This window comes from Vicia villosa, linkage group LG3 (genome assembly GCF_029867415.1).
Source record: "Vicia villosa cultivar HV-30 ecotype Madison, WI linkage group LG3, Vvil1.0, whole genome shotgun sequence".
In the NCBI taxonomy this organism is placed as follows: domain Eukaryota; kingdom Viridiplantae; phylum Streptophyta; class Magnoliopsida; order Fabales; family Fabaceae; genus Vicia; species Vicia villosa.
The window spans coordinates 4322420-4394508 of record NC_081182.1 but is presented as its reverse complement, the minus strand read 5'-3'; the positions used below and the strand labels follow the sequence as shown (position 1 = coordinate 4394508).

The window sequence follows — 72089 nt, the reverse complement described above, 5'->3', positions numbered from 1 at the left end:
AGTTTTAAATCCACATTCTCTAATATATCTGTTCTATTATTTTTTGCAGACACAAATTTTTTAGATTTTTTATTTATTTTTTAACTAAAATGTACAGTGTCTTATGTGGATTTGCCTAACTTTTTCTTAGGGTGGAATAAAGTTTTATGCACTCTACCCTATTTTCATGTAAACTTTTATAAGATATACTTAAATTCTAAGCCTCATGCTCATATCTAATCGTGGCAATATTTGCAGTGTTGAAAAAATAACAACTATAGTTAAGAAGCTCATTATCGCTTATATGATAATCTAGATATATATTAGTACAAACAAGTAGGGAGAAAAGCAATACTGACTCACATATTACTCACACTATTATAAACTAATAGTATACGGATATCGAGGTAATTTAAATGACCACTTTTTGTGATATTATATTAGGAGTGATTTTATCTTTAGCTCTATATTATTCACATTTAATTGTCAGCTTACATATAAAAAACACACTAGTCTATGTAAAAGACGCACTTTGTTTATTTTATTATTTCCCAATGGCCTACAATCATGATTATAATTTATAGATATGTGTTAAGAATTCTGTTGCTTTTATATTTAGTCGGTGCAACTTAATCATGTACTTCTAATTAAGTACCTTTTTTTCTAATTAAGTACCTTTTTTATAATTAAATATCTGATTACTATTCAAGTAATAAACAACAAATCTTTTACTTTGTACTTATCGAAAATAGTCATACATTAGATTTTGTTATCATGTGTTTTATCTAACACTTTACAATAAATAATGCCAATGTTTCAATATCAATAGATGAACCAAGACATTTTAGATTTCTTCGTTCTTCCTTCCTTCTCCTTCATCCAAAATTAATGTAAGATGAAAAAGAAATTGAAAAAACAATCATAGATTAATGAGAGATGAAATATAGAAAAAAATACTGAGAAATTAGTGAAAGCGAGAGTTGGATAAAAAAGATAGAAGGAGATGAAAAGCTCAACTAATAGAGATCAACTTTTGTGCTCGTACAATTGGATCAGAACCTTGTAATTGTGAGAGAAATTTTCAAATCTATAATATGAAAAAATTCATTGTTCTAGATTTCTCTATATTAGCCTTTTTTTTATCTTGCTGTCACATCATTAATTTGGAGACAAATTAAGTCTAATTTAGCTTTTTCCCAACCAAACCACACATTTGATTTTACTCCAGTGAAAGCTTTCTTAAAAGTAACTTAACTTTAAATGAATTACTTAAATTTTTGGGAATCATCTATTTTCGTTTTGAAAACAAATTGGTTTGTGACAAATTAAGTTACATTAATAAGTGCACAATCCTCTATTGCGACAACGCCTCTACCCGACACATTGCCAGCAATTTATCCTTCCACGAATGTATCAAACATATAGACTTAGATTGTCATTTAGTTCGAGAAACGCTTCGGCTTGGGCTGTTCCATCTTCTCCCCATTTCACCCTCGCAACAGTAAGCCAACATCATCACCAAACCATTGGACCTGCAACCGTTTCTCTCTAAAGTCTCTAAGCTTGGACTTCACACTGTTTACCCCCAAGCTTATGGGGGGGGGGTATTGAAAGCTTAACTACTTTCCTCTTTTGCCTCCTTTGTTGTTACATCTTTTCCCTTGCTGGAAATTTATTGTAATTGGGCCTGTATGGCTTTATGTAACTGAGGCCCATTCTTCTCCTATAAAAGAAGGACCTCGCATTAGAGAATCTCTTTATACACCCATGCACCTTCTTAAGGACCTCTGACGAAAAATCCAAAATATCCCTAAATTTCGGATATGTATATCTGAAGCCCCTAAAATACCCTTTTTCCAAAAAAAAGATGACTTCGCATGTGCATATGCAAAGTCACCTATTTTTTATTATTATTATTTTTTTAAAAAGAGTGACTTCGGATATGCATATCTGAAGTCACTAAACATAATCTGTGTGCGCGAGCAGACTTTTCCCATTATTGTCATTCTCTTCAAGCACACAACACAACCCAAATCAAAAAAACCCATTCTCTCCAAATACTACATTGACATTAAAAAGCTCCATTGAAGATTCTCAAGCTACAAAAGTTCTATAGAAACATTCCCCTTCATTCCAAGTTATTGTCAAAGCTCACAAAATTGTGTAAAATTTCAATACCCATTACCTCACCCTCAAACTTGTTATTAGGTTTGTTAGAATCTAGGACAATGTGTAGGTTGATGTTATTGTAGTTCAATGTTAGTGTTTGGATGTTAAAAATTGGTATTTGGACGAGTTAGGGAAAGAAATGCAACTACATGGACTTGGCATACCTCCAGTATTTTATTGATTTGAGTACAGTTCATGAGTAGAACTGGACGTGACATACCTCTGCCATTTCGGTATACATATATCATAAGCTGAATGAAGCATGCAACTGCAGGACCAGGTAGTTGACTTACTCTTGCACACTCCACTTGGTACATTTCATTTCAATTATATGACATTTAATTTATTATTTATTAACTTGTACTTACATATTTTAGTATTTGTGTATCAGAGCTAGATTATCTCTTACTTCCACCAGATTCATAGCTACGATCCTGATCCGTTATATACTGACGACATGCCTAGGACTGCAAGATACGTCCTCCAAAGGGGGGATTATAAAGTGGCTCCATACCGGGTGTACCTCGATCGTACTAATCACGATGACATAAACTAGATGCCATTCTGTGATTACGAGCATGTTGTCCCCTTCAACCGCATCCCATTATATTTTGGATGGTTAGCATGTGGGACAAACACCATGGTCAGGTGTCTTCCAGAACGGTGCATGAGACAGTTTGGACTTGTGCAGATGATATCGAGATCTCCATCTGAGGTTGTTCCTAACACCATTACCCTCCGATCTCTCACTAACATCTTTCAGGATTGGGAGTATCATTTGGTGCCAGAGGCGTATCGGGGGATGCGGGCATCCAAGAGATGGAACTGTGTAGAGGAATACATGACATAGTTTTTTAAAGTGTCACATCTTATCATGACACCAGATGCTCCTGGGAGTCCACCTAGGCCAGCTCATGAGGAGCTTTTGGAAAATCAACATGCCGATGATGATCATGCCACTAATGTCCTGCCGATATGTCAGCGGATACAATTGATTGGGCAAAAGACATTGGATAGAGGGATCATTTTGGAAGGCGGTGCAGAGGCGGTTGTCATAGTTGAGAGAATGGTAAGGGAGATGTCTAGTACGGCGGGCTATAGGAGGCAGATGAGGTGTCGTGGAATAGGATTATGCATACTGTTGAAAGTATTTGTGGGTAAATATTTTCGGTAATATATCGTATCCACAGGGATTGGTTAATATCACTGCCGTTCTATAGTTAATTATTTTGAGTTAGAAAAAGTAATTGGATTTGTTTTATGATTATGATACTATCAAATTTAAACAATAATTTAAATGCAAATAATGAACGTTTGTTAACGATTAAGGAGATATGTTGAGCTTTAGGGTTCATCAACCTATTCCTATACAACTTATCAATTAATTCACAATTGAACAATCATTTGAATTACTATCTTCACTTATCCTCAAATATGATTCCATGTCTGCAAATCAAATTAGATAAACTTTTACCGGTATGAGATTCGATCTCTCCAAATATCAATATCGATAATAGTAATAAGGAACGATAATTATGAAAACTCAATCACAATTCCATCTCTGCAAATTGAGATTGAATCAATATAGTAACCTAGGGCAAAAGTTAAAATCATTTCTTTCGATCAAAGATTCAACAATGGTGTAAAGTAAAAACAAGGTTTCTTATTGATAATAAACTCAAACAATTGTTCATAGGAAATAATTAATGGCATTGTATATTCATAGGTTAACTACTACCTTAAACTCAACAAGAGGAATTTAGCTCTCCATAGACATGAAGAACACACAAGAATTAATGGAGGGATTCATCTTCATCAATGGAATGTCTTCGATTGGTAAAGAATTGGCCTTCAATTGTTGTTCTTGACTGCAAACTCAGAATGCTCTCCTAATTTCGCTCACAAAAGATCTGTCTTTCACTTGGAAGCTAGGGCTTCTATTTATAAATTTTGGGCTTTTAACGCCGAGGCCGCGGCGCGGCAACGGATGAGCGCGGCGCGACCAGAAACAGAGACTTTGGCGCGGCGCTGGCTAGAACTCCCGCGGCGCGCCCTTGTCAAACTTCATCTTTTTGCTTTGCCTTTGAGACCTCCAGCTTCCTTTACTCTTCATGTTTTCCTAAAGCTCCAGTTCAGCTCTAAACCTGCATCAACAGTACCCACAAGTGATTCGATTTGCTTTACACATGAACTAAACCTTTTCAATTCAATTCTCACTAAAAACCTATGGATCTATCACAATTTGCATTAGTTTAGAGAAGAAATCACTTATATTAACACATGAATTTACCATTAATTTACTCCTAACAAACTCTCCCCAACTTAGAGCTTTGTTTGTCCCTAAACAAAATTACTTACCTCCAACAAAACATACCAACAGTCATGCAACAAGTTTTTCAAAAAGGTTTCTCAAGTGGTTCAATTTAGCAACCAAGTCAAAATACTCCTCCTCTTCCTGCAAACTCAGAACATACACATGAAACAAATTTTGAAAGCAAATTACCTCCAGAAGTTCAAAACACTACACAATTGTAATTGAGTCAGCACTAATTACTCTCATCAAAAAGTATGATGAATAAAAGAGGGGTTAAACACTCATCCAATCAATTAAATCAACAAGGATCCATATCATACGTTCACCAAATTGTTAGCATCAAGTCATGTGGAATCTGAGAATCAGAAGGTCTTTCTAGGGTTGTAATGCGGTTTAGATTCAAAGAAAAGAAGATAATCAAGGGTTGTTCCTAAAATAGGGAAGCATCCGAATCATAACTCATTCCTCCTTCTCTATAACTTTCGCTTTCTCACCTGGTCATCTTTTCTCATTCGTAGCTCGGTTTTTTTCTTTTTCTCTTTTTTCAACAACTGTTAGATTCAAACGCTGTTCTTCTTTTTTTCATAAATATATTTTTTTTCGAGCTACGAATTTCTTTTGTCCTTCACCGATTACCACTTTTACTTACTTTTCTTTGGATTGTGATTCTCCCCAACTTGGAGATCAACCTGTATTTAGATTATGTGAATGCTCCCCTACTTTCTAAGAAAGGTCAAAGAGAAGACACATCACCAAATTTTTTTTGGTTGATGGTTCGAAACAAAACTTTTTATTGAGATCAAAACTCACCAGGTATTTTCCTTGGTGCATATTATGATGCTTATCTTGACCTCAGTCTCAAAGAATGGTTAGCAAAGGATCACACTCTCACAGAAGAAAATAAGTTTTCCGTTGGAATTGGCTTAAAGAAACTCTCAGATTCAAACAAGTGCCTAAATCACTTTCACAGATTTCCACAAACGATGCAACAACCGGTTTAGCATGATACAAACAAGTCAAAACAATTGATGGTCTCCTGCATATAGTAAACAATGGAAGGCTTTCCTCACAATGGTTAAGGCTAAACCGATCCAATAAAATAGTGCACCATAAAGAACTTCTGTTAAGAATTTACTAACAACCTAAATTTCATGCACACATTAGGAGTTTGAGTTCAAAAATTCATACCTGCTTTGTCACTTTATTGAAAAAGAAAGTGAACTTAAATTTTTTTTTTTATTTTTTATTTTCAAAAAAATTCACTCACTACCACTTTCACGCATGTTGCTCCATTGTTGGTACTTTACTTGAGATTTTCATTATGCTGTAGAAACTACTCATTCTAAACTGGGGATAAAAGAAACAATAAACAAAAAATTGAAAAATTGAAAAATGCAAAAGAGTAAATCCACCCCCAAACTTGAACTAAACATTGACCTCAATGTTTCAGAACAAGCCCGGGAGGGTTGACTCACAAAGGGTATTGCCATATCAATTGCTTCTTCCTAGCTTTCACCGGAAAGGTCCCCTTATTATTTCCTGAAATAAAAATAAGCAAAACAAAATAAAACATTAGCAGTGTGGGTTACCTCCCACGAAGTGCCTCGTTTAACGTCACATGGCTTGACGGATCATGGTTCAATCATCAACCATTGTCTCTTTTTCTTGGTACTTTTCTTACCAATGTGAAGCCCCAAAAGTATTTAAAGTTTGCTTGTTTGGTTTCTTCATCCTTAATTCTTACCACTTCAATTCGCGATCTCTCTTCCTTCATTTGTTTTTTCCTCTCCTCAAGAGAGATAACCTCCTTATCCGTTAATTTCTTCGTCAGTGAGAACTTATCCTTGATGAATTTGACAAATTTTGGCTTTAACTTTAAACCTTCTAAAGATGGGATGGTGATTTGCAAACGGCTAAACATTTCCATTGGCCAAAAGCAGTGACTCTCATTCCCTTCTTTATTAGGAACTTGTAGAGGGAGTAATTCCAATGAGCGTTTATGCTCCTTAGCATTACTACTCCTCTTCAACTCTAAGTCTATCATATTCTCTTTTGAAAAAGTTTCAGCTTTTGAAGTTTCTAACTCATTCATGACTTCTTTGATTATATCCTCCTTTTTTGTTCCTTCGACTAACACATCATCTACTTTTTTAGGAGGTCTTGGATAAGGTAGCTTCATTGAGGGCTCATACTCACTTTCTATATTTTTCTTGATGTTTATATGCTCTATATTATCCTTTTCAGCAACATCTTCCTTGTCATCATCGTTGTTTTCAACTTCCTCAGCAATCACTTTTACACTCCTTATAGAAGTAGCATTGCAGGTTTCTACACAAGTCATAGGGTTTTGAAAAGTTGAGACTTGACTTACGTTTTGCTCGGTGAAGAATTTGGTAAGTTGAACATCTTGCGTTTCCCGGTTTTGTTGAATGGCTAAAGAGAATTGCATGAATTGATTCATGGTTTCCTCTAACTCAGTGAGTCCTCTTTGATAACCTTGATTATAGTGTGAAAACCCTTGTGGTTGGTATTCATGGTTAACCATATGATACTCCATCGCATCTTCCGGTGTGCACCATCCGATATCATGAAACTCATTAACTTGAGGTGTGAACTGTGACACACTTTGAAGGAGGTACTCCATTTGTTGAGTTAGGATCTCGTTTTGAGCATGAATCACAACATTTATATTTGGGTCCCACATTCCGACAAACAAACATCTAAAAACACTAGCAAACAGGTGAAATAACAAGATAAAAAATAATAATAAAAAAATCAAAATTAAAAGACTATTGCAATAACAAAATCTAAAATAAAGTAACTAACTAAAAATCTAAAATAAAGGAAAAAAATCTAAAATAAAGGAACTAAACTAAAAATCTAAAATAAAGGAACTAAACAAAAAATCTAAAATTAAGGAACTAAACAAAAAATCTAAAATTAAGTAAATAAACAAAAAAATCTAAAAATAAGTAAATAACTAAAAATAATATAACTAAAAATAAGGAAATAACTCAAAATAAAAAACTATTGCAATGCGTGCAATATTGACACCAATCCCCGGCAACGGCGCCAATTTGTTGAAAGTATTTGTGGGTAAATATTTTCGGTAATATATCGTATCCACAGGGATTGGTTAATATCACTGCCGTTCTATAGTTAATTATTTTGAGTTAGAAAAAGTAATTGGATTTGTTTTATGATTATGATACTATCAAATTTAAACAATAATTTAAATGCAAATAATGAACGTTTGTTAACGATTAAGGGGATATGTTGAGATTTAGGGTTCATCAACCTATTCCTATACAACTTATCAATTAATTCACAATTGAACAATCATTTGAATTACTATCTTCACTTATCCTCAAATATGATTCCATGTCTGCAAATCAAATTAGATAAACTTTTACCGGTATGAGATTCGATCTCTCCAAATATCAATATCGATAATAGTAATAAGGAACGATAATTATGAAAACTCAATCACAATTCCATCTCTGCAAATTGAGATTGAATCAATATAGTAACCTAGGGCAAAAGTTAAAATCCTTTCTTTCGATCAAAGATTCAACAATGGTGTAAAGTAAAAACAAGGTTTCTTATTGATAATAAACTCAAACAATTGTTCATAGGAAATAATTAATGGCATTGTATATTCATAGGTTAACTACTACCTTAAACTCAACAAGAGGAATTTAGCTCTCCATAGACATGAAGAACACACAAGAATTAATGGAGGGATTCATCTTCATCAATGGAATGTCTTCGATTGGTAAAGAATTGGCCTTCAATTGTTGTTCTTGACTGCAAACTCAGAATGCTCTCCTAATTTCGCTCACAAAAGATCTGTCTTTCACTTGGAAGCTAGGGCTTCTATTTATAAATTTTGGGCTTTTAACGCCGAGGCCGCGGCGCGGCAACGGATGAGCGCGGCGCGACCAGAAACAGAGACTTTGGCGCGGCGCTGGCTAGAACTCCCGCGGCGCGCCCTTGTCAAACTTCATCTTTTTGCTTTGCCTTTGAGACCTCCAGCTTCCTTTCCTCTTCATGTTTTCCTAAAGCTCCAGTTCAGCTCTAAACCTGCATCAACAGTACCCACAAGTGATTCGATTTGCTTTACACATGAACTAAACCTTTTCAATTCAATTCTCACTAAAAACCTATGGATCTATCACAATTTGCATTAGTTTAGAGAAGAAATCACTTATATTAACACATGAATTTACCATTAATTTACTCCTAACAAACTCTCCCCAACTTAGAGCTTTGTTTGTCCCTAAACAAAATTACTTACCTCCAACAAAACATACCAACAGTCATGCAACAAGTTTTTCAAAAAGGTTTCTCAAGTGGTTCAATTTAGCAACCAAGTCAAAATACTCCTCCTCTTCCTGCAAACTCAGAACATACACATGAAACAAATTTTGAAAGCAAATTACCTCCAGAAGTTCAAAACACTACACAATTGTAATTGAATCAGCACTAATTACTCTCATCAAAAAGTATGATGAATAAAAGAGGGGTTAAACACTCATCCAATCAATTAAATCAACAAGGATCCATATCATACGTTCACCAAATTGTTAGCATCAAGTCATGTGGAATCTGAGAATCAGAAGGTCTTTTTAGGGTTGTAATGCGGTTTAGATTCAAAGAAAAGAAGATAATCAAGGGTTGTTCCTAAAATAGGGAAGCATCCGAATCATAACTCATTCCTCCTTCTCTATAACTTTCGCTTTCTCACCTGGTCATCTTTTCTCATTCGTAGCTCGGTTTTTTTCTTTTTCTCTTTTTTCAACAACTGTTAGATTCAAACGCTGTTCTTCTTTTTTTCATAAATATATTTTTTTTCGAGCTACGAATTTCTTTTGTCCTTCACCGATTACCACTTTTACTTACTTTTCTTTGGATTGTGATTCTCCCCAACTTGGAGATCAACCTGTATTTAGATTATGTGAATGCTCCCCTACTTTCTAAGAAAGGTCAAAGAGAAGACACATCACCAAATTTTTTTTGGTTGATGGTTCGAAACAAAACTTTTTATTGAGATCAAAACTCACCAGGTATTTTCCTTGGTGCATATTATGATGCTTATCTTGACCTCAGTCTCAAAGAATGGTTAGCAAAGGATCACACTCTCACAGAAGAAAATAAGTTTTCCGTTGGAATTGGCTTAAAGAAACTCTCAGATTCAAACAAGTGCCTAAATCACTTTCACAGATTTCCACAAACGATGCAACAACCGGTTTAGCATGATACAAACAAGTCAAAACAATTGATGGTCTCCTGCATATAGTAAACAATGGAAGGCTTTCCTCACAATGGTTAAGGCTAAACCGATCCAATAAAATAGTGCACCATAAAGAACTTCTGTTAAGAATTTACTAACAACCTAAATTTCATGCACACATTAGGAGTTTGAGTTCGAAAATTCATACCTGCTTTGTCACTTTATTGAAAAAGAAAGTGAACTCAGTAGACGCCCTGGCAGTGGTGTTTGTATCCGTCGGAGACACCTCATCCACAACCTCAGTAAAAACAACCTCCTCAAGATGAGCCTCCACCAACTGCTCAACTACAACCTCCTCAACAACAACTTCCTCAACATCACGCTCCTCAAAAGCAGGCTCCTCAACAATAGGCTCCTCAACATGAGGCTCCCCAATAACAAGCTCCTGAGTAGCTGCATGTCTCTGATGACATGGTGGGCGAAACTACGCCGCCTGCTCTGCCAACTATTTCCGATGAGAACCAGTCGGAGGACGGCGTCCAGCTCTAAGCTCTAAAGCTTGTGCCTCCACATCTCTAGCACGAGTTGTTGTTGCTCTATCAGCGGTACTGCCTGCTACAGTTCCATCTCTGCCTCTGGTCCTCACTGAAACAAATGAAAAAAAGGAAAAATTAGAAAAACTATAAATTACCGGAAGTTTTGAAATTTCCGGTATTACTTAAAAAAAATTATAACTACCGTAAATTTCATAATTCCCGGTATATGTTTATTGCAAAATATTGAAAATTTTGAAATTTCCGGTATTTTCAAAACTACCGTAAATTTCAAAAATCTTGATATATGTTTTTCTAAAACTACCGGAGATTTTCAAATTCTCAGCGGCGATTAACTGGAAATTTGAAATTCCCGGTTAAAATATACCTTAAATTTCGCAAAAATAAAGTAAATTCTTACTGTTTTAATGAAATTCCCGATAAAGTCTCCAAATTTCCGGTATCGCTTATAAATTTGAAAAATACAGAGATGTCACTTAAATTTGGGAATGATTTGTGAATTTTACATTTTAGTATGGTTTTTTGGATAGTGTTTGGGGGTGCCATGTTTAATTGGGAATGACATGTTAAATTGTCATATAGTTGATAGCATTAAATCAAATTTTTCTTGTTTTTTTAAATTTATTTTAAAGACAAGTGGGAGTTCTCACGCAGTTTTGTATAACCACTTCTGTCTAACGAGTATAATGTCCTTTTCTACCCCTGGATGTTGAATATTTTCCGCTGGTATACGCTCTGTTTACGGGTGAATTACGGGAGAAGGTAAAACCTCTTATGTGTAAATCTCCTGATTGTCATCCTGATCAAGTGCCACAATCATAGTTACCGCCGAGTTTTTCAGATGAATCTACCCAAAAAGTAAAGTTCCGTATTTCACCTTTGAAATCTCTGATTTTGATGCCAGGATTTCCACCGCTCTAACCAGAGATATAGGCAACGACATTTGTTCTGAAACCCTCTGCGATTTCTTCTCCACCGAATTTGCAACCCGCAAGTCCCTATCCATAGTCGACATGACTTTTTTTGATACACAACACATCTTCCTTGATAGCAGGTGTGAACAATTTAATTGTTGTACCTCCTAAAATGTTTGTAGATCTTATGCAAAAGAATGTGTAATGGACGGAGGAGTTTGAGTTCCCATCCTTTTCAAAAAGAAAACCCCTCGTGCTTTTCTCTAATAAACAATGTAGAAAATTTATGGTTTCGTTGTCTCTAGAATTACACCAATACATAAAAATGTACTGTATTTATTTAGCTTGAACTTTAATATAGAATTACACCAATATATAAAAATATATTTATTTAGCTTGAAATTTAATATTGGTGAGGTCCGAGACTAATAATAAAAATATATCCTTACTAAAAAAATTAAGCAATTAATTTTAAAATTTGATCATATAATAATTTAAATCTAATAATTTAATTCACAATCCCTTTAATTTTAAAGTTAATTAAAAATAATATTAATTTTGTTAAAATGTTAATATTGTATTAGGAATAAAATTAAACAATATATATTACTATGTAAAAATACTAAGAGAAAAAAATGATATGCATTGACAGTGTAAAATATTTTTACACTATCAATCAATGACAACCATGTATCTAATTAAAACACAATTTTCATTTAAAAAAATTAATATGACATGAGAAGTGTAAGAATTTTGATTGGTTGTATGTGTAAAATTAGTTTACACTGTCAGTGCACTACCTTTAAACTCAAATACTAATAGATCAGCCCATTTATAAAAGCGTAATATAGATCAACCCATTTATACTAATATATTTTATCGTAAACAGCTAGAACTACGCTGCAGTGTTGCAATTTTTCCAACAAATAACATATATACAAAAATTACTCCCTCCGTCTCACAATAAGGGTTCGTTTGAAAGAGTATTCGTTTTTAATTTTTAAAATTAGTTTAAGAAGCTGTTTTAAAATTTTTTTTAAGAAAATAAAAAAAAAAACATGTTTGGTGATTGTGTTTTTGAAAACTATTTTAGAGATGAAAAAATTAAAAAACTTGTTTAATAAGTATGTTTTTAAAATATGTTTTATAATTAAGCCTTGATTTTTTAATTTGATTATGATTACATATATTTTTAATAAATTATTCATTATGTTAAAGAAAAAAGATAAACATAATTTAGCAAATATTTTTCACTACATAATACAATTTGATTTTTAATATATTATTGCATTAATTTTTTTTGAATAATAATACTATATTACTTTTTTTATGAACGGATATTATTCTTCTTAAAAAAAAAAGAATATTATTGCATTATTATTTGAAAATCTAAAGTCTTTTTATTTTATAAAAAAACTATGAAGACTTGTCATTGGGAATAAAGCATGCACCAAATTTCTTTTAAAACTGCAGTAATAATATGTATCTTACTCTTTTCAAATGGAGGAATATTACGATTATGTAGTTAATGAAAAGTGTTTTTCCGTGTCTTTTACAAAACTACAACAGTTTTTAAAAACAGATTTACAAAACTTTATAATCAAACAAAAAACTTTTACCTCTGAAGCTATTAACATCCTTAACAACAAGTGCTTTAGTGGCAATGTTGCTTTAAAAATTGATATTGCAAATGCTTTTGATACTCTTAGTTTGGAAGTTTATCATAAAAACTCTTAATTGTTATGGCTTCAATGAAAAATTCTGTCAATGGATCTCTGCCATTCTTAGCTCTGCTACTATTGTAGCAACCGGCTTAAAATTTTTAGAGTCGCCACCATTATTTTTATCTTAAGAGAAGGGAATTAAATGGATAACCCTATATTTTCAGAGATTCTAAGTTCGCGAGTTAATTAAATAAAGGGAAGGTGTTAGGCACCCTTTATTTCCCTTGTACTCAAGGGTACCCTCTCTAGATCTAGGTTTTTTTCTAAGGTTTCGGAAGCATCATTTTCATATTTATAAAAGAAACATGATTTATTTATTTATTAGGGGACTCACTTCAATTTTCGATTGAATGCCTACGTATCTCCTTATGGAGAATCAGAGTCCCAATTCGTAGTTCGGGTTTGGTTTGTGTTTTTTATAGGATTGTATAATTACTTTCAGATTCTCCTTTGAATTTCGTCCGGTTTAGAAAATAAAGTAATTGTGGGCGTAGTTCGAAGTTTAGTAAAAAACAATTGTACAATCCTTTTTTATGAACTTAGTATTGATTTGGTATTAGTAAAAAGTTTTAGATGTTTTGAGATTTTTAATTGGATGTATCTATAATAATTGAATTAAAATTTAGTAAAATATGTATTAAGAATGTATTCCAATAGAAAGTTTAAGTTAAAAATAGATATATTTTAAATATTATCTCCTATGAATCATAGTAAATAAATTAGATATTAGTAATTTGTAAAAGTTAAATAAAAATAAAAATTATATATTAATGAAATAGTATATTAATTAAATAGAGGAGATAATAATATTGAAATAAATATTTGGTTAAAAAAAATAATTAGGTCCAAATGTCAATTTGAAACTAATAAGTTAGGGGGTGCATTTTATCCTATGATAGTAAAAATCAGAGTGCAAATTGTATAAGGAAGCCCTGATGTAAATCTGGACCCAATAAGCATAGGGGGTACGAATTACATAACTTTTGTAAATAAATAGTAAAACAGGGGTACGAATAGCATTGGGCAAGGCCCATTTCTAATTAGTGTACATCCCATGGATCCAGTGTAGGCTGGACCAGGGAGATTATGGTGGGGACGATTGATCTAGAGCGTTGATTTGATCAAAGAGCTCCCGAGATTTAATCCTAGGGCGTTAGATCGAGGTATACAAAACGGAAGGCTATGATTATATATTGACTGAGGGAGTACGACAAAGTGCACACATAGGAACGCAGAGGAGTGTTTTATTTGTTTTCCATTTTATTAACGATCTTTTCTCTTTCTATTTCCCATTCTCTCTCTCGTTTTTTTTTCCATCAACGCACACACAACAACAAGCTTCAACCCAACCCAGATTTTCAAACATATTCAAACCCTTTAAACCCTAAATCCCCCAGAAACCCCTAATGGAACATCATCAATAATCAGTCCTCATAAAAACGCATCCATAAAGCTAAGTTTTAGGAGGTTACCTTATATGCCGTGAATCTTTGAACAACTCCGTTTCCGGTCCTTGTGAGTTCCTTCTCTAATCCCTTCTTCTCTCTTTTCGGATGCAAGACGAAGGTGGCGGCGTAACAATAGGAAGATGAGGATCGAGGACGATTTGGAGTTTCAGGTATGAAACCCAAATCGAGAGCGGCGGCGGATGCTTGAAGTTTCAATTTCGTGTTCGCGGTATCAATCGCAAAGGCTTTGATCCTTCTTCTACTCTTTCTATTTCATTTATTTTTTGTCAGATTTTCGGTCCCTTTTTCGGTTGTTTAGGTTTTCGTTTTATAGAGTTTTTAGATTATTGGATTAGGAAATAATCCTTTAAGAGCTTTGATTCAGAAATTGATGAAAGTAATTACTGTGATTTCAATTGTTTCTGTATTTAGAGATTTATGGTTTAAAAATTTCGAATTTGTTCTTGTAAGACTTGATTTGGACATTGATTGAATATTGATTGTAAAAATATTTTCTTTTGATTCAATTAAAAATTGTGTTTAATTCCTTTTCTGTTTTTGCTTAGAATTGGTTCGAAGTTAGATTAGGGTTTGAGGTTGATGAAGGTGGTGTGCCGTTTGGAGAAGAAGATGAACAGGGCTAGTTGACTTAGTCAATTATTCCTAAATGTTAATAATAAAAAAAAAATATATAAAACCTATGTTATATTAATTAAGTAAATAATTTTTACTACTCATGAAACTATTAATTTTAATAATAATAACCAAATAATAATAAATTTTAATGGATAATAATAGTAAAATGATTATTTATATATGATAAAAAAATAAAAAAAAAAATAAAATTGTATTTATTCAAAGCATATTTGATTTTACCGTAAGTATAGTACAAAATGGTTAATAATATAATATAATGATAGTGCAATTAAATGTAATAATAATAATTAATATAATAATAATTAACAATGGTTAATTAATAATAATAATAATAATTAGTATAATAATAATTAATGTAATTTTTTAATAATAGAAATAATTAATATAATGTTACAATATTAGTGGTAACTTTTATAGTTGAAAAAGTCATCCTTATTTACACCTTTTTTTTTTTTATGTTGGCTTATTATTATGAAAATAAAACAAAAAATCTTGCCTAAAAATAAGGATAATAAGCGTCCCCATTATACTAAATTTTCACCATTTTTTTTAACTTATTATTATGAAAATAAAACAAAAAATCTAGCCTAAAAATAAGGAATAAGCGCCCCCTTTATACTAAATTTTCCCCATTTTTTTTAATTAATACTCCATTTATTATTCAAATTGATTAGATTTAGGAAATTAGTTTGTTTTAATTTGAAAAGGTAAGGCCATGGTTTCTATTTTTTTTTAATTAACTCTAATGGGCTCAAATTCTAATTGGGTCCAAATAATTTTCTAAAAAAATAACCACCATCTTTTGAATGGGCTTACTAATTTAAATGTTAAGCCCACTAGTTCAATAGATACTCCATTTTCCTTTTGAGGTTTACAAAAGAATGGGCTTAACAATCAAAATGTTAAGCCCAATAATACCCCTATTTTTGAATACGCCCCTTATAAATTAATTTTAAAATAAGGTCACTATATTAAAATAAATAGGGTAAATTTTGGGGTATGACAACTATGTCCATCAGTTTTAATGGCAAGCAAATAGGGTATTTCTCTTGCTCTAATGGTGTGAGACAAGGAGATCCCCTATCTCCTTTATTATTCTGCCTTGCTGAAGAGGTTCTTAGCAGAGGGATCACTAAACTTGTGAATACCAATTGTATCAATCTTATTAAAGCTAACAAAAATAGTTTAGTTCCATCTCACACTCTTTTTGCAGATGATGTAATGATCTTTTGCAGAGGGGATGTTAAATATCTAACTACAATTGGTGATCTCCTCAAGGACTATGGTCAATGTTCAGGGAAGTTCTGTAACCTTACCAAATCCCTTATATATGCTGGAGGGATGTCTGTTGCTAGACACTGCAGCTTGGCTAACATTATAGGATTCACTATGGCTCACCCTCCCTTCATGTACTTAGGGGTTCCTATATTTGTAGGGAAACCTAAAGCTTGTTATTTTTTATGCATTGCAGATAATATCATACTTAGGCTGGCTGCTTGGAAAGCTAAAGTTCTCTCTATGGTTGGCAGAACTCAATTGGTGAAGTCTGTTATCTTAAGCATGTTGGTTCATAGCATGGCAATTTACAACTGGCCTGGCAATTTAATTAAAATGATTGAGACTTGGACAAGAAACTTTATCTGGAGTGGCAGCTTGGATAAAAAGAAATTAGTTACAGTTGCTTGGAAAACCTGTTGCAAGAAAGTTCAGGAAGGAGGATTAGGCATTCTTTCCATCAAAGCTTATAATAAGGCTTCTAATCTTCATCTTTGTTGGAAGTTTCTAAATGAGAATCAATCCTGGTCCATTCTTCTAAAAGAGAGGGTCAAAAGGAATGGAAGGATCATTAGTTATGCCATAAAGCCCTCCATTTGGAATGGAATAAAAGAGGTTCATGCCACAGTGGTGGAAAATTGTATATGGAGTATTGGCAATCGAAAATGTATCAATTTTTGGTTGGACAATTGGACTGGTGAATCTCTGGCTAGCAAACTCAAAATTCCTGAAATTTTACATCATAACCTCACCTCTAAAGTCAGTGATTGGTGGGAGAATTCTTGGCAGATCCACAGCAATATTCAGGCAGCCTTTCCCAACCTTCTTGGCTCTGTTTCAACTTACTTTGTTCCTGCAGTTGAGGCTCAGGACCTTTTTCCTTGGAAAAACTCCAACAGTGGCATATTAACTTTAAAAGAAGCTTATACTATGGTGTCTCCGCCTAGCTCAAACTCTTCTTGGAAGTCATTTCCTTGGGATATAGACTCTCCTCCATCTCAATCTATGACAGTTTGGAGATTAATGCACAATAAGATCCCAACTGATGAGAACTTACAGACTCGTGGTTTCTTGTTTCCTTCTATGTGCACTCTCTGATGAGAACTTATATGGGCAGGTAATAAAAGTTAATTCTCTCATTTTTAAAAAATGAGAAAAACAATCAAAATAACAATAATAAACCTCAGTCAAACTATATATTATCGATGTTATTTTATGTATATGATTAAATGTACTTTTGAGTTTTTAGTTGCAATCTATTTTTAGAATCCATTAAAACACATCATTTTAAAACAACTCATCAAATATTTACGCCAATGATGCAATTCTAAAAAATCAATATTAGACTCTACAACTTTATCTATTAATATATTTATTTAAAATAATAATTTCAATTATTAATATTTTAATTCATATAAAATAAATAAAATTAAAATCAAACATAAAAGATAAAAATTTGATTAAAATATATTGTCAAATGAAGACTAATGAAAGTAAATTGTAAGAGAAAATTTTAGAATTTAGTAAAGTGATGAAATTGTGAGAGAAAAATAAAAGTGCGAAAAAAAATTTGTGTGTAAAATTTTTAAATAGGGTATATTTACAATCAACTAAAAGTGTTTAAAAAAAAGAAGGATAAATTACAATTTTGGTCCACTATTTTGTCTGATTCATGAATTTAGTCCTCCTATTTCAAATTCAAACAGTTTTGGTCCTCCTATTTTATATTTAAACAGATTTAGTCCCCCTCTCATGTTTTTCAAAGAAAATCGATGAGATTTTTTTTAAACTTATATTTTTATCTACGAAATTCAATAATAAGTTTATATGCGATGATTTGTCATGTTTTACAAGTAATTTGTCATTTAAAAAGTGAAAATATCTCTAATTTTAAGTGAAAAAGTATGAAAGAGGACCAAAATTGTTTAAATCTAATATAAGGGGACCAAAACTGTTTAAATTTAAAATAGGAGAACCAATTTCGTGAATCAGACAAAATAGGGGGACCAAAACTGTAAGTAAGCCAAAAAAGAAATGAAAGAGTTGACTGCAACTTTATATTATATTAATTTTTTATTCTATAGAACTGTTGCAATGCACTGTAACGGTTGGCCAACCTGGTCAACTCCAATGGTAGAAAAATTGAAGCCAAAGTTGTTACGCTGAAAAATCTGTGAAGAAACCTCAGCTGGAGGAGGTACTTTGAAGTACATTTTTATACCTCAATTTTGCTCGAGTCACTAAATTAGTCATTCTATTTTAAATTTAAACAATTTTGATTTCTCTATTTTAAATTCAAATAGTTTTAATTCCCTTTTACGTTTTTTTTATAGAAAATTGATGAGATATTAGTTTTTTAAATTATATTTTATTTATAAAGTTCAACAGCATATATATATATATATATATATATATATATATATATATATATATATATATATATATATATATATATATATATATATATATATATATATATATATATATATATATATATATATTATATATGATAATTTGTCATATTTTACAAGTAACTCGTTATTTAAAAAATAAAAATATTTTTAATTGCAAGTGCAAAAGCATGAGAGATAGACAAAAAATATTTAAATTTTAAATATGACAATAAAATTGTTTAAATTTAAAATTAGGAGAATCACTTTCGTGAATCAGGTCAAATAAGAGAATAAAATTATAATTAATTCTTTTTTATTGCAATTTATGATATAATATTTTATTGACATTACAAATTTTTTTATATCATAACAATTTTTGTTGACTTTACTTGAAATAAAATCCTATTTTTTTTCTTTCTTTTTAATGTGACTATTTAAAATAACTATAATATCATATTTTAAATAACTAGTATTTCTTTTTACTTATGGATACTATTAAATTAATTATTTTTAATTTAATTATTTTTTATCTTTTAGTTTCTTTCCTCTCCACTTTCTTCATCATATACAAAGGATTAAATTATTTAGAATTAACCTCTGGTCAAAAAAAATTATTTAGAATTAACCTAAAGCTATTAATTGAGTTAAATGATAGTTGAAACATTTAAAATTGATTCTGAAAGCATAGAATTAATTTTGTTTTTTTAAATTGATTTTGTAATAAAATTTTATTTTTAATTATTTTTTTAAGAATCACACATATTTTAAATAAGACCAATAAGTGAAATTTATCCAAATATAAATTATATTTTTTGACATTTATAAATTATCAACTTTTTAAAAATAATTTATCTTGATTTACTTTTTCAAAGACTAAATGCTATATTTAAATTTTATATTTTATTAGTAAATGATCTCTTAAATATATAATAAATAATAATAAAATAAATATTTTAATTCAAATGGATAGCTGTGTTGTGTAGGAATGAAATTACGACAAGTATAAACCACACTAAACAAAAAATAAACAAATAAAATAAAACCGTACTCAATTCATCTACCACCTATCATGCCAGCTAGAGATTTTTCCAATTCGGTGAGAATCCATTTCCCTTACGAGAACCACTCACACAAATAAAAATATTCGACGGTTCAAAGAACTTGCGTATCGATTCCCTCGCATTAATTATACTCTAGAGTGGTAGGTAGTTGACAATATAAATGTCTCCTTCCCCACATTCTTTCTCACTCCGCGTAACCTACCTTCTACGCAATCAACCATGGGACACCAATCCAAACCTCAACCTCTTTGGGAAGGCAAACTCACCGTCCAGCTAACAACCATCTCTCCCGAACAAGCATGGCCAGCTTTAGAGGATTTCTGCAACCTCCACAAGTGGATCCCAATAAATACATGTTACCACGTTGAAGGTGTTCAAGGACAACCCGGTTTAGTTCGATACTGTTCTTCAACCGTAAAAACGGTTATTGAAGATGCTGCTGCTGTGTCCGTGTCTGAGTCTGTGTCGGAGTCTGAGACGACAGTTAAGTGGGCGAAAGAGAAGCTGTTGATGATGGATCCTGTACAACGTTGTTTGTCGTATGAAGTTGTTGAGAACAACATGGGACTTGAGTCTTATGTGGCGACACTGAAAGTGGTTTCGGTGGAGGGTGACGGTGAAACGGTTGGGTGTTTGATTGAGTGGGGGTTTGTTTGTGATCCGGTGGAAGGTTGGAGTTTGGAAGATTTTGAGTCTTATCTTGAGTACTGTCTTCGGTTTATGGCTAAGAAGATTGAGGTTGAATGCTCTGGAACTGCTGATGTTAGAACTTAGAATAAATTGTTTTTTTTTGTGTGTGTGTTTTATTGTCATCGTTTTGTGTGATGTAATATAATAAACTTAAGCTCTTTACTATCACCCCGGCCAAAGTAGCGAGATTCGGTTTTCCCCCTTATTAATAACGAGAATTGAACCCATGAGCACATGGATATAAACCAACCCCAAACCACTAAACCAATTCATTTTAATTGAAATAAGATTGCTCCTGTTATACTATATGTAAAGCTGAGTTTAAATGTATTATTTAAAGCTGTACATATATACTTAAAAAAACTGTATGTTAAATAATTATAAAAAAACGTAAATTAAATATTTTAAAGTTTTTTTTATAATTATATAAATTAATATATATAAATATTAATTAAAACGTTTTTTTAATAAAGTTGAATAATTTTTTTAAAGTTGAATAAAGTTTAATAATTAACGTTTTTAATTTTTTTAATAAACATTTTTTTTAATAAATATGTACAGCTTTTTTTTATATTTATATTATTAAAGTTTTTTTAATTTATATAAACGTTTTTAATAATTTTATTTATATGTTTTCTTCAGTTTTTTTTATAATTATATAAATGTATTATTTAATAATTTTAATAAATGTTTTTAATTAATGTTTTAATTATATAAATGTTTTTTTATAATTATATAAATGTTTTTTTAATTAACGTTATAATTATATAAATGTATTTTTAATTAACGTTTTAATTATATAAATGTTTTTTATAATTAAAAACGTTCTAATTATATAAATCTTTTTTTAAAATGTTTTTTAAAAGTTGAATATTATTAATTTATTTATTATTTTATTTATTTAAATCTTTATTTAATATTTTATATATTAATTTATTTATTTATTTTATTTATTTATTATTAATATTAGTTATGTATTAATTAGTTATTATTAATATTATTAATATTATTAATATTTATTTATTACTTAATTATTTATTATTAATATTATTATTAAAAAAATATTTATATAAATTATTAAAAAAATGTTTATGAAAATTATTAAAAAATGTTTATATAAATTATTAAATATTACATTTAAATAAAATTATTAAAAAAACGTTTATATAAATTAAAAAAACTGAATAAAAAAACATTTAAATAAAATTATTAAAAAAACATTTATGTAAAATAAATAAATAAATAAATAAATAATACATAAAGTAATATATAAATATTAATAATAAATTTATAAATAAATAATACATTATAAATATGAATATATACTTTTATTGGAAAAAAAAGTAGAAAAGTAGAAAATATGTTACATATACAGATCCTTCCATATGTAAAACATGAAAGCTTCTATAGCCTAGTGGTAGAGGGATTGTATGTGAATCCCTTGGAGCTAGGTTCGAATCTTCTAAAGGGCGAAGCCTAAATTTTTGGCAGGGGGTACTTTGGCATTATTGTTGCTGCAGTATCCAAAACTTAAGGTGTAAATGTAATGTGTAGGGTATGTTTGTTTTAAGTGAATTAGAGAAGAGTGAAGTTGGAGAGAAATACCAAACTTCTCTTGTTTGGTTTGGGAAGAAGAAGGAAAGAGAGATTAATTTGAAGTGGGTTATATTTAGAGAATTTTTTCTGACCCTCCATCGGGGTAATCCCAGCAAAAATATCTAAATATTCCTATTTCAGAAATGTATTTCTGAAGTAATTTTTTTTTTTTAAATTTTTTTTAAAGTTCGGAAATTCATCTCCGAAATAAATTGGGATTTTAGTAAAATAATTTTTAACTTTAAAATTGTTTAGGAAATTTTGAAAATTAAAATAATTTTATATAAGTCTGAATGTTTTTAATTTATATTTGTTTATAAAATGATTTTTTATAACTATAAAATTGTTTTTGAAAATTAGTTTATAAAATAATTTCTTTTATGTATCATAAAAAAATACAAAATAAATATCTTTATTATTATTATTATTATTAATTTTTTATATAAAATAAAATATTAATTTAAATATTTATTAGGTTAATATTATTACTATTATATCTTGATTATAATGATATATATTTAATAATATTTTTAATTAATACAATTAATTATATTATTAATCGTATTGATTCACCTTGATTTTAATTTTTTAATAATTATTATTTTTTCGAAAATGCATATCCTAAACATCTCCGAAGGCACCCCCTCTCTAAAAAAAAAGTTGATTTCAGAAATGCATATCCGAAAACACATTAGGGAGTCAATAAAAAAATTCTCTATATTTATAAATTCTCTTTATTGCCATTACTATTGTATGCTGCAATAACTATATAAAATTAGATCAATTTATTTAATGCATTCCATGAAGCTTATCACTTTATTTTAATATAATGTTTTTTATAAATTTTGCGTAACTGGATTTTTAAAATATTAATTTATTTTTTTTGAAAAAAAAGTGTACATTCTATTAAAAAGTAATAAAATTGTATAAATTATTTACTTGAATTCAAAGTAAAATGATTAAATTAAATTAATTAAAAATATTATTTGTCACAAGGGCAATATAGTATTTTTAAAAATACACAGCACTTCTCTCTTTCCTATTTCTTTTTTTTTTCTCTTAGACCAATCAATACCTCAAATCTACTTTATTTCTCATCACTTTCTCTCTTCCTATATTCTCTCTTATCTATTTCTTTCTTTTTATTTTCTCTCCGCAATCAAGCACACCTGTAAGGTTGAATGGAAGATTAGATGGCTCGGTTTAAAACTTTGCATCAATTAATAACCCTTGAGATATGAATAGGGAAATCCCAGCAAACTAACATCATGTAATAATGATGACATACATATAAGAGAAAACGTTTTTTATTTCGAAGTCACACTATGTGACAAAGTGTATATGCATCACTTAGTTGATTAGGCACTCATTCGCTTCTATATATTAAGACTTTAAGAGTTTAATAGTTCAATGAATTAGATGCACTCACTCACTTTATTTGTTATTAGTTATTTGTTTAGTAGTTTAATTGTCTTAATTTCATCTAAAAATGAATGAATAAGATATCCCAAATTTAAATATGTATATATGTAATTGGATATCCTACATTCTACCAAAATGAATCTGGTCTATCGAGCACGTTTAGTGCATATTCATTGAAGTAATATCATTGAAGTAGTGAATGTTTAATGAATTAGTTGCATCTCATACCTACACTAATAATATGATAAAACACTAAGTAGGATTTAATTCTAGATGGCATTTTAATGATAACAATACCCTACATTAATATGATAACACACTATAAGTAGAATTTAATTATAAATGACATTATAATGATGAACAATAACAAATATATATATATATATATATATATATATATATATATATATATATATATATATATATATATATATATATATATATATATATGATAATATGTAGAAAATTAAAAGAGATATAGCAAGAAAAATGTAAACCGAATATATTGTGGTTCGACAATTCTTCCTCGATATGCCTACTCTATTCTTCTATGGTTTTCACCATCGAAAATGGTAATGTCTTCCATTATTTTTAAAGTTTAAGATACAAGTATTTTGGTATAACGAATTATCATTAACGAGAACACTAACAACTCAATGTCTCAGCCAACACATATAAAAAACAATAATCCCTTTTGTTGATGCAAATTTCTCAACTACTAATACTCAAGATCTTTAATGATCTTGGTCAAACACACTTGATAGACACAATAACTCCGCTCCAAGCTTTAATTTTGCAATCCTTTACTCGAATCTAACAAAGACTTGTCTGAGCGATAGTTCAAACACCGAATGATTGGACAACTTCCAACTTTGATCTACGAAAATATTTATTTAGATCCACTAAAGTTTTTCTTGGAATATTGAGAAAACTCTTCTCTTACTTGACGAGCACCACTCAATAATTTGAACAAAGAAATGATCATTTCTCCTGATACATATAATAAAACTTAACAAAAAAATTATATTTCCTAATGTACCTTTAATTTATGTCTCACACTCAAACTTTAGAGTTAAGCGGCACAACAATCATGGGCGGTTCTAGCATACGCCCAGCTTGGGCAATTGCCCGGGCTCGGTCCGGTCCAATATTTTTTTAGTGTTCATATTTAAAAATAAAAAAATAAAATTAAGGGTTAGATATGTTTTTTTGTCCTTATAAATAAAGGGAAATGCTAATCAGTGTCTTTAGGGCATTTTTTAAGTGATTAAAGTGGTAAGTTTTTATTAAAATATGTGTATTAAAATAATTGGTAAGTTTTTATTAAATGTTAACTTTTATAAAGAACATTTTCCTATTTAGTATGTTTAAAAAGTGTCATGAGGACACTCGTTAGCAAGAGCCATAAATAAATTAACATTCAATTTTAGTCCTTAAAAGAATTTTCTATCATGAATGATCCTTTTAAAGTTTTTTTTTAAATTTTTTTCCTACCTCTTTAAAGATTTTATGCATGGAATTTTAGTCCATGTTATTTTTTAAAATTTTGAATACAGTTTCATTACTCTTTCATTTTTAAATAATTCTTTTTATACATGTTTAAAATAGTGTAAAATATTTATTTACCAAATTTTAGAATTTTTTAAAATGAGAAGAATTAAATATGAATTTTTCAAATTTTAAAAGACAATGATAAAAGTAATTAAAATTTCGAGTTAAAAATTAAATTTTGAGTTTTTTTGTAAGGATTTTTTTAAAACGTTCTAAACTTGTCTGTAAAATAATCATTCAAAAATACACATTAGTTTAACAATAAGGACTAAAACTACATGCATAATAATTTTGTAGAAACCAAAATATGTAATTTGCTTTTATAGGGACAAAAATAATATTTGGTATTTTATATTGACCAAAAACTTATTTTAGCCTAAAATTAAAAAAAATCTTTTTCAAACTGAAATTAGTTTACAAATTTATTGACTAAGCTTTGATATTGTCGGTGTCGACTATATTCGTTGAAAGAGCTTTTTCAGCAATGAAGATTATCCAGTCTAAATTGCACAATAAAATCCACGATATGTGGTTCAATGACTTGATAGTATGTTATACCGAGTCTCGTGATGTTATTTTATATGCTATTGTAAGGTTATATTTTATCTCCTTTACTTTTACTACACTTTTGTTGACAAAATGACGAGTCTTTTTTATTTTGATTGATAATTATTTATATATTATATACAATGTAAATTTGCGGTCATTAAAATTTTGCCCGAGCTTTATAGTTTTGCTGGCTCCGCCACTGACAACAATAACTTATTGGTATAAGGTTCAAGATGATGAATAATATCTAAAGGATCTCACACAACACAACTACAAACTTTTTATAATCTCAACATCCTAAGAAGTTTTTCGCAAGGTTAAATCAAGGAGATGGTGTGTTTGTGAACAAACAAAACTTGTATGGTTTATATCAAGATTCTTGACAAATAAGGATTGGGTTTTTGATGAGTTTGTGGATTTCAATCATGAATGTTCAACAACTTATCAAAAGAATTTATCATCACTTGACATCTTTTAATGTTTCTTGAGTTTGTGATTTTAATCTAAGAAATAATAATTTGAATCAAAGGTAGTAAAGTGAAGAATTTGTTGGTTTGACTTGATACACGTGTTTGGGTCTATGATTCCAATCACACAAAGCATGATTAGAATCACAATTCATTTTAAATAAAATTTGATTTCTATGATTTAAATCAAACTACTTGTGATTCGAGTCAAGAAGTGTTGTCATTCGTATCACACACTCTCCTTATTCGAATCAGGTTGTCAGAGGCAAATTCCAAACTTCCAAGTAAGAGTTTGATTTGAATCATAATCTTTCTGATTTGAATCAAGCTTCACAAAAACCTTGATTTAAGACTTCTAATTTGTGATTCAAGATACACTTAATATTTTGACTTATATTAAATTGTAAAGGCTAAAAAATAAAATTTTATGAGTAAAAAACCAATAGATTTAATGAATATGCGATAAAATTACAATCAAATGAAGTGATAAAATTACAATCAAATTACAAATAAATTATGCATATAAATAGAATTACACACAGACAAAAAATGGACAAAAAATCAAAATAAATGATACCAACTACAAAGCAATTTCACAGCGGCAGTCCCATCGTCCGTAGTGGAAGTCCGGTGGTGATACGACAGAGTCTGATCTTCCATAATTGACATCTGCAGTGGTGGACCAACCATATGGAGATTATTTAAGCAGGTTCGTGGGCTTTTTGAGCTTGTTCACATGTCTTTTTGTTAATGGGTCATATCTTGAACCCGTTAAGGTTTTGATAGTTATAAATATGATTTTCTCTCATTTGTTGTTTACAACTATTGCATAAGTTTATAATCTATTGAAAAACAAATGGTAGAGATTTCCAGGATTATCTTGTCGGGGTTTGAAAACCTTTTAGAATTATCAAAGGATTTGAAAAACACTTTAAACACATTGAAATTGTGTGATTCTTATATTGAGAGTTATAAGGATTGAAAAACACTTAGATAGATAATAGATTTTTGTTTTTTTGTTTGCGGTCCAATTTGGGTGGTTTTGAGGATACAAATCATTCAAATCGCAAGAGAAAAAAACGTGCAGTTCAGTTGACTTTGAAAATAAAACCAATCCAAACCAAACTAAACTAATGCGGTTTGGATTGGTTCGGTTGGTTTGGTTTTTATAAAATTTTTATTGAGCCATATATACACATATAAAATAAAATATAATTTTGTGTTTAATCGCTCATACATTACCATAAAATAGTTTATAATTGTCAAAATAAATTTATATAATTTGATACATAAAAATGCGTCTTACAATTATATCTTAGATCTAAAGAATGATATACATGAATTTGCATTCGTAAATAAATATTATACAAAGAATTCCTAAATAAATATTATACAAAGAAGAATATGATAAAATATATTTTGTCAAAAAAATAGAATTTATAAATGAATAATATTTTGTATTTTGATGATATATAAATTATAATAATTAAACATCATACAAAGAATATGATAAAATATACCCATAATACAAGATGATTTCTAAAAAAAACTATATATATATATATATATATATATATATATATATATATATATATATATATATATATTAGTTAATAAGATTTTGTAATATACCGCGGACTGCTTCGGTTTGTAAAATAAAAACCGCAAATTAAACCGATTCGCACGACACTGTTGTAAAATGGCCCAAACACATCCGAATCATATGCGATTTTTTTACGATTTTGATTTAGTTTAATTCGGTTTTGCGGTTTTCTATTGGATCGGTTTAATTTTGAACACCCCTATTTCTAATATGATGTTCTATAAGAACAACAACTACTATGATAACACTTCATTTGTTGCAATAATCTAATTTAATATTCTATGTAAACAATATAATGTTTGAAAAAAAAGCTTATACACCTTTTACCTCGATTTTTGTTAGAAACCGAGGGTATTATTTTGGCGTGATAATTGAGAATATTGATCACTATCCTTAAATAAATTTGTGTCATCCATTTCATGAGTATCAATGCTGAAGACACTCTCATTAGCAATCCGCAGGAAACCTAACAGACATCAATTATAAAAGCATTTTGAATATCAATAATTGATCTAAATATTTTTATATACAAAAAATTTACTATTGATTCAAATATTTTTGTAGATGATACCTAAACAAAAATAATATTCGTATACGAAAAAAATCTATTATTGATCTATATATTTTATATAAAAAAATGGTATTTATGATCCAAATATTTTTGATTCAAAGATGGTATACAGAAAAAAAAATCTATTATTGATCTAAATATTTTTATATACGAAAATTTACTATTGATCCAAATATATTTGTAAATGATACATAACCAAAAATAATATTTGTATACGGGAAAAAAACTATTATTGAACTGATCCAAATATATTTGTAAATGATACATAAACAAAAATAATATTTGTATACGGGAAAAAAGCTATTATTGAACTATATATTTTTATATTCAAAAAATGGTATTTATGATCAAAATATTTTTTATTCAAAAATAGTATACGGGAAAAAATCTATTATTGATCTAAATACTTTTATAAACGAAAAATTTACTTTTGATCCAAATATTTTTGTAAATGATATCTAAACAAACACAATTTGTATACAGAAGAAAATCTATTATTGATCTAAATATTTTTATTTACGAGAAATGATATTTATGTTAAATATTTTTTATCCGAAAATGGTATACGAGAAAAAATCTATTATTGATCTAAATATTTTTTATCCGAAAATGGTATACGGAAAAAATCTATTATTGATCTAAATATTTTTATATACGAAAAAATCTATTATTGATCTAAATAGTTTTGATATAGAAAAAATCTATTATTTATCTAAATATTTTTTTAAAATTTTTAACCTTCAATTTAAAATAAATATATTATGTAAACAAATGCGCGTAACATACTAGAAATCGTGTGGATGCTCTAGTTTGTTACTAATTATGTTAGCGAACTTAATTTTCTGCTCATATTCAGGTCATTTGATTCATGAATCTAATTCAACAATTTAATTGTCAAATCGAATTCTGAATTATTTTCGAGTTGGTTTGATAATCTTACAGAAAAAAAACTAATTATATGAAATTAAAATATGTTTAATCATTTATTAAAATACAAATTCTAAACCAAACCATACTTAATGTATACAATATTAGTGACTAAAACTTTATTTTACCAACTAAAAAAGTTACAAAACAAGTTAATATCTCAAATACAGAAATCCATATAGAGATATAGAAATAGTGAACTCACACACAAGTTAATATTTGAAGAGTGGAGAGTATGCAAGTTGAATCTTGTTTGCCATATAGTTGAGAAAGATTCCAATGTAAGAATGCAAATCTTGCAAACTCCATCCTTGTAATGGATCACAAACACACTCCCATTCAATCATACACCCTACACGTTCATCATCACTGATTTTCAGCGGCAACACTTTCATTATAGCCACATAATTCTTAAATCAACATAATGTTAAGTACTATAGAAGTTGCAAAGTTATACGACTAATTCCTTCATTACAACTTTCCGTGTCCATGATATTTGCCATTTAAGTTTCTGATTCATTGCTTAGGCTGCTATGATATAGCAAAACGTGCTGTATGATCTGATGACCAAGTCTATTTAATTATGAAATATTATTTTGGTAATACTGGTCAACTGCATATATTGAAACTTTTTCTCTTTGTCGTCAAAGATAAATATTGAAACTTTCTCTTGTGGGGGTTTCTTCATTGAAGCATGGATTTAAACCAGGTGTGGTTTGTAGTGAAAAGAAATTGAGAAAAGAGATGTGCCAAAAGAGTCTTAGCTCACCTTCGAAATACTCCCTCTTTTTTTCTATATTATTTGCCACTTTCTCAATTATTGAGAAATATTATTAAGTATATTTTTACAAAATTATTTATTAACGTGATATAAAAAGATTAATTTAAATAATTGAAAGTATATAGATTAATATATACTTAATAATATAATAAGAAAATTAATATTATTGTAAAAAATACAATATGTTAAATAAAGAGAATTTCTTTACCCACCTCCCTATGGGGGTCACCCCAGCGAAAACCCCATTTTACCCCGCTTCAGAAATGCATTTCCGAAATATTTTTTTTTCTAAATTTTTCCAGACTTCGGAACTGCATTTCCGAAAAAATCCCAAAAATTGGGATTTTGACTAATTCGGAGATGCATCTCTAAAACAACAAAAAAAATCTAAAAAAATCCCAAAAATTAATTTTAGGATATCATAAATTTGATATAATTTATGAGTAATGAATAATAATAATTATATATTTTGATATAATTTATGAGTTATGAATAATAGTTATTATATATTTCTATCCTGATTCATATTTTAAAATTTAAAATAATTTTAATTAAAAAAATTAAAATAATTTCACTTACAAAATAAGTTATAATTTTTTATTTATATATTTATAATAATTGTTATATATTTATAAAAAAAAAATTAGTGTTTTAATTTATATATTTATATAATAATTATAATAATTATTATACATTTATAAAAATTATTATATATTTATATATTTGTATATTTATATAATAATTAAAAAAATTAAAAAAATGAGTATTTTAATTTATAATAATTATTATATATTTATATATTTATATAATAATTATTATATATTTATATATTTCACTTACAAAATTAATAATTATGATTATATATTTATATATTTCTATTCTGATTCATAATTAAAAATGAGTTATAATTTTTTATTTAGTTTAAGAAAATTAAAAAAATATTTTGTCTTAATTTTATTTAATGAATAAATTTTATATTTAATTTTATATAATTCAAAATTTACTTATGAAATTAAGATGTTTTTGATTTATATAAGTTAGTAAAATAATTTTTAACTTTAAAATTGTTTAGGAAATTTTGACTCATCTTGATTTTATTGATTCACCTTCATTTTATTGATTCACTTTCATTTTATACCTATTAATTGTATTGATTCACCTTGATTTTAATTTTTTAATAATTATTGAATTCTTTCGAAAGTGTATATCAGAAACATTCCAAGACCAATTTGGTCTTGGAATATTTCGGATATGCATCTCCGAAAACACCCCCTCTCCCAAAAAGGGTGTTTTCGAAGATGCATCTCCGAAAACTCAAAAAAGGGGTGTTTTCGGATATGCATCTCCGAAAACACCTTTTTTTTCGTGTTTTCGGAAGTGCATTTCCGAAAACACCTTTTTTTTTTCAATAAAAGTACGTTTTCGGAAATGTATTTTCGAAACAAGGAGTATTTTGGTAAATTCGCCAGAGGTGACTAAGAAGGTTAGGAGGTGGGTAAAAAAATTCTCTAAAATAAATATTCAAAAGGGGTATAAAAGGAAGTTCCAAAAAGAAAACGCATAGTGTTAGCCCACATACATGAACCAAGCTAGGCCTAAAAAACAACAACAAGAGAAATAAAGAAAAGTGATAGAGGACTAGTATCAAGAAGAGACAATATCAAATAAGAAGCTTCATCCAATTATGATGTGTATAATTCAGTAAAAGTGGTTTGAGGGTGAGAGACCTGATCAATTTAGTTTTTCTACCTAAGTGGAAGTGGTTTTTATCTCACGTGACTTTGATCTTTGGAGAAATATATTATTTCCTCTTATGGTGACTTTAATGTCTACTCTCTTAGTAGTGGTAGAGATTTGGGCTTTCGATTTTTAATATTTTGATGAAAGCGGCCGCGGTGGAAAAATTTGAGATTAAGCTATTGATTAACTTAACTCGAAAACAAGAGTTGCTACCGAACATTATTGTTTCCAAAGAAAAGGAAAATATCAATAAAATTCAACGAGCAAATAAAACAAAAAGAGAGCTCTGGATACGGGAGTTGATTATGTAAATGAAAGGTATTAGCACTCCTCATATTTATGGTATTTCATTGGAACTTCTTGAAAATATGTGTTATGATAAAATCAAGTTGTTTGCAAAAAGATAGAGATGAGAAAAAAAGTATTTTATTATTTTTGTTCTCGTAAAGACTTCAAGAGTCTCGTGCCTACGTATCTTCCATGTGCAATGAAGAAGTCAGAGCCTCGTAGTTCGTGGTAAAAACAACCACAAAAGTTTTTTGATTGAATTTAAATTGAAAATACATTTCGTCATACTCGAGCGAAAAACACAACTTACTACCCATAAGTATGAGAAAGTGAGAATTTGCATCATCTTGATATGAAGAACTTTTACTTGAACTGTCTAACAAACACATCTCAACATTCAAGTGAAAATGTCAACCACTTCATTACATCTTGTAGAAGTATAGAGGTTTGCATCACTACAAGAATAGACTTATATCCCTCCTTTGAAAAAGATTTTAAAAGAAAAGTGCACAAAGGCACAATTTTTTTATTGGGTTTGCCTTTTTTTTAGAAGTTTTTGAAAAGAGCTCGAGTATGCTTAAGTGTTTTCGCATTTATTAAGAAAAAGACTTTCGGGATCACTTGACAAAGTCAAGGTCTATTGAGAAAAAGTTTGAAGAAAGAAGTTTTGAAAATAGGAAGAAATTTTGAAAATAGGAAGAAGTTTTGAAAATTAAAGAAGTGAGTAGGAGATGAAGAGACTATCCTAAAGTATAAAGTAAATGACTTGAAATAAAAGGTCTCATTGTAAGGTAGCCCAAGAGAAAGTCTTTGTGTGTGCAAGTGTACTAACCACAAGATGGAGCAAACATTTGACATTGGTCAAAATGAACATTCCTTTCCTTTTGGATTGAGCCACAAGATAAGCAAAGAAAATGGGAAAGCACATAAGCAAACGAATCATCAAGTGCAAGCAATGGAAGTAGATGAATATCAAAAGGTCTAGAAGAAGATTAAGATCACAAAGCCACAAGGAGAATTCCAAGTATTCAAGATAAAGATAAAAAGTTTTATCAGAATAAGGCTAAGTCTTGAATTGAAGTTCAAAGGTCCAGATGAATCACAAAGTCTCATATACAATCACTCATAACAAAGGAAAACATTAAGTACTACAGTCCAAAGTCCAAAACACTCCGCAAGCAAGGGATAGAAACACAGAGTCCTCAAGATTACAAGAAAGTTTTTTAGGGTTTTATCCATTTTATAATGTTTTTTTGTTCTTTTTGAATTAAGAAAGCAATAAAAGAAAAAAAGTAAAAGGCATAATGTAAAAGGCACAAAAAATGGAAAGAAATGTAAATGACATGAAATTAAATGACATTAATGTAAAGAGCATAAAAGTAAAAGTTAGTAATTAGTACAATTAATATGTCAATGTTAGTATTAATGAGTAATCAACCGAGTCGGTACAATTTAGCGTTATGTTAAGCAATCGTATGTGGAATTATGTAGAAATCACACCTAAATGAGGCTGATCAATAGAAATTTATGTATCATACATGTTAGTGGAATGATACAAAATCATCCTCCTAAAACAATGTAACAGAATAATCAAAACAAAATCAAAAGAAGAAAAAGATGGAGAGAGGGAGAGAGAGAGATGATCAAACACTCTTGCAATCATGGAAGGGATCATCTATCATCAATTTTAATTCTCCAAAGTCATATTACCATGAGATCAACTAATTATCATCAATCCAAAGTATCGAAAATGATCATTTAATTAATAAGTTTGAAATGGTGAATGCACTGTCTTTTTGCGTAGACTGGAAGTAGCACGCCCTTTCTCAAAAGGTTTTAAAGGGAAAACCCCAAAGGGAAAAAATAGTTTGAATTTGTTGAGGTGTTTTGTTGGAGATTGTAGTAAATGACTCCCAATGTAGGGGCACTTAGCTATTTCTCCTCTTAGGTTTTGAAATTATTTGTTAATTGAATTGCACTAAATTCTATGAATGGAAAGAGAACAAGGTTATGGTCACTTCCTTTAGACTTTTGGTACCCAAATTTTCTTGGATCCTGATGCATTAGTAGTTCAAAGAAATCTAGGGTCACTACCTTTAGACTTTCTTAATTTATCAAAACAAAATGGCTCTAGGTGTCCAAATCTATTACATTAAGAAGACTTGTAAATAAGGAGATTAACTTTCTTCACATTCATATATTTACTATGTGATCTATCAGATTTAAAACCTAATTCAATTTATTCAAGGAATGCCTTTGACTTGATATAGTCAACTCAATGTTTTCTTGTCCCTTAGTAAATTTACTTAGGGTTTCATGCAAATCTTTCACTTCCTTTTTCATTGAGACATAAGTCTCACAATTATTAGCTTGGTTTCTAGGATTGGTTATTTCATATTTAAATGCATCATTACTCTTTTCTAAAGACTCCTATAGTCTTTAAGATCTAGGTTGTGCTTTTTAATTTTATCATTTTCTTCGTTTAACTTAACGTTTACTTTAAATAATTACTTATATGATAACTCTGTTACCTCATGGTAGTTTTTTTTGTGAGATCCTTTTAAACAAACTCCATCTTCTCGAGAACAATATTCTTTGAAGGTTCTACCAGAGGTTGACTCTTCAATATTTTTCCCTGATGTTGAATCTCTGAATTTATTTTTCGTTGAGACTTCCCTCTCCTTTCTTTTTTCGAAGATTCCCTAATATGAGACTTCTTCTTGATTTTATCTTCTTGATGAAGCTCCTACATTTAATGTTGAATCTTCAAAGGATATTTCAACCACTAAAATTGTTCTTTTGAAGGAGATTATTGGAGTTGACTTTTCTTCTTCACATGAGTTCTTTGATGAAGCTGTTAGAGATTATTACAGATTTGAGCTCATGTCTTCATCCTTTAACAATTGAATCAAATCATTTAATTTATCTACAATTTCTTCCTTATTGGATCATATTTTTTAAATTCTGAGAAACATTTATGAAGGAAGCATTCATCTTTTTCACCTCATGTATTCAGTCGCTTTTATTCAATAATTGGAGAAAATCCATGGATCGTTTCAGAAGTGTCCCAGATTTCCTTGGCGGATTTACAATTATGGACATAAAAGAATTGATTTTCTTCTAAGGACATAACTAAAAAGTTTTTATTCGTTTTAAAATCCATTTCTAACTTTCTCTTTTTTTTCTATGGTTCAAAGGATAAATTAATCATTGACTATTGATTCCTATCATTCAAAATCAAGATTTTAAATGAAAATTTTAAATCTAGCTTTCATTAATTCAAACCTATCACCATTATATGATGTAGATTTCTTTAGGAAAGTATTCTAGTTAAAAACAACGTTTAAATTCATCTATTTTTTGAAAAGATTAGTCTTTAAACATGAGTTAGACTCATATGCCACTTGTTGCACATGTGACTCCATACACAAGACTGGATGAATTGTGGAGGTTTGTAAAATGAATTTTCAAAATAAAATCATATTTTTAAATTAGAGTTTGAATTTTTTAGCTAAATTGAAATTTTGCACAAGCTCATCTCGAACTAAGATGGAGTTTTTATTTGGCTATCCTCCAAACTAAAATAAGGTTTTACACAGGATGACCACAAACCAAACCTAAATTTTTAACAGGCTAATCTCAATTATTCTGTGATTTTACACTGTCTGAACTTAGAAATCGAGTGAGATTTTATACGAAGATGGTCTCGAACTAATAGAGCTTTTGACCAGGTTGAGCTTAAGAACTGTTATGAGGATTTTTCACTATTTATTCTTCACGAACCATAGGGAGAACTTTTCTTCATCGGTGAAGCTCACAAACGAAACAAATACTTATTCTAATCCCCCAAAGAGCTTTTGCACTTGTTTAGCTCCAAACCAAAAATAATCACTTCCCAAGGAAAACTGATTAATATCAATAGACAATACTACCTTTGGTAATTTTACAATAAATCCCTCACCCAAAACAAATTACTAACTAAATTCAAGAACGCTCTCAAAGTATTATGGCTAAAATATATGAGAGAAAATGACATTATTTAGAGAGATTAAGAGATTAAGGAAAAGTGAGATTTTTCATGTTTTCTAGATGGTTTGAAATGATAGAGAGACCTTGAATTTATAGGCTTAGAAATTATGTAATTTGGGAAATTATCCATGGGTCAAATAAATGACCAAATCCATTAGCTAATAGATTACCCATTTGTAATAATAAGTTATTAATGGCCGAATTGGAAGGTTTAGATAGAGATTTGTTACCTATCATTAAGAGACTGTCACAATCTATTATAGACTTTATTATCTCTTATCTAACAAATTAGGACAACTATCTAATCGATTAGATAATACAGTAAAAATTCTTCCAATCATTTGAACAATTTCTTAATCAACTAGCTAGACTCTAAAAATATTTTTGGTTACTTTTAATTAAAAAGAGAGGCGTCAAAAATAGTTTGTGTGTGTGATTTAACCATAGTACTTCGTGAAACACCCTGTGTCTTTAGCATCAAACAAGAGAGTTGAATATTCTTGACGAGGCTTGAAATATTTTTGTATTAGTTATGATCATTTGAGATCAGGGAAAATACTTACATGGACACAACCATAACACCTGTACTTACACACAACCAATCACATTTTTTTTATTAATTAAAAATTAAAAATAAAATTGTCTCTCTCCTCTTTTATCTTAACCACTCTCATGATGCCAATTAAAAACAAAATTTAAATTTAAATAAATTTATATTCTCTCTCTTTTCATTGGTTGTGCCTAAAAATATGGATTTAGGTTCGTATCCATGCAAGTATTTCTCTTGAGATCAGATATGCTTAAATATTTACAATGTTGTTTTGATTAAAAAATAGCAAAAGGGGGGGAGTTTTTTATTATAGTTTATTGATATAATTTGTATAGGAAACTCATCTAACAATCTGTTATGGCTTGTTATGAGACATGTCTCTAGTTGGTACTCAGACTATTATGAGATGACTTCAAATTTTATTATAAAATTTGTTTTTGATTTAGTTCAATTAGAAGCTTGCAAAGATTTTGTTGGAAAAAGATTTTTAAATCAAATCAGTTTATTAAATTATAAATCTGAATGAAGAAGATTTAATTGAATATGTTTTAATTAAAATATTTGATTATATTAAAAGGACATGATTTGTTGAATATTAGATTAAGGTGATTTTTGGTGAATCCTATTAGGTTTTTGGCATGAAGTGTATTTTCTTTTATTTAAAGACAATGTTCTTCTTATTTGAAAACTCGCGCTTTTATAGAAAGATTTTAGGTGTGTCATAATAAGTTTTATATTTGATTATATTAAAAGGACATGATTTGTTGAATATTAGATTAGGGTGATTTTTGGTGAATCCTATTCGGTTTTTGGCATGATGTGTATTTTCTATTATATAAAGACAATGTTCTTCTTATTTGAAAACTCGCGCTTTTATAGAAAGATTTTAGGTGTGTCATAATAAGTTTTTCTTGATTCTTTGTATTTTATTTCTTGTGTCATATTCTATCTCATGGAGTCAAATTTGGAGTATTTGTCCTGTAATTATGATTTTAATCACATCAAAATAATTGGTTCTTGCAAATACTTGGAAGAGAGTTTTTGTGTGAAACAAAGGGATATCAAATTCAAGGAAAAATGACACTTAGTTGAAAGATTTCAGATAAGATCGTCGTGTATTATTGATTATTTGAGTTAGTGAATTTCATTTTTTTTGGCTAAAGTCATTCAGACGTAGGTGATGCTGCACCGAACTGAGTTATCAATTCAATGTTCATTATTTATTATTTTCATATATTATTCATTGTTTGATTCATATAATTTTATCTCCCGCATTATTTCAACATTGTATAAGATATCTCGGTTTTGACCGAACATAATTTCAAAATAAATTTAATTTTGTCTAAAAGGTATAAAATATCAATAGAATTTAAAGTTATCAAATACTTATTATTATTATTATTATTATTATTATTATTATTATTATTATTATTATTATTATTATTATTATTATTATTATTATTATTATTATTATTATTATTATTATTATTATTATTATTATTATTATTATTATTATTATTATTATTAGAACATAATTTCAAAATAAATTTAATTTTGTCTAAAAGGTATAAAATATCAATAGAATTTAAAGTTATCAAATACTTATTATTATTATTATTATTATTATTATTATTATTATTATTATTATTATTATTATTATTATTATTATTATTATTATTATTATTATTATTATTATTATTATTATTATTATTATTATTATGCTTTGAGGAAATTATTTGTATCATTATATATTGAAACTTTCATTTTATTGACCGGGTATAATTTTGAATATTGAAATTTTAAGGTGGGTGGTTGCTTTCTTAGAATACTGCATGGGTTGACCAATACAGTATATGTTTGGAAATGTATATATAGATATCAAGCACCTCACTAATTTTATAAAAAGAGAAGTTCTACACATAATTTTTTTAAAAAAAAAATCTCATCAAGTTATATTGAGTTAATCGACTAGAAAAATGGGAGAGGAAAACAAGGCAACAAAATGGGAAGGTAAAGCCATTGTTGAGGTAAGAGGCACCAATGAGGAAATAGTATGGAGTGTGTTAGAAGATTTCTGTAACCTACACAAATGGCTACCAATTGACACTTGTTATAAATTTGAAGGAGTTGATGGCCAACCTGGTGTTGTTCGTTACTGTGCTTCAACCAAAAAAGGAACTGTTAAGTGGTTCAAAGAGAAGCTGTTGACAATAGATCATGTACAACGTTGTTTGTCATATGAAATTGTTGGTAACAACATGGGATTTAAGAATTATGTGGCTATAATGAAAGTGTTGCCGCTGAAAATCAGTGATGATGAAGGTGTAGGGTGTATGATTGAATGGGAGTGTGTTTGTGATCCAGTGGAAGGGTGGAGTTTGCAAGATTTGCATTCTTACATTGGAAACTTTCTCAATTTTATGGCAAACAAGATTGAACTTTCATACTCTCCACTCTTCAAATAAATTGTTTTTGTGAGTGCACTATTTGTATATCTATATGGATTTCTGTATTTGAGATATTAACTTGTTTTTGTAACTTTTTTAGTTGGTAAAATAAGTTTTTAGTCACTATTTTATACATTAGGCATATGGTTTGGTTTAGAATTTGTATTTTAATAAATGATAAGACATATTTTTAACTTTATATAATTAGTTTTTTTCTTTAAGGTAATCGAACCAACTCGAAAATAATTTAGAATTCGGTTCAACAATTAAATCGTTGAATTAGGTTCATGAATCAAATGAAATAGAATATGAGCAAAAAATAAAGTTCGTTAACTAAGGATGTGTTTGGATTGACGGTAGACATAATTGATTATAGCAGAATTAAGTTTGGTAGAATTGATTTTATTAGAATTGAGTTTAGCAGAATTGATTTATATTTGGATACATTTATGTAAAAGTGAATTGAACAATAAATTATAATGTAAAAATCATCCAGAACCAATTCTAGAGACATAAGCTACAAATTCTAGCTTCAAGTAGTATGAATTCTGAAGACATAATCAATTATACTTTTACTTAATCAAACATTTTAAAATCATACTATACATAGTTTGACTTGTTAAGTTCATTAGTGAATTCGATTATGTATGAGATGAATTATATTGTTTTTAAAAATAAGTTTAAAGATTTACTTCAAATCTTAATCTTATATTTTCTTTTAATTTAATAATTTTAATTGATAATTTATATTTTGAAATGAGAAAAATATTTCTAAAAATAATTATACAAATAAAAATAACATAATATAAATTTTATTTTTATGAAAATAATTTAAAAAATAACATATATATTTTTTAATTTGAAAATAAATATACAAATAAAGTCAACTATATAAATTATATATCTTTAAAAAATAATTTAAGAATCAACATATATTTTAATATTTAAAAAATATTAATTTAAAATATCAAATATATAAAAAATAAAAAATGTGTGAAGCAAACACGCCGAACTTAACGAAATAAACTGAGATTTGAAGTGAAGTAATTCTTAACGAAACAAGTGGAGCTAAATGTCTAATTCAATGTGCTTTGTTTGGATATAACAACTATTATATGCATCTTCTTCTCGTTCCATTGTATCAAAAGCGTTGAAAAAAGTGGAGTAATAAATATCTATAAGCACCCTCGCCAAGAGGGCTCTACTTACTCCATACTTACTCGTTCAATCATAAAAATTGGAAGGATCAATTTGTACGGGTACGTGGGAAAGTTAATCGCTCAATGGTTATTTTCAAAGAGATTTGTGAGTACTTAAATCCTTATGATCCCTTTGAAGTGGGTGAGTGATCAAACCGTTTTTTTCAATGTTAATATATATTCATCATGACTATATAAATATAAAATGAAAGATATATATTTACTGAGAGTCATAAAAGTAAAGATTTCTATTATAGTTGAATTGGAACAATTACAATATTATTCAATATTGAATTTAAAAGTGAAATAATCATTTATTCATAATCAGACGGAATGAGCTTATGAACAGATAAATTGATAGTACTATTTGAACTGATTATAAAATATTTAAAAAAAAAAAAATTGAACTAGTCAAATTCATTGCTTCAATGGTGATGATGATTATACTGAGCATCAGACACTTTAGTCCCACAGCACATGTAAAGATTTGTCAACAAATAAAGTGATTCAGTGTATCGATCTTGGGTTGAGATCGTCTCCATTTCTTAAAAGAAATGGAAGACTCCATTACTATAGTTTTGAGTAAATAAAATTAAATAAATGTGAAATAAATGTCACATGTCATGAAAATACGTGTTATTTACATACAAAACTATAATAATGGAGAAAATGGAGAGAGAGAAAAATGGAGAGGATCCTGACCCATCGATCTTCTATTCTATGGTAGAATTGAAATCGTCCATCATTGACTTTGTCTGTTGATAGATATGCTGTTTCTATCTCTCATTCTGTTTTTTTCTTCTTGAATGTCAAATAGAGATGCTAGTCTTGCGTACAAAGATGTCTCAACGTATAATAATCATCTTAGGAGACAAAATCAAACCACGTGATAAATTATATAGTAAAGATTAGTATAAAAACAATAAGTTCAGTAAAGTTTGACGATATTTTTCATATTATAAAAACAGTAATACTTAGTCTAATAGGTAACCTTTAGAATGTTGCATCGACTCTAAAATGATGTTTGCCTCGCCCTTGGAAAGCTTAGAGACTCTATAGCAAAGTTAATCCTTTTACATTTGCGGACTAAAAATAGATGTTAAACAAAATCGAGTAAATTTAAATTTCAAATATCGGAAAAATTTATCTATTTTAATTTGGTTCAATAATCGAATCAAACAAATAAATTCAAATTTATTCGATTTGATATTTTATTTTCATTTTAAAAAATTTGTGAAATTGTTGAACCAAACTGATTATATTTGGAGTTTATGAATAATTGGTTCAACACAACACACGTAGGGATAGCAATAGGTTGGGTTTGGGTATGATACTATAGTATCCGTCTCCATATCTTCGGTTTGAAAAAATCTCCGTACCCGAAACGTGTATCTACGTGGACACCAATGTCCATACCCGCACAAATACCCTATGGGTAACTCTTACTCATACTCGTACCCGTTTACTTGCGTTTGTAGTAAAATTAAATCGATTAATTACAAAATATCATATAATTTTAAGTTTTTTTTAACAATATTAAAAAAATTATGGATGTTATTGTTGAGTTAAGAAATAAATATGTAGTGTAATAGCGATATATTTTTTAAAAATTGATAAACATATATTATCATTTAATAATAAAAATAATATTATATAAATATAAAATGGGGGTATGGATTAGGATGGGTAGTAAGATATTTGTGTCTGCACCGCATCCATACCCATATATTTTAATGGGTAATTACTCGTGCCTGTACCTTTATCCATTTTGCAGATTTTTACCCTACCCGTTGTGGATATTTTTTACGGGTACCCACAAGGTATGGGCCATATTATCATCCCTAAGCACACACGTGTGTTGCTTCACTTCACTTATTTCTTTCACAAATTACAACAAACCCCAACATAAAATTTGTTACCCACCACAAATCTTAAGTTTCACCGCTCAACGTCTTTATTTCGGTTGCCTCCATCGTTCCATTCACCACCATCATTCTATTAGCATATGTTTCGGTTGTCGTTTTTTGTTTCATATTTTATTGGTTAATTTTCTATCCCTTTTATTTCTTTCCATCTTTATTTTTTTCATCTTTGAAAATAAATTGGAATTTTATTTTGATTGTTGTTTCAGACCGTCCATAAGGCTCGGTAAGGGAGGGCCAAGACTGAGCGCTATTGAGAACTACGCAGTAGAAATGAGAATTTTTGTACTTTCAAGCATATACACTCTCAGCCGCTAGCTCATCATACACCAACAAGATCGATCAAAAGGTCCCTAACACGATATATCGTGTTCCGCGTGGAGAGGTTATAATCGCACTTGCTAAATAAAGAGAGAAGAAGACAACATTCTATAGGAAACTCAAATCCATTCTCATTATTCATCGTTTCTCTTTCTCTAACTGACTTGGGCATTGCAGTGTTAACTTTTCAGGAACATCGTCGCACATTCGTATCGCAAAGCTTAGTGCATCTCATCAGAAGTCAAAGCACTGATTCATTTCATATTTCTGGTTCATTCATGAAACAGTGGTGTTTTTTGTGAGAATTGGCTTTCGATTCCTCATATTTTAACAAGAAATGATCATTCTTACGTCGAAGATTTAGATCTCATACCTTTGGTCATCAAGATAATGATCTCCTTACCTAATATCTGAAACTTAGCAACTCTTACTATGGTTGATTCTAGATCCAATAAATATTCTAAGGCGACTGCCGCCGCCACATTAGCAGGAGAATTATGAATAAATCCTTATCTTCTTTCTTCTCCTTCAAGATTAGATGATCCAGTGTTTGTGGCATAGCCATCAGATCCAATTGACTCAAATATGATTCCTCGAAGAGTCGTTCAAAAAATATCTCAACCTCTCCTAAGTTTCCAACCTAATCAACCACTTGGCCTAGACAGATTGTCTAATGATCCTTTACCTCAACCTTTGATGGTTGCATTTGAGATGTTACCTAATCTCCAACCGTTCTAGGAAAACTTAGATGCACAAGAAGCATATGATCTAATTGACAACATGTATAATATAATTCAACAACAAAACTCTCAACTCCAGATTGGAAAAATTATATAATTCTCTCCTCATAAGGGAAGCACTATGTGCGAGACATTCCCATGGTCTTCTTATAGTCATTCCAGATCCAACTCCAGACATAGCGCCTGCGTCCCGTTGCTACTAGGGGTGTTCGCGGTGTCGTTTGGTTCGGTTTTGAGCATAAAAGTCATCCTAACCGCGAGATAAAAATGCATGTGGTTCGGTTTGGTTCGATTAATTTTTAAAAAGTCATCCAAACCAAACCAAACCAAACTAATGCGGTTAGGATCGGTTCGGTGGGCTGCGGTTTACACCATAAAATAAAAATGTACTGAAATAAAAAAAAGGAAAATAATTCATTCTTCCATACATATATTACAGTACCGTTAAAAAGAAGTTTTTCATACTAATTACACCAAAATAATTCATTCCTCTATACATGTATTTTACACCAAAATTACTACCATATAAGTGTATCATGTATTTTACAGTACCATACTATGTATTTTACATATACTACATACTAAATTACTAATATAACTTCAGTTATTCATACTACATACTATATACAGTTTTTCATACTAATAAACTACATACTAACTAATAAACTACATACAACATATACAAGTATCAGATAACTTCAGTTCTAAATATTAATACAACATTACAACTTCAGGACTAAATATTATCAGTACTACATATACACCAAATGCTTCCTTAGAATGAGTGAGAGAGAAATCAGAGAATGAAGTTGAAATGTTGAATAGGAAGGAAAAATGAAGGAATAGTGAGTCACGTGACGTGAGTGTACAGTATTGCAATTGGATTGGAAATATAATAAATTAATTATAGAAATTTAAAAGTTTAGTTAAATATGCGGTTCGGTTCGGTTTGGTTTGGTTTTGTGAAATGAAAACCGCAAACCGAATCGAACCGTGCGGTTCGGCCCAAAAATCATCCAAAACCATCCAAACCAAAAGTGGTTTTTGCGATTTTCGGTTTGAATTGGTTCGGTTTGCGGTTTTCCTTTTGGATTGGTTCGGATACGATCACCCCTAGTTGCTACTAGTCAGTCTTTGAACCTCTCAAATAGCCATCAACATAATATTTTATTTTCTATATCTATCTACAACCATTGGTTTGATGTTTTATGGTGAGTCAACAATTTCCCAAGTGCATTTTCTTTCAAGACCTAACAACTTAGCTTGCATTGATTGATTCCAACATTCAAATTTGCTAGCTTTAGCATATGGCTTTGGTTCATGAAGAGTGTTGATAGTCGTGACAAAATGATTATATGTGGGAGACAATGAAGAATTAGACAAGTAATTAGAAAATAGTAGTTATAATATCTGATGATGATTGATTGGATTGATCAATAAATGAATTACACGAGTAATCCTTAAGATAATATGGATGATTTTTTGTTCTTATGGAGTGTTTGATGGTTGGAATGTTGTGATTTATGGAATCTAGTGTATTAGGATATGCATTAGTTGTTGGTATTTAATCATTATGAACATCATCAAGAATGGTGGGGTATGGGGTTGGAGGAGAATTAGAAGTTGATGGTGGTGGTGAGGTAAGAAGAATGTATGTTGATTTGGTTAAACACTTGCTTTATTATGAGTAATATTTTGATACAATTTGTACATCAGTGTCATCCTATGACTAGAAAGATGACTTAAACTAAAATTTCAAAGAGATGACAAAGGAATGTACCAAGTGGTTGCATCTTTTCCGAGTTTCTCGATTCAGGTCATCAAAATCAAGGATTGGCAACAAACCATCAATGATTAGAAGCTTGTTCTTAGCTCTCCAAGAGCCCTACACATAAACCTGCTCTAAGCCGCATAGTTATTTCCATCAAACTTCGTTGTAACTATAATTCAATTGGGACCATCACTGGGATGCATATAGAAAATCGAATCACTTTGGTTTTGAAGTTGCTGAACTTGAGCATTTTTTGGTGCCATTTTGATGAAGAAAAAAGCAAATGAATCGATGACAATGCAAGATCAAATTGCAGCAGAATGAAAATCCAAGGATTGAAGAAGGATAAAAAATGATCAAGTATCATGGTGAAACTTGCAAAACTGAATGAAGCAGAGAGAGATCAAACTCTCCAAGAAAGAGTTCTAGATACCATGTTATGAGAAAAGGTTCATCTTCATTGATTATGAAATGAATGATCACAAGAGATTTATAGTGAGTGCATCAAAATTATGGTAGAACCTCTCTATTGATTATTATATGATTGATCACAAGAGATTTATAGTGAGATACAAGGTGCATCAAAGTTTTGGTGGAACCTCTCTATGCTATCATAGCTTCTAACAACCTCTAACCACCATAACTAACTAGATGTAGGTACCTAACTAATTCTAACTACTTTGTTAGCTTTAACTAACTTGTTACTTACATGATGTGAGTTATATGTGGCGTAATAAATAATACTCTTGATGAGTTGATCTTTACCTGCAACATAAAGGAGGGAAGCTTTCAAAGATGGGATCTTAGATTGGACTCTATCAACAATAGGTTGGAAGTAAAATTGCTTTGGCCTTGCCTTTAAAATTTTACACTCCAAGATAAGTGAAAAGGAGAGAGCCAATCTTAAAACAAATGTTGTAAGCTAGTAATTCAGTTATGTGGAGAGGAATGAAGCCAGGGTAGGTGAATTTGCTAGGATTGAAAAATTGACCAGAAAATTCTGCATAGCTAGTGAAAAAGGATTTGAGAACATTCGTATTAGAATTAACTTAGTGCAAGCTGATGATTTTAGGATTAAGGTCTTTTAGAGCACATACACCATAAATTATGAAGTAAGCTATGCATATAATTGATAGCAAAGCTTCAAATATATCCAAGACTCAACTATGAAATAGAACTCTGGTTTATTCTTCTTAAGGTTGCTTGAGGCTAATCTAGAGGGTTTATTAGCAAATAGATGCACTTCATTGATAAGGAAAAGGATTAAGGGTCAAGAAGAAACCACTGAAATTAAAATCAATTAAATATACACATTTTTCATTGGACAACAATCCCCACAATACAATAATATTTATATTAATATATGTCCAACACCTAAACAAAATAAAATAAAAAATAATAAAAACCTATCTGCTTTCGCCACCCCCTCTTCAGGGCGATTTTTTTTTTTTTTTTGAATTTTCTTTTAATCTTCCATTATTGACATTTTCAAATATTGTTAAACAATCTCTTTTCCATCCAGTTGATAATGTCCTGAGCTATCTCTTCACGTTCAGGCTCAAACAAGAGGTCATGCAAGAAGCCATCATAAAGCTTTATGTCTTTGAACTCAGAAGCTGCCTTGTTGTACAAGTCTTGTGATGCCAATGGATCAGTTACTTTATCTGCAGTTCCATGCAGGACAAAGAATGGTACTGTTACGGACTTGAAGTTTCGCATTAAGTATGACGATATTCGCAGTATTTCGTGACCAGTTCGGACTCTAATAGGTCCTGTGTAGACTAGAGGATCCGAGTACTTCGCTACTAAGGCTGCTGGATCCCGTGAAACTGGAATGCCCCTTTTGTTTGCTCCTTTGAATTGGAACCTTGGAGCGACCAGAGAAAAGATTGGAGCAACAGCCTGCGTAAACACATCAGACAAACAAATAAGCAAAAAGCATGCAAACAGAAACACATTAATGTCAAACATTATGATTCATGCCGAGTCTACAGATGCAAAACTTACACCAACTATTGGGTGAGAAGGCTTCACACGCAGCGCTGGTGAGGTTAATATAACTCCTTCCACCATCGCTTCAATTTGAGGGTGTGACGCCGCCTACAAAAAATACAGAAATTCAAATTCAAATTTCAACTAAGACAAATTTAATAACAGAAAGGTATGCAGAAGATTTCGGTCTTACTTTCAACACCACAGCACCTCCAGTGGAGTGACCAAAGAGAAAGCACGGTATCCCAGGATTCTCAGCTTTAATACTTTCCAAGAAAGCTCCCTGTTTATATTATCACTGTCAGTACGCAAAGTGCAGATGTTGAAACACGAAATGGCATTTGAAAACGCAATTTACCAAAAATATTTCTCTAACACGTTTCAATGTTCGAAATGATAGAAACTCAATGAATCCTAAAGTTCTTTCTATTCTAAGTATAAGAATAAATATTTTTACAATTACGGATAGAGGAAATATACTTACTGTGTCTGCAACCACGTGATCAAGAGACGGAACATAGCCGTGCAATCCATCACTACCTCCATGACCTGTAGCAATATTATATATAACTTTAGATCGGCCACAATAAGGGTGATGAAACACCAAAATTAAATTGAGATACAAGGATTGTGAACGCATACAGCATAAAAACTAAATTACCTATCCAGTCCATTGCATAGACACCAAAGTTGCACAATGTTAACTGTCTAGCAAAATCTGCATATCTTCCACTGAAAAATGAGCATCGAGTCAGAATTGAATGCAAAGCGTATTTGTAACTGCTTATCTTAGTAACAAGTAAGAACCGCATGAAAGATTTAAATGTATTGATGAACCTCACATGTCCCCAACAAAAGCCGAAAAAACTAATATATATGGGCAAAAACAATAAGTAGTGGAATAGACTAATCCTATTACTAACAACTATTGAGCTCAGAAAAAGCAAGATTACCTGTGTTCATTGAGCCCGTGAATGATGATCATAATTCCCCTGAAAAAACATAAGGGAAAATAACTTGAGTTCAGTCAAATGTTAAAGAAAGTCGAGCAATTGCATGCAATAGAATCCATAAAACAATAAAGCACTAGCAAACCAAAAAAAATGTTTGTGTAAAATCAATAATTTCAGGAAAAAAAATGTTTATAAAGAGTAAAAGAGAGAGATATTAATCAAGAATTCGAGCTGTTTGTGTAAAATAACTGCAGGCTATCATTTCAATCATAAACAATACAGTAACCGGGTGGAGAGCGACACTACTTTGTTTAATAGAAAACCGTCCAGTTACCAATACAGCACACCAATATGCAAACCAAATCACATTCAGCAAGAAGAACAACATAACGCAAGCGTATATTTCCCTATAGCCCCGAAACTTCTAATGGAAGGCTTGTGTCTGACAGTGTCAATGTGTGTGACACAGGACACCGACTTATGTGATTATATTCAAACACGGACTCATGTGATTATATTCAATTAATGTTCACAGGTGTGCCAAGTGTTGTGCTTGGTGTCTGTGCTTAGGTTTATTTCGCCAAATTTCAATCAATTAAATTTTTTATCATGTCTATGAGTCCAATTTCCCAGTTTAGGCAACTGAAACAACCTAAATTCCAAACCCCCACCCTAGTTTCACACTAAGAAGCTTAATCTCGATCTCTACTCAGAAACAACAGTAACAAAACACACATAAAATTCCATCAACAACAAAATCAACAAGATTCTATCAAATTTCAACACGCAAAGAAAGAGAAAAGAAACCACAAAAACTTCCAAATTCCAAAAAAGAAACTTACTTAAGATCACCAAAAACCGGAAACCAAGAACGACAAAACAAACCGTTATTCCTAACACCATAAAAAATCGAAGTATTCCACCGGCAACAACCGTCGTCACGACCCATTCCAACATCCTGCGCCAACGCTCTTCTCCTAAACGTATCCTCTTCCTCTCTAACCAACCACCGTTTCTTCAAATTCTTCTTCGGCGAACCCGGCACCGCCACCCTGTTCCGTCGCACGAACAAAAGAAACGACAGAAAGAAAGTGTAGACAAAGATAAGCGAGCCTCTAAACGCTTTCAGAACCGGAATTATACGGTTGCTAGCTCCCGACGTTAGTGGCTCCATCTGCGATTCGATGGAAGACATCGCTAACGACGGCGGAGACGGCGGTGGCGGAAACGGAGGAGGAAAAAAAGTAACGGCGGAGGAAACGGTAAATGAATAGAGAAGAAAACAGAGACAGCACAAAAATGAGAATAACAATTAACAACACAGCTCAAAACGTAAACGATAGTACTATTATGGATTGATTGACACAGTTGTTGTTGTGTGTTTTATTTATACATTTTGTTGGGTTGATCTTGGCCGTTTGTTTTTATGGAGGTTTGATTATTGGACGGTTGGGATTCTGCTGTCTGATTTATTAGACACAAAAAAGTAAAAGAAAAAAAACTTTGTAAGTATCGGAGGAACGAATGGTGATATGTGTAAGACAGGCAAAAATCGTTGCGTTGATTTGGTTATTAGCTATGATGACTGGACACGTGGCGCTCTTTGATTAATGGATTAAGCGGAGAAAAAAACGCGTCTTGGAAAATTCAGACTTTTATTTTTTTATCATTATTACAAATTGAAAATGAAAATCAAATATTTGTTGTTGGTAATAAGTATTTTTCTTGCCTTTTAGCGGAATTGTCTGAAATGGGGAATATGTGCATCTCTTACAAGGGAATCAAATATACTGCTTTATGTATTTTTTTATAGATTTAAAATGAAATATATATCTATATATGTCTTGTTATAGTACTTCTTATGTCTCAAAATGAAAATAAAAGAATTTCTCTGAAAATGAATTTTTTATTTTTAGTACAATATTATTTTTTACTAATCATGGTTTTTTAAATTGTTAAAATATATGAAATAAAGGCGGAAAAACTCAATACATTAAAAGAGAATTCAATTTATACTAATTCATAATTTTCAATTTCATATCTTTTGGTAAAGTGAATCCATTAATATATGATAAAAGAACATTTATTTTATTAGTAATACAACTTTTTTAGAGATTAATTGAAGATGAAATTAAAAAAAAAAAACAAATACGTATAAAATTTTAATAGTTTAATTAATTAAAAGTATACAATTTTTTTACAATGTTATATCAATTAAATATAATTTAATACGTGTGAGGTGATCAACTAAATTATTATTCAAAAATAAAGTGTATGGATTTTTATAAAATATTTAACATCTTATATATAAAAAATTGTTAAATCATAGAAAGAGAAAGTTAAACTTTCTCTTTCTATGATCCTTAATATTTTTTTTGGGGTACAAAGGAGGGCCTAAGCCCAGAAACAAAAAACTACACAGCTAAAACTCTAGGATACAGTTCATCACTGTTATCCATCCTAACTTGATGCACCAACCAGTCAGGAATCTCCTTGAAAATCAAAGTTTCCCCTTCAAGTTTCTTCCCTTCTAGAGCTAACAAATTTGCACACTTGTTAGTTTCTCTATAATTATGAGTTATCTCCACTTCTTCAAAAATTGCCATTAGCCTCTTAATTTGACACACCAGATTTCCCACCGCTGTACCTCTACTAGTATCCTGCAAAATCATATCCACAGCCTTCCTCGAGTCAGATTCCACCACCACCTTATTGCACCCAATGTCTTTAACCAGCCTCAGCCCACTAAAGATACTCCAGAGCTCAGCCATCAGAATACTACAGTATTCAATGCTTTTTGAAAAGCCTCCTAACCAATTGCCCTTGTCATCCCTAACAATACCGCCACACCCCGACAACCCATTATTGTTATGGACTCCATCAACATTCAACTTAACAAAAGAAATCTTAGGAGGTCTCCACTTCAAAAACTTCTTATCTTTACTTTGAACCATAATCCTACCATTTATCCTCATTGCCTCCTTATAATGCTTCCAATTATCCAAGATGAGCTCCTTTTAGTGTACAGGTCTATAGTAATTCGCATCATGCTTTTCTTTGTTTCTCCATCCCCACACAGTATGACATCCTACTGCCCAAATATTGCACCAGTCCGGGTTCAGATTAATATTACCACTCATATCAGTATCTAACCACTGCTGCCAATTAACCTGGAAAAAATCTCCATGTAAACCCGCTGGGACTAGACTTTCCCGCATACCTCGAACCTTATTACAGTCCCGCAAAGCATGGAGAGAAGTTTCGTTTGCAGCACCACAACACGGGCACCCATCAACCCCAAAGCCAGCGGCGCTAATACGATGATTTGTATCAACATAGAAAGAGAAACCAATCAAGTTCATTAAAATCAACAAATCAAAATTTAATGGTCGTGATTCATTGTTCTCATTTCACATAATAACCAAGTGTTCTCACTTGAGTCGTCCCCTATATATATATATATATATATATATATATATATATATATATATATATATATATATATATATATATATATATATATATATATATATATATATATATATATATATATCATTTTACAATAATAACACATATTTGTTCTTGGTTAGTGACAAATTCTGAAATTAGTAAAAACACATTTATCACTTAAAGTACAAAATGGCTTTTATTATGGACGTCGCACACAAGCATGTTTGTCTTTCTATTAGGATTGTTGATATGCAACTAATGATCGATTGTGCTCCACGCCAAACAAATCAATGATAGTTATAATCGTCTCCTCTACATAGGTGTGACTCAAAATCATAGAGGTACATTTTCACTCACACGTGCAAAGTTCTGCTTCATTTATATACTGACTTAAGAGATTCTTAATTCTTATATTAGTTTAACTATGTGGAAGTCATGTTCTAATCCTCTCAAATTCATGTTCGATTCTTTCAAGTTTTCTCAATTGCATGGCCACATATGTTTTTTTTTGTCACAACCAATTGTAAGGGTTTCCTAACAATTTTCTGTTACTTCTCTGATAAAAGCACCTCCCACTCGAAGCACTTCCAATTATCTCTGATCCATTATTCAAATTCTTCAAGATAGCACTTCACTAGTTCTTTCTCATGTAGATGAAATTCCTCAAGCTTTATTGATGACTCCTCAACCCTCAGTTTAAAAAACTCATCAAATTATTTTATTCCAAAATTAGATTCCTCCCTCACCTCGATTTTTGCTTCCTTTGCTTCAGCATCACGTTCTTCCTCATCACGCTTCGGTTTCATCATTGTTACATGAATCCTAACGAATCCAAACTCTTTTTTTGGAAGACGATATGAGAATGAACTCTTGTTGAACATTTACAATGTACTACAACAATAGAATGTGGGGCTTTTCCACGTGGATGAATATAAAGAGAAATTTCCAACTGAGATAGAAACTCAACCACATGATGGAACCCATTCAGAAGATGTATAGATGACTTCAACATCCATAAGTCTTGGGAGAAGCCACCAAGGCTAGAAACTTATGATATTAACGAAGTTCTTGACGAGCACATCGAGCATGTGGACATCATGCTGAAATATGGAAGAGAATGGTCTAAAAGGGAGGGGTGGATAAACCTATCCCAAAAATCAGTTTCAAAAATCATTTTCTTAACATCAAATTTTTACAAAAATGTGGTAGCAAAATTTTATAAAATATGTATTGGATTGGTATTATGAATTGTACTTTAATTACAAGTCCGGTTGATTAAAAGAAAAGGAAAGACATTGGTTTCTCATTTTTTTTCTTTCATCTTAGAAAATCCAAACAGAGGAATAGTTCATGGAGATGATGAAAGCATTGGAGGCGTGTGAGAGAAGTAGTTCTTAGGCAAAATCAAAAGTGAGAAAAGTATTTTCTGGGAAACACGAGGGCGATAGTGCATTTGAAGATTATGTTTTCGAATTGGTTAGTAATTTGTATCCCATTTCTAACTTAGGTTTTAGGGTTTTTTTCGTGTTCAATTGTTAATAGGGTTTTTTCGTTTTCAAATGCTATTTATTTTAGGTTTCTTAGGTTTTTAGTATTTTCGTTTTCTATTTTAGGTGTAAGTTTTATGCTAAGTTTTAGTTTTAGCGATATTACCCCTTTCTAATTTAATTTTGCTAGATGACATCTACAATTGTAGTAAAGATTATAATATCAAGTAGATGACTACAAAGTGGTTGAGTAATATGATTCAAGTAAAAATGCAAGTTGGTTAAAACGAAGTAACCCAAAATTAAAAAAAAATCTCACTAAGAAGCAAAAATGATTAACGAAGCATTTTCTTCCGATTGTCCTATTGAAAAGAAATAGAAGTCGAAAGATGAAAATTAATTTGAATCTCCCATTTTATAGGCACGACAAGCACCAAGACCAACAACAAAAATTCACTAAAAGATCAAAATCCACATCCTAACGACTCATTGATTCTTGAAGCAATAGCTACACTTGAGTGCACTCGAATGAATCTAGGTGAGCCACTCTTTTACCTTACCACTAAAGAGAATCATCTCCCCCTCAATGCGCATCCAAAACAAGATAATATTAATGATTATTTTTTATATTACATCTTAGTTATCAATTTATATTCTTTTAATTATATTTAAATTTATAATTATATATTATTTTATTTTTTTTAATATAAATAAGTTATTTTTTGTTAAATACCTTTTAAATTTTCAAATGTATTAACTATTTTATTACTATAATATAATTAATGAATTTCCATCTTTTTCTATAATCCATAATATATCCTTTAATATGAATTTTAATAAATTCTCTAAGATTAAATTTATAAAAACTACACTATATATCAAGAAGGAAATTACTATCGAAATAATTGGACACCCACGACGCGTTTCTTTGTATACCATCATAGACTGTAAAAAAAAAAAAGAACTCGAACTATACTTCGTTGCCATTTCGTGTGTGTGTGGCTTAAGTTTCTTCGCATTTTCTTCTTTGCATTATTATGGTTATATATTATCTCTTTATTTGAATTATTATGCAGTTTGAAACATCTACTAGTCAATTCAAGTACAAATTTTATATTCTTTGCTTTTATTTTATTTTATTTTATTATATTTCAGCTTTATCATTTTCGAACATGACGAAGCAGGCTTTGCCTTATTTCTCTATTTAATTTAGTCAGAAATACTTCACTTTTGACAAAAGAAATTGGAGTATGCAATTCTTTTTTGACGGAAAAAATTGTGTGGCTTTGAAGGGTTGATGTGGTTGTCCTAATTAATGGGGTTAGTTTTTAGTTTTAGGTTGCCTAAGTCATCATCATATTCAACATATATTTTGGACATAGATCCAAGTTTCCCTCATCGTGAATTACGTGAATTGATAACCTTTTTATATGTTTGTTGTTATCCAATTAACATTTTCTTAGTCTTCACCCATGATGTCACACCTATCCCAAATTCAAGGTCCAAGGATGTTTGCCAATTTTCTTACCCTTTCAATTTTTCTATTGGATGGAAACTGCTATATAAAAACATTATTTAAGCCAATGTTTAGTTTATATTTGAATAATGCATAGTACTCCATATAGTTGGGCGGATTCCTATCGAGTGGTGGCTGGCCTCCATCATTCGAAACTTCTCAATTCACTTTATGAGTTATTTCAATCACTTAATTTTATTTTCAGAGTTTTTTTTTGTTTGATAACCACCGGTTTAGTCCGGTTCGGGGGAACAGCTCTGGCATCAAGTGGGTCAAGCCCCCTCCCGATCGCAGTTGCGGGGTATCGAACCGTGGTTCTCCCTACCAAGTCCAGCGCCAATCACCACTGGACCAACTAACGATTGGTTTTATTTTCAGAGTTAAAAAATTATTTATTGGTAGGAAAAAAATTATAGATAATTTTATAAATAAAACCGCAAATAAAAATACTAAATAAACTACAACTAATATCCTTAAAATATTATATTAATAAAAAATTTATTGTTAATATTTATTTTAATATTTATAAATTATGACTCATATTAAACCATTAACTTTCTACCCCAAACTTATTCTATTCCTTCCCTTCTAATAAAATAAAAATAAAAACGTAATATAAAAATTAGAATATGGTTTTGATGTGTTGCTCTCTTATCCAACACTCATTTAATATTATTAGGTTGACGTCTCGCTTCTTTGATTATGGAGAATACTTGTTTGAACTACCATCAACCTTGATTGAGCTAACCATATCACCTTTCCACCAGAGTTTGTGACTGGTTGATTGATGGAGCCTGGAAAATCCCTGCTAACATTCTAGCTGCCTTCTCTAGTCTAATGTCACTTATAAACAAGGTTTTTCCTCTGTTGGTCGATACTGTTGATTCTTTTGTTTGGACCAAAGCTGCTGATGGCATGTTATCTATTAAAGTAGCTTATGAATTTATTCTTAAACCTTTGGTGCCTGCTACCTTGTCCTATTTTCCTTGGGACTGTGGCATTCCTCCATCTCATTCTTTACTAGTTTGGAGATATATTCATAACAAACTCCTCTCTGATGATAACTTGAAATCTCGTGGATGCTCCCTTCCTTCTATGTGCTCCTTGTGTAGGAAAGCTACTGAAACTGCTCAGCATGTATTCTTTGAGTGCACCTTTGCCAACCAGCTTTAGATTTGGTTGTCCAATAAGATAAACTTCCCTCATTTGTATTCAATTGAAGACTGTATTTCAATTCTGACAGATAATTGGTCTCCTCAAGCCAAGCTTACTATTTCATCTTGCTTCACTTCCTTGTTTCATCATATTTGGAAGACTAGGAATTTGGCTAGATTTGAAGATAAGTCAATAGCGTGGGAAAGTCTAAAGGCTGCTATTATGTCTCAGGTTAAGCTTGCAGGCAGTTCAAAAACAAAAACATCCAATTCTGATATGAAGAATTTTCTTGTTCTTAAAGCTTTTGACATAACTGTGAATTCTCGGCCACCTAATCGGTGTTTTGAAGTGATTTGGTCTCCTCCATCTGTGGGATGGAATAAATGTAACGTTGACGGCTTTGCAATGGGTTCCCCTATGACAAGTTCTTGTGGTGGCATTTTTAGAGATGACAAAGTCGGTCATATGGGAAGCTTTTGTGCTTATCTTCATGAAGGAAACTCTGTTGATGCTGAGCTTCTAGCGGCTATCATGGCTATAGAATTGGCAATGGAAAGAGGTTGGACTAAACTTTGGATTGAAATTGACTGCATTTTGGTGGTGAAGGCGTTTTCAAATGCGGATATCGTCCCTTGGTACATCAAGTCTTGTTGGCGCTATTGTTGTGCTTTTACTCTTCAAATCGATTTCTTAATTTCACACACTTTTCGTGAGGACAATTTTTGTGCTGACTTATTGGCTAACATAGGGTTCAAAACCAAGACTTTCACTTGGTTTGATAGTATACACCATGAACTATCCAAGGACTTTTTGCTTGACAAACAAGGCATTCCTAAATTTAGGCTTTGTAATGAATGGGCCTTGTAGTTGATTGCTGTCCTTGTTTCCTTTTGTAATCTTTTCTTTTTATTAATGAAGTCTCTTTTTGTTTAAAAAAAAGAAGCTAACCATATTACCTTGTTCTTTAGTTTAGTGTTTGATAAATGTGAATAAAGAACCTCCGTCAATGCGAACAAATTTGATTAGTCCATTTTCTATTTTTTTACCTTGAAAAACATGCCTTTTCGACCTAAAGTCTATACTTTTCCTTTCTAACCTCTATATGACTATGTTATCACTCTTCTTCTCAACTATAACCTAGATTTCTCCAACTTATTTATGTGTCACCTTTGTCGTTACGCAAAAAATAACAGAGATGCAATCGAACTTTATTTATCTCAAAGAGAAGGAGAAAAATCGACAAAACCCCCGAAGGATGGATAAGATGGTCTCGCCACCAAAACTCGAGTATAAAATTCAGTTATGCAAGGGGAAGATATTAGCACCCCTTTTATCTGTTGTACTCAACATGATCCACTTTGTTTGTTTCTAAGGGAAAAAAGAAAGATTTAAATTAGTGAGCTTGCCACAATTTCTTGAACCTTGTGCTTACGTATCCTCAATGTGCGATGAAGAAATCAGAGTTCCGTAGTTTGTCTAGAAAATGTGTATTTGTTTGTGGTTTTTTGTAGGCGATGTTACTTTCGTATTCCATCAGTTAGGGCTTGCTGCTCGTTGTGTGGAGTCTCATGACAGTCCCACTTCTCGGTACACAAGTTCCAACCTATTTTCACTCTCTGCAAGTCTTGCCTTAAACCTTATAAAGTATGAACGAATGTCAATGTGTTTTTCCCTCTCTTGATAAATTTGTTGATTGGCCAGGTGAATGGCACTTTGACTGTCACAATTTATCTTAACACATTCTTCCTAGACCCCTTCAACAAGGACAATATATTCCTCTTGAGTAGTAGATAATGTGACCATTGATTGTCGATTTACCTTCCAACTTATAGATATCCCAAACAATGTAAACACAAAATCTAATAAGGATTTTCTAGTGTCCACATTACCTTCATAGTCAGAATCTACAAAACCCTTCAAACCTCTTGAGTATTTAAACCACCCTTTAGCATACCATTCAAATACCTCTGCACCCACTTCAAAGCTTCCCAATAAACTTGACCAGGAATTTCCATAAATCGTGTATATGCAAAGTCTGATCTACTCTAAAATATATCATACATAATGCTTCCAACCCCACTTGCATAGAGAGTACTCTCCATTATCTTCTTCTCTTCGTCATTTTAAGCATATTGTTTAACCAAAAGCTTCGTTAATGACCCAAAGGAATGTTGACGGTTTTAGCATCTCTCATTCTAAATCGCTCCACCACTTTCTTTAAGTAATGAGATTGAGATAAGAACAATTCACTCTTCCTCTTCTTGCGACTTCTTATGATATTTATACCCACGATATATTCTTTTAGCTTCACCAAGATCTTTCATCTCAAATTCACTATTCAAGATCTCCTTGAGCTTATCGATCTCGTTTTTACTAAAGCTAGCCATCCAAATATCATCCACATATAGAATGAGGTAGATAATGACTTTCTCCTTCCTCTTCAATATGTATAAAAAACTATCATAATTACTTCTTACAAAACCATGTTTAAAAAGAAATTCATCAAACCGAAGATACAAATATACCCAAGCCTTATCTTTTACAAAATATTCAGGTTTATCCATGTAGATTGTCTTTTCAAGGTCTCCATGTAAGAAAGTTGTTTTGACGTCCATCTGTTCTAACTCAAGATTATATTGATTTATAACTTCCATAAGTACCCTAATAGAACAATGTGTTACCACATGTAAAAACTTTCATTGTAATCAATCCCTTCCACCTGAGTAAAACCCTTCGCTACAAGTCTTGCCTTAAATCTTGGTTTTTCAAATCCTGAAATACCTTCCTTCTTCTTGAAAACCCACTTGCATCCCAACCACCCTTTATATCTTAGGTTGTCTCTCAAGCTATCAAGTATGGTTCTTCATTAGTGAATTCATTTCCAAAATTGGATCCTCCAAGATCCATCTTCCATAATTTGTAACCTTTCACCCCTTCAGGATAATTAATGAGGACACACTTCAAAGCCTTGGCATCATTGTCTTGTTTGATATGAGCAAACACCAAGGCTCCAAAATTCTTCAAATTTGATTAGTCTATTGGTTTCCCACTCCAAACTTCTATAGGTGTCTTGAAGCTTATTCTTGTGGATGGACCTCTGTTGATCAAGTAAGTTGGTGTAGCAACAACTTCACCCCAGAAACTTATTGGCAACCCATCTCCATCAACATACACCCCACTCTCTCTAAAATGGTTATATTCATGTGTTCTGCTAAGATAATTTTTTGAGGTGTTCCAATAAAAATTATATGCCTCTTGATACCATGTTTTCTGCAAAACTCATTAAATTTCTCTAAAACAAACTCCAGGAAATTGTTAGTTCTTAATACATTCAATTTAGTTTTTAATTGATTTGCTAGTATATCATTCATTAAAATTTTCAAAGGTGTCACTTTTACTTTTTAGAATGTAAAACCATACACTTCTAGATAAATCATCAATAATAGAAAGGAAATAAAATCCACCCCTATGAGTTACCACCTTTGCCGACCCCATAGGTCTACCAAAATTATGCATACCAGTCCCAAACTTCACCCTGTGTTCTTTTCCTATAATGCAATTATCACAAAATTATAGTTTATTTTATTTCTCAGTCCTTATCAAATTTTGTTTAGCAAGTTCAACTAAACCTCTTTCACTGACATGCCCTAATATTAAATGCCACAAATTAGATTTATCAAAAAGGTCTTGATTAGCTACTGATGCATGACCAATAACATTGGAACCATCCAAAATATACAACCCACACATTTTGGATACTTTAGCCATTATTAATACACCATGCAAAATCATCAACACCCCATGTTCAATTCTACTGCACTATCCTAGATCATCAAACATGCTTATAGACAACAAATTTCGCTTAAGCTCGAGAACATACTTCATATTGCGTAAAAGGAACTGATAATCATTGAAAATTTTCAGTGTGACTGTATCAATACTATAAACTTTGCAAGTCTTATTGTTTTCAAGTCGAACAACTCCACCTTCTTTCAGCTCCAAAGTTTCAAAATATTATTTCCTTGGACACATGTGATAAGAGCAACTTGAGTCCATAACCCAACTCTTTTCTGTTTCCAAACTAATTACCACTAGTGCACCATCACTTTCATAACCATCTTCGTCTAAGAAAATTGCAATATGAGCAAAATCACATTTGTTCTCTCTTTCGGGACAATCCTTCTCGAAGTGACCAATTTTGTGACAAGTGAAGCATTTAAACTTTGACTTATCAAAAACCTTGAACTTGGACTTTGATCTGGATCTCTTTCCTTTTTGGGTTCCTCTACTCTCACTCATTCCTCTTGAGACACTTAAGTGTTCACCACTATCATCAACCTTCAATTCTTTAAGTTATGATAGCTCCTTCGATCTTACAGTCGACTGAACTTCCTCCAAAGAGATAGTTCCTTCCATACCATAAAGAAGGACATCCTTAAAGTTCTCAAATGATATGGCTAATGAGCTTAACAAGAGTATAGCCTTGTCCTCGTCTTCAATTTTCACATTTATATTTTTTAAATCATCAATGATCTCTTGATATTCTTCCAGCTGCTCCACAATAGATTTATTCTCCACCATACGGAAAGAATAAAGTTGTTATTTCAAAAATAACTTGTGAGCCAATGATTTTGTCATATATAATAATTTAAGTTTAACCGACATCTCAATCACGGTATTTTCCCTCGCAACTTCCCTTAATACTTTATCTCCGATGCACAAGATAATGACACTTTTGGCCTTATCCACCTTCTCGGTCTTCTCAGCTTGTGTAAGGGTTGCAGGCATCACTGTCTCACCCTTTAATACTTCTACACACTTTTATTGAATTAGTTTTGCTTGCATATTCACCTTCCACATTTCGAAATTGTTGTCTCTGGAAAACTTCTTGATGTCCTATTTGGAGGCCATGGTGCTCACTTGAAGACTTAACCCCTTTGTCCCACGGTTGGTGCCAATTATTGTGATAATGACAAGGTTCAATTTCAATCAACACTTTTGATATGTGGGGTCAAAGAACAATGTCAATGAAACAAATGGCCTCAAACAATAAAAATAATAATACGCGAGAATACAAGAAAATTGTTTATCCTGTTCGATCAAATGATCCACGTCTGGGGAGAGAACCACTCTTCAGAAAGTTATTACAAGAGATTACAGACGATTTATAAGAAAATAGCCTTCGTCTTCAGAGTTTTCAAGAACAAACCTTGAAAACTCTCAAGAACAACCCCCATTTTCTACCAAGTGTTTCGCAACCTCTCCGACTCTTAATATATGAATCACTCAAACCCAAGGTTTTAGAAATATTTTTCAATTCCTATGATAACCCCAAAAGACTACCAAATCCCTAAAATATAATTCTAAAAATTTTACCTTTTACTTTTTCAATAGGATTTCTACCTTATGCAACTTCTCCCTAACAAAGGAGAGAAAACCCATATTTATAACTCATAAAATATTAATAGCCCCATGATATGATCCATTAACAAATGAATAATCTACAAACAAGTCCAAAATTGTCAAAAATATGTCTCTTTTCTTTCTCATTTTTCACTTGAGATTTAAGGCATATTACAACACTTCGGATTAATCAAGTGGATGAAGATGTATGACCAGGTTAAAAGTGTGTGTTTTCTTCTTTCTTCTCTGGTGGATTTTGATCCGGTTGTGGTTGTCCAGATGGCTTGAGTGAGCTCTAACATCCTTATTGGAGTGCAATTCTTTGAGGGCCGTCGTTCCGGTGTTTGGCTTCTGGTAGTTTTTTTGGTTTTGTAGTTTTCTTCTCTTGTTTATGTTCAATTTTGTTGTTGTAACTTTTGATACATTTTGTGTCATCCGTCTTCCTCGTTTGTATGCTGATTGTATTATTTCCCTTTAGTTATATTATTATTATTATTATTATTATTATTATTATTATTATTATTATTATTATTATTATTATTATTATTATTATTATTATTATTATTATTATTATTATTATTATTATTATTATTATTATTATTTTACCTTTCAAAAAATTTCAAATCTGTCTCTTTTTCTTGTATTTTTTCCGTATATTCACGGTTACTTACAATTTACACACTCTAGTGTATATTGAATCTAAATATTTCTTTTTAATATCCTCCCTTCAACTATATACCTATGTATGACAACTCTATTCATCTTTCATTTTTTTTATTATAAAGAGCACCAAGGCCCAAGCAAGAAACACTAAAGAGGGAAAAGCCTAGCGGAGGACACCCTACACGGGTCCTCAGCTAAAAAACTAGAGATACAACTAGGAGGTGAATTATAAATCAAAATCTCGGACTCAATAAAACACCCAACGGAAGTAAGATCGTCAGCACATAAATTTGTTTCTCTAATAGAGTGAGCAATTGTAACACCTTCAAGCTTATTCATAAGAACTTTAATTTGATTAAAAATCGCCACATAACCAATATGCATAGAACCATCTCTCTCAACCGCTTCCACCACCATAGTAGAATCAACGTTAATCTCCACTTTAAAGTAACCAAGAGCTAATGAGAGTTTCAAACCTTCAAAAACTCTCCATAACTCCGCCATAAAAGGGTCGCATTTTTCATTTAACTAAACAAGTTACAACATATTCCATCAATACACAGCCGTTCGCCCATGCATAAAGTTTGCAATCATGCAACATGTCTGATTCTTCACGAGTTGAAGATATAAAGACAAAAGCTTAACATTAATTAACTAATTTCAGATGTCTTGTCAAACAGGGAATATATCAAGCGATAAGTGTGTAAAAGCACATACTATAATAGATACATGGTGATGGTGTAGTAGATATAAACATTTAGTAGTTCTTCAAGTGGACCAATTAAACAATTATTGATGGGACATTTTATGTACAAATTCATTTTACCTTATTCTGTAAAGTTATATTTTGTTGTCACTTGTTACTTAAAAATATTATCTATTAAACTTACACTTTATGTTATTTATTCAGTCACACGTAATGTATAAATATGCACATATTCATAATAATGATGCAAGTGCAACCATTGCAAGAAGGCATAAAAAAGAAGAAGATCGAATTAAGATCTCTCAAACTATTTCTTTCATATGCATGGTGCTTATTACTTAGCTCTATCCAAAAATCTCTAATATATTGCTTCTTTCAACTTTTTTGATATTGTTCTAATACTTGACATTAATTTTCCATAGGAGGAGAATCGGCAAAAGCTTCGAAAGGCGGTCTCGGACGTGTCTCAAGAGATAGAGAAATGCTATAGCTTGGAAAAGGAGAGAAAGTTTGATGATATTGAAGAGGTGGAGGAAGGTGTATGCCATTGTTGTGGGCTGAAGGAGGAATATACAAAAGTTTATATGAGGGAAGTTGAAGAAGAATATTGTGGCAAATGGTTGTGTGGACTTTGTTGTGAAGCTGTTAAAGAAAGAGTAAGGAGAAGTAATGAAGTTACAATGCAAGATGCTTTGAAGTGTCATATAGAATTTTGTCAGGAATATAATGCCACAACAAGAATTAACCCTAAATTGTCGTTGACATTGTCTATGAAGGAAATAGCTAAGAGAAGTTTAGAGAAAAGGAAATGTAAGGGAATGGGTGTAACTAAGCTTGATAGGAGTACTAGTTATCCATAAGGTTAATTAATTTCAAATACTGCTGGGATTTCTTAAATTAAATGCAACTGTCTCCTTTAGAATTTATTCTTTAGAATTTGTCATGTTTGGTTTTGCTATCTTCCTTTAAAAAATGTGATGAGATCTTTGAGATTTTTACTAATTTAATCATCTAAATAAATCTCGGATCAAATTGAGTGAGTATGTGTAGACTTGAATGTGTTTACCGTTTTTAAAGAAAATTGGAAAGAGATAACTATAATTGTCTTTCGAAGAGGATGACCCATAACTCAATCAGCCCATCATGCCTAGGGCGTGGGTTGCCTCACCCAAACTCGTGTTCATTAAGTGACGATTGCATTAATACGTATTAGGTCATGTGTTTTTAAAAGGATCTATATTTGTCACTTCTCCAAAAAAATAAACTGTTCCTCCCTATTGACTAGGAGAATCATCTTCTTATTCTCACGTTCTAATCAAGCAGTTGAGATAGAACCAGTTCTACACTCAATAATTTAGCCTATGAATTAGGCCTATAAATATTTAAACTCTTTTGGTTGGGAGGAGGATGTTATAAAATTTCAGTTAGGATTGTGATATTATGATTTTCACAATGTTCTAATTTCGATGAGACACAGTAAAATGCACTCAGTCCATGATAACGATTATTGATTTGAATTCTTCTTTCCTCTCTTCCTTCTTCTTTTACTTGTATCTTTGATGATGAAGATACTATTATCTATTTGTTTGTGAGAAATTAGAAAGAATGAAAAAAAGTTGATGTTGCTTTTCTAATGATACACTAAGAGTAAGTTAATACAACTTACTCCATATCCTGACCATTAATTCTTCTCAATCTAATGTTTAAAAATAATAAGTAATAATTTTCTCTCTCCATATTTAATTACTTATTATTTTTAACCATTTGATTGAAAAAAATTAATGGTGAGGACGCGGAGTAAGTCATAATAACTTAGTCTTAGAGTAAGAATATCCTTCATATATAAGGATGACAACGAAGCGGGTCGGGAACGATTATTACCTCCCCCAAACCCAAACCCAAATCCCCAAACAATCCCCATTTTCCGCCCAAACCCAAACAGGAATGGAGAATTAAAACTCAAACCCGACCCAAACGAGTTCAGGTTGGGTTCAGGTATCCATGCCCCCCACCATCCATTTAGTGAAATCAATTTTTTAATAGAAATACTTAGTTTTTCCAAAATTAAATTACTTTATAACTAATAAAATAAAACAATTTAAAAAAAAATCATACATACATTTCAAATATTTTAAATAATAAATACAAATCAAAATATCAAAATTTTGGCCACATATTTAATATTCTAAATTATAAAAAATATATAATAATATACACAATAAAATAATCGGGGCAAGTTCGGGGACGGGTTCGGGGTGGGTACTAGTGTTCTCATTACCCGACTCGTACCCATATTTTGTAATTGGGAAAAACTCAAACCCGAACTCAATCCCAGTCAAAACGGATTTTCCCTGTCAACTTCGGGTGGGTACCCGCGGGTACGGGTTTAATTGTCATGTCTATATACATACACACACACGCGCGCACACACACACATATATATATATATATATATATATATATATATGTGTGTGTGTGTGTGTGTGTGTGTGTGTGTGTGTGTGTGTGTGTGTGTGTGTGTGTGTGTGTATGACATATCAAGCAATAATGATATTTTTATGTGAGATCACATTTCATCCCAACAGTAAATGTCCTAAGAGCCATGATGAGAGAAAAGAGAGATTTAATTTTATTTTTGAATTTCAAAATGAAATCTCATTGGCTTAATTGCCCAATTAAACCCAAGCAATCATCACAAACATCTTTTATCAGTCCTAAGGCTAAGTTGAATACAATACTCATGGTGTTTTCTCATCTCTCGGAAGGATTGTATCTCTTCCTCGGTTAAGATAGCAGGGGGCATAGGGACCTCGACGCGATTAACTTCTTCGTTGACATTTGATAAAAGGGCTTCGAATGAGCCGGATGAAGAAGTTCCTTCCTCTAAAGAATTCCCATGTACTATTTCTGATTCAGAATCTTTAAATAAAGGTATGATTTTTGGTTCCAAATGATTGCGACCAAGAGAAGGGAGATGTGAATCAGGAGATCTCCCCATTATAAAGGCAGACGAAGTTTCGCCTTCAGAATCGCTCCCTAGTTCAATCGTAATATCACTTATATTGACTAGAAAATAGGAAATGCTAAAGATAAAAGCTTGAGTTTACGATGGTATCAGGTTATGTGAGATTGATGAAGCTTTCCATTAATATTCTAATGGAAGAAGAAATGAATATGTTTATTGGGAAAGTAATTGTAAGTTTGAATGCGAAGAATCGCAAAAAAATTCCAAGCATTCAAATTCTAGTATTTATAGCTAGTCACAGCTAAAGGATACAGACCAACTATGGAAATAAGTCAAGGATCAACGACTAGATTTTTCCTTGTGGATATACGCAAACTCGAGTACACTACAGACCATGTCGTACCCTAGCCTATCGTGTTAACATACGTGTCAAAAGAAGACTACGAAACACTTCAATAATGAGACTCCATTTAATGCGCTTCTTCTCAACTACCTTTTTCAAATGTTTTTATATTTGAGTTTTATTTAACATTGGACAAAGTCATAAAATAATTTCACACATAAAAAGTGTTGGGAGGAAATCACAAATTCAACAGAATAATTCAACAACACAAATTCTCCCAAATATCACATGCAACTTAGAGACAAAAACACCAAGAAATTCTAACCTTAAAGATTGACTCGACAGATTGACTTATAAAACTCAAAATTCAATCTCCACCGTTCAAAATTTTCTCCTATGAGTCATGAACACTGTGTAAAAATTTCAAGACGATCTGATCGTTGGATTTTGAGCAAGCTCCAATTTTCTGGAAATGATTTGTGCAAAAAAGAGGTTGTGAGAATAATATTTTCTCTCTAGCTTTTTTTGTTGTTTTTTTCTCACACAATGAATGAACGACCTAATTATCTTTGTTGGGAAACAACAAAGGCTTACACATACATGGGTCACTAACCCACATCCATTTGGACCACTCTAAATAGGAGGGAAAAACCCAACAAACTCCTTCGTCCAACTAGTTGGAGGGCAATACCAATGTGGCTTCCATACATAAAACTCAAACTTTTTCCTAGGCAACACCTTTGTCAACATATCCGAACCATTGTCATCTGTGTGAATCTTCCAATGATAACGAACATCAGTATGCTTTGACCTTGAGTGAAAGGAGGAATTATTTGATAAGTGAATGACACTTTGATTATCACAAAACAAGACATACTTTTCTTATTTCACACCAAGTTCCATTACAAATTTCCTAAACCATAGTAACTCTTTTTACGCTTCCACGGAGGCTATAAACCCGTTTTCGATAGTAGAGAGTGAAACACACTTTTGCAATTTTGATTGCCAATCCACGACTTCCACGACAAAAGTAACCATATATTCTGAAGTATATTTTCGATCATCCAAGCTCCCAGCCAAATCCAAATCTAAATATCCAACAAACATAGGCTTTTGCATCTTAAATTTAGTCTCAAATTCGAATTGCCACACAAATATCTCATCACCCACTTCACGGCCTCCCAATGATCTTTTCCCGGATTAGAGAGATAATGACTCACCATTCCCACGACACAAGCAATATCGAGTCTTGTACAAACCATAGCACACATCAAGCTACCAACGGCCGATGAGTACATAATTTTCTTCATACTCAACTTTTCTTCATCCGTAGATGCACATAGGTTATGACTAAATTTGAAATGAGAAGCAAGTGGAATGCTCATCGCTTTATCCTTATCCATACTAAAACGCCGAAAGACTTTCTCCACATACTTTTCTTGTGACAAGTACAACTTCTTCTCATTTCGATCTCGAACAATTTCAATACCAAGAATTTTCTAAGCCTCCCCTAAATCCTTCATAGCAAAAGATTCACTCAAAGTGTTCTTCAACTCTTTAATTCATGAAATATTTTTATCAACAATTAACATATCATCCACATAAAGCAAGAGAATAATGAAATCACCTTCGAAGAAATTCCGGAAAAACACACAATGATCGGCCTTGGTCATCTTATACCCATGTTCAATCATCACTGAATTTAACTTTTTATACCATTGGTAAGGTGCTTGTTTCAAACCATAAAGACTTTTTTACCAATTTTAAAACATAGTCTTCTTTGTTCTTTTCCAGGAATTCATTCGGTTGCTCCATGTAAATTTCTTCATGTAAATTTCTTCATAATCAATAAAAGAATGAGTGTTCGAGACTTCGAGAGACTTTTGAAAAGAGTGTTATCTTTCTCTTATAATCATATATAATATAATTTATTTTTCTTATATTTAACCATTGCATTATTAAAAAAAATGTGCTTTTTTTAAACAACTTTAATAACAAAATACATAAAATTTCACTACTACACTTAATTCAAATGACCAATTTCAATCTATTCTACTACCGTGAGGCTAAGCCCAAAACTCTATGTCATGATTGATCCAAAATAATAAATCATTAACTAATTGGCTTATAGTTAATTAGATCAAAATTTTCTAAAATAATTTTTAGAAAAAGACAATGTGTTATTTTTTCTTCATTTATATTTTAAAAAAGAAGAAAAAAGAGTCAAGTAAAATTAACACAAAAACTTTTAAGAAAATAAACACAAATAAATAACAATAAAAACTTCAGATTATTTATTACTGAATAAAAAGATTTCATAAATTAAAGAGAAGAAAAAAGAATTTTTTTTTAAAGAAAATAAGATTTAATAAAAAAAGCAAGACCTTTTCTTTTTGAAAAAATTAAGTGGTATTAGTTCATAAGCCCATGAGGATATTTTTAAGCCCATTATTAAAACCAACCCTAATTATTCTTTCGTTCCCATTCCCAATCCCAGTAGCAGCTTCATTTCATTTGTGTTATTTACATCTGGTCTTTGATCTACTTTCTTCTTCCAGTACTTACTTTCTTCATTTCTCATCCTTCCAATACTGTATTTTATGACTTTTCCTCACAAAAACTGCCATCACTCTATTTCTATCCTTACTTCCTACTATATATCGTAAAAGCTGTAAAAAAATTTAGGGGTGCCAGTGCACCTGCCAGCTCCTTAGTAGATCCGCCACTGCTAATGATAGAGATTTGAATTTTGAAAATGTGTTTCTTTTAAAATCTTGAGTTTGAATTCAATTAGATATTAATAATATTCGTATTGAATTAGTTCATACAAAACTTTGTCTCAATGAATTAGTCAATCGTTAAGTCGGATATCAAAATAAAAAAAATTTTAAGTAGAAAAAATTTAGAGGTGCCACTGCACCTGCCAGCTCCTTAGTAGATCCGCCACTGCTAATGATAGAGATTTGAATTTTGAAAATGTGTTTCTTTTAAAATCTTGAGTTTGAATTCAATTAGATATTATAATATTCGTATTGAATTAGTTCATACAAAACTTTGTCTCAATGAATTAGTCAATCGTTAAGACGGATATCAAAATAAATAAAAGAAATTAAGTAGAAAAAGTATTAAATAATAATGTTATAATAGAAGACATTTTATTAGTTTTTGTCTAACTGGACAGTACAAATGTTGGGCCATATAATACTGCTGGTGAAGATCTCGGGCTTCAAAATATTTTGACCCGTTTAATAAAAGGCTAGGCTACTTTCTGCTCAGTTTTAAACTTATTTTCAAAACAACTTTTTTTTTTTTTTAAAACTAAGTTAAACTTAATTTAATAACTAAATAATGTAATTGTAAGTTATCTTAACAATTAACGTATTTATCTGAAAAATGTAATTTTAATTTTAATTTTCTTTAAAATAATGCATTTGAATTATTATGGTTTTTTTTAATATATGCGGTATCCAACTAGTTAGATCGACTAATTTATATAGAGGGCTTTCACAGACCTCAAAGAGAGCAAATCCTTGAAACCCGAGCCCCCTTTCGCTGGGTCAACACTCTCATATTATTATTATTATGGTATATTGATTGTGTATAGTATCTTTACACTATTAGTGCATTCCAACTAAATTTAATATTTTATAGTAATTGATCAATTATCTATATTTTATAGAGCATTTCTCGAACTTTTGGACTTGACTTGTATTTTGTATTTATTATAATTAGGATGCAAATTATAAATGTTGATATATGATTGTGATCTAAGTCAAAAGTTAAATTTAAATTTAGTTCTTTAATATATAGATAAATTTGGATTTTTTTTAGTGGTAAATATTAGGGGTGGCAAAACGGGTCGGGGCCCGCCGGGCCGCCCGCGCACCCGCTAAAAAATGGCGGGTTGGGTTGGGATTTTAGGCTCGCCGCTCGCCAAAACCCGCCGCCCGCCATACCCGCCCCGCCAAAGCCCGCCGCTCGCCAAAACCCGCTCCTCCTCCAAAACTCACTCTTTTTTTAGTTAATTCTAGTAATTGCAATTCTTGATGGTGTATTTTATACATTTATTTATAAATATATGTAATATTTTTGAGTAAATTTGTTATAAAATTACTTTTATAAAAAATTGTTTTAAAAAATAAGTGAAAAGTTTAATTAAAAGGTAAAAAAAGCTTATTAATCTATTAAAAAAATATAAATAAAAATAGGCGGGTAAGCCCGCCGCCCGCCAACCCGCCATCTTGGCGGGGCGGGCATGACTTTTATGCCCATTTTACTTGGGCATGCCCGCCCCGCTCGTTTTTTGGCGGGCATAAGGCGGGGCGGGCGGCCCGTTTTGCCACCCCTAGTAAATATTATAAGGGGTCCAATGTTGTCTCAAGACCGAGATTAGCCCATACTAGTAAATCAAGATTCTTAAAACACAAAGACCCTAGATTACAGTGAAGAAAGTCTCCTGCCAAACCTATAAAACCAAAATCCACATTAATTCCAACAGAAATACTCTTAGAAAAGTTGATACGATGACCTTAGACAAACTCAAATCCTTAGAGAATAGCCTTAATGAGCCATATATTGTCAATTCTAGCCTTAGCCAAAAAGAGACTGTCATCCACAAAATGTAGATGATAGATGATAAGGTCAGAGGAACCCACCCGAATTCTAGAATAAAGATCCACTGTCTTTCTAAATAAACCACTTCGACCCTTGGCCACTAACAAAAACATAAAAGGATCTAAAGGACCTTTTTCCTTTAACCTCATTTGAATATAAACCACTAGTAAGACTCCCATTTACCAACAGAGCAAGATTATCAACAAGAACACACACTCTCACCCAAGATCTCCACTTATCATAGAAACCAAACCTCTCAACCATATAGTTCATAAAACTCCAACTTACTGAATCATACTCTTTCTCAAAATACACCTTGAAAATAAGACTGGTTTTTTATTCTTTTTAACGAAGTCCACCAAATCCTTGTTAACAATCACCCCATCAACAAAAAACCTCCCCTTGAAAAATGTTGATTGATTAGAGGAAACCAACTTATCCTTCACTATTACTAGTATGACTTAAACACTTTGACAACAAGCTTATATAGAGATCCCATTAAATAAATAGGCCAAAAATCCTCTAAATGAGTAAAAGGCTCAACTTTAGGGATCAAGGTCACAAATAATGAGGAGAAACTCTAGGTTAGAGAAGAGAAACTGTGAAATTAATATATCATCACACAAATTTAGAAAATTCCTTTTTCAAATACAATATGTTCTTAATTAATTAAAAAGTGCTTTCGCGATTTACTAATTAAAAATCTAAATTTTTTAAATCCAATATCGTTTTCACTCTTTCGACGCGTAAGCGGTAATTCGATGTTTTTACTTTCGTAATAAAGCTTTTAATATAAAAAACCACTATTTATTATGCTCTAAAAACCACTATTTATTATGCTCTAAAAAACCACTATTTATTATACTTTCGTAGTAAACTTGCATAAAAACCCCAATGTGGAATTTAATTATGCTCTAAAACAAGTGAGTTTAGTGCTCAACAAAGCTTGGACCCTTTGTTTCAAGTGTTACAGCCCCTATTTTTACTAATTCTCGCACCAAAAACCACTACAAATTGTACAAAAGAAGTGGCAGAAAGTGGAGAAAGTACTGAAATATATCTGTTATTCGTGGGCTAAAAATTTGGAATTGGGCGTCATGATGCACAACGGTCTGCCCGCCATGACCTGCTGAGTTGGAATTCTAATCCTGGGTCCATGACGGGTGTCATAGAGGATGATGGTCTGCCCATCACGGTCTTCAAACATGCACTCTTTTTTCCTCATTCATATGGATGACGGGCTCTCTAGGAGGAAGCATCACGGGGGTCACACTTTGTGTACCGTCATGAAAGTATGCAACTTGCCATTTTGTGTCGTTTTTGCTGTTTGTCATCATTTTTCACCGCAGATGTTGTCGATTGATCATTACCTGAAATATAAAGCACAAAACCTACATAACACATTAAAAGTAACTCAGATGACACTAAAATAAGCAAAATACGAGCTAAATACATAATGGAAAATGCATGTTATTAAGAATCAATGGGTGATTTTTCTCAAAGCATGGTTTTTAGAAATAATTATTGCATCAAGTGCAATACTTATTATTCCATTGTAAATGGAATCAACCCTAAATTTCAAACCCTAAAGTCCAGTTCATTATGGATCATATGGGATGGTAGCAATATCAACATACAAAACCATAATTGGATTGATGTGGCTACCCTGTTTGACCTTTTCAACATTCCTCCTCATATTGCCTAAAGGCTGCAGTTTAAAGTCCAAGGCTACATTTTAAACCTTGAATTATTTGTACCTATGGCTTTGCAGACTTGGCTTCCATCTCTTCTTGGTCATCTTGACAAAATTAGTGTTCCTTTGGAAAACAAGGAAGACATTCTTTTTTGGAGGTACTCCACATCAGGTATGTTCACCCTTCATGATGCATACTCCTTTATTCCTATACCTCCTCAACAGAAAGATTGGAAAAAATACATTTGGAACATGGTCATCTCA

At 31.0% G+C, this 72089-nt stretch overlaps 5 protein-coding genes across 5 annotated transcripts; 3 read left to right on the top strand and 2 right to left on the bottom strand.

The window, feature by feature from the left end:
• Nucleotides 1-19769: 19769 nt before the first annotated feature.
• On the top strand, nt 19770-20579 carry LOC131654784 (lachrymatory-factor synthase-like). Its single transcript, XM_058924717.1, has one exon. It carries the CDS (start codon nt 19941-19943, stop codon nt 20493-20495), a length of 555 nt encoding a protein of 184 aa, XP_058780700.1. The 5' UTR covers nt 19770-19940; the 3' UTR covers nt 20496-20579.
• Nucleotides 20580-38403: 17824 nt separating this feature from the next.
• LOC131654783 (lachrymatory-factor synthase-like) lies at nt 38404-39000 on the top strand. The gene has a single exon (XM_058924716.1). The coding sequence runs from the start codon at nt 38462-38464 to the stop codon at nt 38948-38950; it is 489 nt and encodes a 162-aa protein (XP_058780699.1). The 5' UTR covers nt 38404-38461; the 3' UTR covers nt 38951-39000.
• Nucleotides 39001-46148: 7148 nt separating this feature from the next.
• Nucleotides 46149-49339, bottom strand: LOC131660103 (uncharacterized). The gene is made up of 7 exons (XM_058929236.1): nt 48673-49339; nt 47831-47869; nt 47539-47609; nt 47362-47426; nt 47071-47160; nt 46893-46985; nt 46149-46787 (listed from the first exon to the last, which is right to left on the bottom strand). The coding sequence occupies exons 1-7, from the start codon at nt 49023-49025 to the stop codon at nt 46374-46376; spliced, it is 1125 nt and encodes a 374-aa protein (XP_058785219.1). The 5' UTR covers nt 49026-49339; the 3' UTR covers nt 46149-46373.
• Nucleotides 49340-61651: 12312 nt separating this feature from the next.
• On the bottom strand, nt 61652-62008 carry LOC131657439 (uncharacterized). The gene has a single exon (XM_058926837.1). The coding sequence runs from the start codon at nt 62006-62008 to the stop codon at nt 61652-61654; it is 357 nt and encodes a 118-aa protein (XP_058782820.1).
• Nucleotides 62009-62442: 434 nt separating this feature from the next.
• LOC131654782 (uncharacterized) lies at nt 62443-63511 on the top strand. The gene is made up of 2 exons (XM_058924715.1): nt 62443-62537; nt 62633-63511. The coding sequence occupies exons 1-2, from the start codon at nt 62535-62537 to the stop codon at nt 63068-63070; spliced, it is 441 nt and encodes a 146-aa protein (XP_058780698.1). The 5' UTR covers nt 62443-62534; the 3' UTR covers nt 63071-63511.
• The last annotated feature ends 8578 nt before the right edge of the window (nt 63512-72089 follow it).

Coding starts and splice junctions, on each gene's coding strand:
- LOC131654784 (XM_058924717.1), top strand. CDS start 19,941: ATGGGACACCAATCCAAACCTCAACCTCTTTGGGAAGGCAAACTCACC.
- LOC131654783 (XM_058924716.1), top strand. CDS start 38,462: ATGGGAGAGGAAAACAAGGCAACAAAATGGGAAGGTAAAGCCATTGTT.
- LOC131660103 (XM_058929236.1), bottom strand. CDS start 49,025: ATGTCTTCCATCGAATCGCAGATGGAGCCACTAACGTCGGGAGCTAGC. Junction 47,870..48,672: donor CCGGTTTTTGGTGATCTTAA/GTAAGTTTCTTT, acceptor ATGTTTTTTCAG/GGGAATTATGATCATCATTC. Junction 47,427..47,538: donor CTATGCAATGGACTGGATAG/GTAATTTAGTTT, acceptor ATATTGCTACAG/GTCATGGAGGTAGTGATGGA.
- LOC131657439 (XM_058926837.1), bottom strand. CDS start 62,008: ATGGCGGAGTTATGGAGAGTTTTTGAAGGTTTGAAACTCTCATTAGCT.